Source organism: Physcomitrium patens, chromosome 17 (assembly GCF_059467195.1).
Source record: "Physcomitrium patens ecotype Gransden chromosome 17, ASM5946719v1, whole genome shotgun sequence".
In the NCBI taxonomy this organism is placed as follows: Eukaryota; Viridiplantae; Streptophyta; class Bryopsida; order Funariales; family Funariaceae; genus Physcomitrium; species Physcomitrium patens.
In genome coordinates, this window is record NC_143426.1 from 3,181,532 (window position 1) to 3,253,620 (window position 72,089).

The 72,089-nt window shown below is 36.6% G+C and overlaps 3 protein-coding genes and 1 long non-coding RNA gene across 9 annotated transcripts; 3 read left to right on the forward strand and 1 right to left on the reverse strand.

Moving 5' to 3' along the window:
- Positions 1-35,583: 35,583 nt before the first annotated feature.
- LOC112294021 (uncharacterized) lies at positions 35,584-39,305 on the forward strand. Its single transcript, XM_024544105.3, has 11 exons — positions 35,584-35,986; positions 36,298-36,373; positions 36,729-36,814; positions 36,913-37,006; positions 37,199-37,275; positions 37,579-37,706; positions 37,993-38,064; positions 38,235-38,305; positions 38,461-38,536; positions 38,813-38,956; positions 39,117-39,305. Exons 1-11 carry the CDS (start codon positions 35,687-35,689, stop codon positions 39,157-39,159), a joined length of 1,167 nt encoding a protein of 388 aa, XP_024399873.1. The 5' UTR covers positions 35,584-35,686; the 3' UTR covers positions 39,160-39,305.
- A 10,923-nt stretch (positions 39,306-50,228) lies between these two features.
- On the forward strand, positions 50,229-51,859 carry LOC112294638 (uncharacterized). Its single transcript, XM_024545323.3, has one exon. The coding sequence runs from the start codon at positions 50,229-50,231 to the stop codon at positions 51,261-51,263; it is 1,035 nt and encodes a 344-aa protein (XP_024401091.1). The 3' UTR covers positions 51,264-51,859.
- Positions 51,733-58,397, reverse strand: LOC112294637 (uncharacterized). 6 transcript variants are annotated; one of them, XM_090244062.1, is made up of 12 exons: positions 58,148-58,397; positions 57,551-57,757; positions 57,141-57,422; positions 56,372-56,572; positions 56,145-56,253; positions 55,616-55,876; positions 55,206-55,513; positions 54,533-54,730; positions 53,532-53,687; positions 53,169-53,362; positions 52,645-52,770; positions 51,733-52,213 (listed from the first exon to the last, which is right to left on the reverse strand). In XM_090244062.1, the coding sequence occupies exons 1-12, from the start codon at positions 58,265-58,267 to the stop codon at positions 52,048-52,050; spliced, it is 2,328 nt and encodes a 775-aa protein (XP_090100188.1). In that variant the 5' UTR covers positions 58,268-58,397; the 3' UTR covers positions 51,733-52,047. The 6 variants fall into 6 exon arrangements, 5 of the variants coding, with proteins under 5 accessions (XP_090100188.1, XP_090100189.1, XP_090100187.1 ...); XM_090244063.1 differs by having other exon boundaries at positions 53,169-53,233; positions 56,372-56,596; XM_090244061.1 differs by having other exon boundaries at positions 53,169-53,347; positions 56,372-56,596.
- A 90-nt stretch (positions 58,398-58,487) lies between these two features.
- LOC141046443 (uncharacterized) lies at positions 58,488-58,977 on the forward strand. Its single transcript, XR_016498112.1, has 2 exons — positions 58,488-58,622; positions 58,918-58,977. It is a non-coding gene; the product is annotated as an uncharacterized LOC141046443 (long non-coding RNA).
- The last annotated feature ends 13,112 nt before the right edge of the window (positions 58,978-72,089 follow it).

The window sequence follows — 72,089 nt, forward strand, 5'->3', positions numbered from 1 at the left end:
ATCGTCGAACCGGCTTAGGTTTATGAGGATGTTGTTGATAAAACTCTTGTACCTTTTGCGGTGCATTGGCGAGATTTTCAGGTGGCTCCCACGTTTGTTCACTAATATCGTAGCCACATCAATGAACAAGATACTCCAACTTGCCCCACCTTCGCCACGAATCCAGTACCTTTTCACCCTCGTATTCCTTGTGGTTCTCGATCTCAATACTAGGTGGTAGACATTGCACTCTTCCAGGAAAAGATAACTCTCGATAAGGCTCCAACAAAGAAACATGAAAGACTGGATGTACCTTCATAGAAGCCGGTAATTCTAGACGATACGCCACTGGATTGATTTGCTTCTGGATGATAAATGGTCCCAATCTTTGATAGTCCAACTTATCACATGGTCGCTTAGTCTTGATATTTCATCGAAGAAGCCATGCTTTATCTCCAATTTTGAAAGTAGGTGCTTGATTTCAAAATTTATCTGCAGACGTCTTATAGGATTCTTGAGTAGATTGTAATTAAAGCTTCAATGTATTTTGAAGCTCTGATAGTTGTTTCGAAAATCCTTCAGCTGCTGGATTGTTATTTATTGACGGACTCAATAAATCAAGCTTCGGATGATATCCATAGTTAAAAAAGAATGGTGTGTATTGAGTCGACGCATGGAGGGTGTTGTTATATGTAAACTTGGCTTGCGGTAGATATGTGGTCCAATCGTCTTGCTGATAGTTGATGCTGCATCGTAAGTATTGTTCCAAGACTTGGTTCACCCATTCCGTTTGGCCATCAGTTTGAGGATGAAAAGCCGGAGAAAGCTTGATATCCACCTTAAGTATCTCAAAGAGAGATCTCCAAAACTTTGATACGAATTGGGTTCCTTGATTTGATACGATATCATCTGGTAGTCCATGATATCGATACACATTATCGAGAAAAAGCCTTGCTGTGACTTCACTGGACGATGTCTTCTTGCAAGGGACAAAGTGCGCCATCTTTGTAACCCGATCTATCACGACAAAGATGTTGTCAAATGAATTCGATGATGGCAGGTCCGTGATGAAGTCCATAGAAATTGAAGACCATGATCGACTTGGAATCGACAATGGCTGTAGGAGTCCATAAAGGTAATATCGAGGATTCTTGGATCTTAAACAGATGTCGTAGGAGAGGACAAAATCTTTCACATCCTTCCACATTTGGGGCCACCAAAAATCTCGAGAAATAAGCTACAAGGTCTTGTTGAATCCAAAATGTCCCACAGTTGGAAAACCGTGGCGAGATTGAAGAACTCGAAGTCGTGCTAGTCCTTTTGGGATATATAACCGCTCCTCAAAGTATAAAAGATCTCCTTCTACCTTGAACTTGTCGTCATTGGCACGTTGCTTAATATCAATGGCTACTGAATCTTCAATGGTCACAACATGTACATGATACAGGAAGTGAGCATCAATTGACACAATAGTAGCGCAAAGCTGAAATTGCTCTGGCTTCAACAATATTGTACATTGTTAATCAAACGTTGCTTCTCCAGCCTTTGGTACAAAATACGATTTCCTCAATAAGGCATCAAATAGTCCTTGCTACTTTCCAGGTCGATAAGTGATAACAAAATCGAACCCAGATAGCAACATACTCCATCGAGCTTGAACAGATCGTTGGAGCAGCAACTTGAGAGTAATTCTTGATAAAGATCCGATAGAAGTTAGCAAAACCAAGAAAGCATTGTACATCTTTAACCGTCTTTGGAACCTCCCAGGACACGATTGCTTCCACCTTCATGGGGTCCATCTTCAAGCCTTTCGTAGTCGCAATGAACCTTAGAAACTCCATCTCTATTTAGTGAAATAAATACTTTTCCAACTTGGCATATAGTCCTCACTCGCGTAGTTTCTCCAATACCAAACGAACATGCTTTTCATGCTCTTTCTCATTTTTGGAGAATATCAAAATATCATCCAAATAGATGACAACAAAATCGTCAAGGTACTCTCGGAAAATGTCATTCATCATATGTTGAAAGATCGTTGGAGCATTGGTAAGACCAAAGGGCATGACATTATACTCAAAATGGCCATACTGTCAAGGACAAAGACTCGATGAGGAAAAATATACACAAAAAGGCTATCTCGATATAATAAGTCAAAATGTAAACAAGTAGGTATATTAAAAGGAAACTGGAATGGCTATTGCCACAAGACAAGAAACTAAAGACTCTTGAACCTGGACTAGAAGCAAGAAAGGAGTTGACAAGAGTGAAGAAGCCTTCACTCTTGTCTCTATATATACTATCTAACTAGGGGCTACGTGGCGACGTTCTATAGGACCTCCAATATGTGTTGACTTTGTAGGACACATGCCTTGACTTACAAGGCAAGTTTTTCTACGTGTGGGCCACATAATTAGCTTGATCTTCAAGCTAACAACATGTGTGGTACATGGCCAACTTGTTGACCACGTTTCTAATCCAAAAAGTCAATTAAAGACACCTATGAAGTCAAAGCAGTATCTAGGAAGTTTCTAGGAAGCTTCTATATTAAATATTATAGAATTAACTTATTTTTATTTACTTTTACTTACTTCTACCTATTTCTATATGTAATTATTAGCTTACATGATTATCGCCGTGATATTATCCCCCCTTCTAGAGACGAGTTCCACAAGGAGCGGTCATCATATGTTGAGGAAATCTATGATGCGACGAATTGTATTCGCCACATACTCTGATCTCTGTTCTCTTCGAAGATGATTGATAGGGCCTCTCAACCATCGGTAGTGTCCCATACCAGGGCGGGAAGACCACCCAGTTATTTGATCATTGTTGAGGCCTTCGTAACTTCTTTCGAATAGAATATTTGAAACACCATCAGGAGTTGTTCCTACCTCTAGCAAAATCACCAAACATTGGGAGTCCCTTCCCAAATCATGATACCAAACGTATTGTATCTCACCATCTATTCGAGGAAGAACATGTCGTTCTTGAAGATCTTCATCTCGATTGCGTCGTCTTGAAGGTTGTGACAATTATAATGTCTCGTCCGGCAGGTCAGCAAATGAAGGTTCTTGAGTTGAATCCGCTGGTTGTTGGCTCTCCATCTAATTAGCGTCACAAATGTAAAGAAGTTACAAACAAGGATAGGAAATTGAATGTTATCTTGCCTCAATCTTGTCTCTTTTATAAGAGAGATTTTCATCTTGGTTTTGATGGATGTCATTGATAAAAAAACTTTGACTTTAGCTGATGCATTTCCTAGATTCCTAGATGGCTCCCATGTGCATTCACTAATATCATATCCGCGCCAACGAACAAGATATTCCAGCTTATTTCGGCGCCGCCTTGAGTCTAATATCTCTTCCACCTCAAATTCTTCATTATTATCTACTTCTATAGGAGGCGGTGGCATTTGTCTTCTTCCTTGTATATCCACTGTCTTATATGGTTCAAGAAGAGACACGTGGAATACAGGATGGATCTTCATTGACTCCGGTAGATGTAACCGATATGCAACTGGGTTGATCTGTTCAGAAACAGAAAAGGGGCCAAGCCTACGATAGTCCAACTTGTCACAAGGTCGAGTAGTCTTGATATTGCGACAAAGTAGCCATACCTTATCACCCACGTTGAGTTGTGGTTGCTCCTTACGATATAGATCTACGTTTATCTTTTGTCGTTCTTGAGCTTCCTTCAATTGCGTCTTCATTATTGCATGTAACTCTGACAATCGATTTGCCATATCTTCTGCTGCAGGATTATCAACTTTTGAAAAATCAAAAGTATCAAGTCGTGGATGATAGCCATAATTGGCAAAGAAAGGTGTTTGTTGTGTGGAAGAATGTACCGTATTATTATAAGCAAATTCTGCCAATGGCAGAAGGGTTGTCCAATCATCTTGTTGGTAGTTGATAGTACACCTTAAATATTACTCCAAAACTTGGTTTACGCGCTCTGTTTGTCCATCAGTTTGAGGATGGAAAGCCGAAGATAGCTTTATGTCCACTTTTAAAATCTTAAAAAGGGTCCTCCAAAATCTTGACACAAATTGAGTTCCCCTATCTGATATGATATCTTTAGGTAATCCATGATAGCGATAGATATTATCAATGAAAAGCTTAGCTATTTCTTCACCTGTGATAGATTTTATATATGGCACAAAATGTGCCATCTTGGTGAAACGATCTACTATCACAAATATAGAATCATAAGATCTTGAGCTTGGAAGATCTGTGATGAAATCCATAGAAACAGAAGACCATAGTTATTCTGGTATAGGTAATGGCTGAAGAAGTCCGTAAGGTCGATGACGAGGAATTTTTGATCTTGAACAAATATCACAAGATTGTACAAAGTCTTTGACTGACTTCCACATTTGTGGCCACCAAAAATCTCTTGATATGAGTTCCAAAGTCTTATTATATCCAAAGTGCCCTGCTGCTGGAAAGTCATGACGTGCTTGAAGAACACGTAAACGTGCTTCTCCTTCTGGAACATATAGGCGTCCTTCAAAATATAATAGATTATTCTTCAACTCGAACTTAGAAGGATCATGAGACTTGGAAGAATTATTCTTGATATCATAAACAAGAGGGTCTGAGGACATACTGGACTGGATTTGCTTGAGAAAAGTTGAATCAACAGTCAATGTTGATTTCATTGCTCGGAGATGAAATTTCTCCAGTTTCAAGAGGACCGTTCTTTGTTGCTCAAAAGCTACATCTCCTTCTTTTGGGCAAAATAAGAACGTCTAGATAGGGCATCGGACAAACCTTGTTGTTTTCTTGGCCGATAAGTGATAATGAACTCGAATCTTGACAAAGACATACTCCAACGAGCTTGACGTCGATTCAACACGCGTGCTGACATGAAATACTCGAGGTTCTTGTGATCTGTATATACAGTGACTGGACTAGAAGCGCCTTCTAGATAATGACGCCATTCTTGAAAGGAATCCACAATCGCAAGAAGTTCTTTATCGTGGATCTCATAATTAATCTTGGTTGCTAAGAATTTTCTTGAATGAAAAGCTATCGGATGAAGTTTGTCATCTGATCCCATTTGTGATAAAACTGCACCCAAGGCAAAATCTGATGCATCTATTTCCATAAAAAATGCCTTGGAAAAGTCAACACGATATAAGACTGGTCTAGAGACAAACGATGTCTTCAAGGCTTCAAATGCTGCTTCCGCTTCTTGATTCCATTGAAATTTATCTTTACTAGTCAAGCGTGTAAGTGGAGCTGCAACTCGTGAAAAATCTTTGATGAAGATCTGATAGTAATTGGCAAATCCCAAGAAACATTGGACATCTCTTACTGTCCTTGGAATCTTCCAATCCATGATTATTTGGACTTTCTTAGAATCCATCATGAGACCATCATTTGAAATGATGTATCCTAAAAAGTCAACTTGAGTAGTGTGAAATACATACTTTTCCATCTTGGCATACAATCCTGCATCTCTAAGTTTTTGTAATACTTGACGAACATGTATTTCATGTTCTTCGACGTTCTTAGAATAGATCAGGATATTGTCTAGATAGCAGATGACAAAATTGTCTAAGAATTCACGAAATACATCATTCATGAGATGTTGAAAAGCAACTGGTGCATTCGTGAGTCCAAAGGGCATGACATTATATTCGAAATGTCCATACCTGGTTTGAAACGCAGTCTTCCATTCATCTCCTTCTTTGATCCGTACTAGATTATATGCTCCTCTTAGATCTATTTTTGTATAGATCTTAGCATGATTCAACTGGTCAAGGAGTCCTGATATCAAAGGTAATGGATACCTGTTCTTGATTGTGATCTTGTTGAGTCCTCGATAATCAACACACATTTGTAAAGATCCATCTTTTTTCTTTACGAATAGAATTGGAGCTCCTGCTGGAGATTTTGAATGGCGTATGAAATTCTTCGCTAAATTCTCGTCAATATATTTCTTGAGTTCAGCCATCTCATCTTGCGATAAACTGTAAATTGGTCCAAATGGTGGCTGAGTTCCTTCCTTGAGGTCGATTGAACAATCATATGGACGATGCTCAAGAAGAATATCTACATTCTTTTTCTCAAAAACATCTTGATACTCCTGATATTGACTTGGAATGCCACTTGAAGTCTTTACGTTTTCAGAAATAGGTACAGCATAAATAGCAAAAGTTGATCCTTCTTTTGCTGCGTGTATAAATGCTTTTGCACCTATCAGTACGGATTTTACTATACTAGACTTATAATTTTTTACTTGGTTAGTAGAACTATTAATAACGCTCTGGGAAAAGTTAAGTTTACGTGAATTTTAATCTATTCGAGGGTTATATTTTTCTAGCCAGGATAAACCTAAAATAACTAGATTGGACAGGGATTTAATTATGTTAAAAGCTATGTAGCTATCATGACCGTCTATTGTTACTTTTATAGGATAAGTTTCATGAGTGACATCTCCAGAAGACAAGGGACAACCATCTATGACTTCTACATGTACTGATTTAGGTTTCTGTACAAAGGGTATTTTACGACTTTTAACAAATTGTTCATCTAAAAAACATGCTGAGGCTCCTGAATCTAATAAAGCAGAGGCTTTGTAATTCTTAGGTCCTAAATATAAGTCTATTATAAAACAAGGAGAGGGTTCTGAGGAGAGGATATGACCTTCATTAGGAATTGTACAAGGTTCCAGCTGCATGGTTCCTATTGTAGCTGGACGAATCCGTTTTCCGACATGTTGTTTTCTTTGACCGTCGTACCCCTCATTTTATAGTTGCGTCGCTTTTTTGGACAATGTTGAGCAGTGTGCTTAGGTTCTCCACAATATAAACATAATCCTTCTTGACGACGACGAATCTTTTCTTGCTCAGTTAGGGGTTTAAAACGTACCGCGTCAATTTGTATGTCTTCTACTTCGGAATGTACGTTTGGCAAAGATGCTGATGTTGCCATTGAGTAATAACGTTGAGGTTCCCGTGAATGATTCTCACATCGAAATTCGAAAAGTCGATTATCATATTTTACCACAAAATCGATTACTTGACTCAAAGTTTGAGGATCAGTTAAGTTGAGCATCAATTTCTTTACTTCGTATTGTAATCCATAAAAAAATTGACTGATGAGTGCAGCATCATCCCACTTGATGTCAATTGCAAGTTGTCAAAATTGTGAAGCATATACTGTTACTGAGCGATTTCTTTGTCGCAGAATTCGGATCTTATTTGTTGCAAGACGAGTTGCATCGTGTTCACCATACATAGATCGAAACTTCGCCAAAAAAGCTTCCAAATTATCCAATATTGGATTTCGTTGTTCAAGAAAAGATGAAAACCACGATAATGCAGAACCAGAAAGTAGAGTGCTAATAAACCTGACTTGTGATCCTGGAGTTGGATAGCTTTGCGGTTGAAGTTCAATTGCCAATTGTACTTGATTGATGAACCCTCGAAACTTTGATCTCGTACCATCAAATTTCTCGGGTAAGGCAATTCTTGGTTCTCTAGTGCTTACAGGGTGTTGTACAATTGGAGAAGGAACGTGATTTGTTGTAGATGTTAAAGCAGCTCTGATCATCTCTATATCCCCACTTTTTGCTATTCTTGTTCTTTCATGTGTTGGTGAATTGAGTTGATGCATCGCAAGCATTAACTCTCTCATTTGCTCTTACATTTGTGCCATTGCACTCTTCATTTCAACAAGCTCTGCCATAATGACACTAAGAAAAATTTGTTTGATACTGCTCAAGACAAAAGAAAAGAAAGACTTGATAACAAAGAAGATACTAAGAATAATATCAGTTTAGAAGTGGGTAATCCGCAAACTTCTAATACGCTTATGTCTTGTCAAGAGAAAGGGGTAATCCACTCTCACTCAAGAAAAACAAAGCTCTGATATTGTAAGTGTGTTCTTGTCAATCTGTCAAGGACAAAGACTCGATGAGGGAAAATATACACAAAAAGGCTATCTCGATATAATAAGTCAAAATGTAAACAAGTAGGTATATTAAAAGGAAACTGGAATGGCTATTGCCACAAGACAAGAAACTAAAGACTCTTGAACCTGGACTAGAAGCAAGAAAGGAGTTGACAAGAGTGAAGAAGCCTTCACTCTTGTCTCTATATATACTATCTAACTAGGGGCTACGTGGCGACGTTCTATAGGACCTCCAATATGTGTTGACTTTGTAGGACACATGCCTTGACTTACAAGGCAAGTTTTTCTACGTGTGGGCCACATAATTAGCTTGATCTTCAAGCTAACAACATGTGTGGTACATGGCCAACTTGTTGACCACGTTTCTAATCCAAAAAGTCAATTAAAGACACCTATGAAGTCAAAGCAGCGTCTAGGAAGTTTCTAGAAAGCTTCTATATTAAATATTATAGAATTAACTTACTTTTATTTACTTTTACTTACTTCTACCTATTTCTATATGTAATTATTAGCTTACATGATTATGGCCATGACACATACCTTGTATGGAACGTTGTCTTCCACTCATCTCCTTCCTTGATTCGTACGAGGTTGTAAGCTCCCCTTAAATCAATTTTTGTAAAGATCCTTGCACGTCCAAGTTGTTCTAAGAGACCAGAAATCAAGGGTAATGGGTAACGATTCTTCTTTGTTAGCTTGTTGAGGCCTCAATAGTCCATACACATCCGCAATGAGCCATCTTTCTTCTTCACAAATAAGATGGGTGCTCCAGTTGATGATTTTGAATGACGGATGAAGTTCTTGGCTAGATTCTTGTCGATGTACTTTTGCAACTCCGCCAACCTGTCTGCGATAGATTGTAGATTGGGCCAAAATGTGATTGTGCTCCTTCCTGCAAGTCTATGGTCCAATCATATGGTTGATATTCCGGTAGCATGTCGGCATTCTTCTTTTAAAATATGTCTTTAAAATCCTTATATTGCTCAAGTATACTTGTTGTCGAGATCTTCTCCTCGATAGTTGGAGCCACATAAATGATAAACGGTGTGCCTTCCTTGGACGATCTTATAAACGCTCTTGCTCCAATGAATAAGGATTTCTCTATTCGGGGTTTTCTACTAGGCTTGCTCTCGGGTGGTTTTGTGGAAAAGGTCATCTTCCGCAACCTCCAATCTGTGGATGGGTTATGCTTTTCCAACCAAGAAAGACTAAGAATAACAGGATTTGATGGAATTCTAATAATATTGAAAATAATATGACTACTATGGCCCTTAAACATCACTTCTATAAGTTTTGACTCATGGGTGATACTACCAGACAATAAAGGTCGCCCATCTATGACCTCAACGTGAACAGGTTTGGATTTTTGTATTAAAGGGATCTTATGACACTTCGCAAATTCTTCGTCTAAAAAATAAGCTGATGCTCTTAAATCTAATAATACTAAGATTCTAAGTTTCTGAGGGCCAATAAGCAAAAGGATTATAAAGCAAAGGACAGGTTGAGCGGAAAGAAAGGAACCTGGTTGTTGTTGCGATATTTCACTGTCCAGCTGCATGATTCCTATTGTGGCTGGGCATACTCGTTTTCCTAAACAAATATGTTCCTAGTCCTGACAATATGTCGATTTTGCTTCTTGAGGCAGTTTCCAACTTTGTGGCCTTCTACATCGTAATACAAGCATAGACCTTCCTCTATACGCCGCTTTTTTTCTTTTAGGGTAAGGGATTTAATACATACCGCATCAATTTGCATGTCTTTTACCTCTGAATGTGAATTCACGCTGCTTGTCGACATAGTTGGGGCATGGTGAACCATATGTTGTCTTAAATGTTAGTCTTGGCGGCGTTGGAATAGGCGATTATCACACTTCACAGCTTGGCTAATAGCTTTGTTGAGGGTTTGTGGATCAGGAAGAGTTAACAGCAAATCCTTCACATCATCCCTTAAACCCCAATAGAATTGACTCATCAATACTTCTTCGTCTCAATTGATGTCCTATACTAATTGCATGAAGTTCGATGCATAGACTGATGTAGAGCGCATCCTTTGTCGTATTCACCAAATGCTTCTACAAATGCCCCCAAAAAGGTTTCAAAGTTGTTTAATATGGACGATCGTTTCTCAAACAAAGGAACAAACCATGATAGAGCTCACCCTATAAGTAAGGTTCCAACAAGCCCAACACCTGACTCCTCCGTTATATAGCGTTTAGGCTGTAAAACTGTTATCAACCTGATTTGATTGACGAATCCTCGAAATTTGGAACACGTACCATCGAACTTATCCGGAAGGCTAACTCGGGGCTCCTTATGTTGTAGAACTAGCGATGCTTGTCGAACCTGAGCCAAAGTTGCTTCTATAAGTACAGAAGTTTGAGGCTGGAGCAACCTAGATTATGCCATCCCAAATGCTCCATCATTATGAAGCCTTGCCACGACTTCTTCAATCTCTGCAGTTCTTTGCGATAACGTAGGGAGGGCATTCATGATAGCATCTAACTTGGACTCTGAACTTTCCGTCATACTAATGTCTTGGCCCCCGGCCATTCTAAGAGAAGGACAGAAATGACTCTACAAAAAGACAATATTGGTTTAGAGGAGGGTACTCCGCAACCTCTAAAATACCTTAAGAGCTTCAAGAAAAAGGATAATCCACTCTCTCCAAGAAGAATAAGACTCCAATGTTATAACAAAAGAAGTATCAGTTTAGAGGAAGATAATCCGCAACCTCTAAAATGCTAGTACACTTCTCAGTAGAGGGGTAATCCACACTCTAACAAAGAAGAAACTAGCTCTGATATCTGAGGTGAGTGAAATCTCGATAAATTATCACGGACACAGAAATACAAACTCGAGATCTAAGAAGAAGTTTAAGAAGAACTGGCAAGAATTAGATTAATCAGATGAATACAAGAACAACACCAGAGAGGTGAGCTAGAGCTCCAAGAGATGTGTTTTCAAAATTGAAGAACTCTTCAACCTCAATTCCAATATATACTCCTGTTTAGGAAGCTTCTCAAGCAACTTCTACCAACTAGGAAGCTTCTAGAAGGTTCTAGAGACTTGCTTCTAGAAGGTTCTAGAAACTTGTTTCTAGAAGGTTCTAAGGACTATGTTCCTAACATTTCCACATATTGGAGCATAGTCATCACTGGTTCTTGGATTAAGACATTCACTCGCATAATATCTAATTTATCTGCAATGATAGCAATGAAGTAGTCTCTTGCTAGCTCCTTCAAGGATATTGGGTGTCTCTACTGATATATAACGGTTAGATCTGTTTCCTGTCGGATGAGTAAAGGATCCTGGTTGATTCATTGGTATTGTAGACTTTGGCATTGGCTTCATCATGGATGGATATTGATGGTATCTTGGTTGGGTCATCACCAATCCATGAGTATTGGATACACCTTCTTGGTGAAATTCTGAGTTTAGAAAATTGGAATAATTCCTATTTTGTTTATTTGCTCAATTTTCATTCCAACCAAATCTATTATTTATTTGTACTTGATTGACATCCCACAAAGTTGGTTGAGTCATTATCTCATTACTGAGTTGTTGTTGCTTCCGTAAATTCCAATAGTTGGTGGTAATATGCTTGCCCCCACAAAAGGTACATTGTACAGTCATTTGGGGTGGTGAAGGATATTTTGTTACTAAATGATCTTGTCCCTCATAATTACTATACCAGTCATTGGGACGCATATTGGTTGGTTTGTGCCTTTTTTCTTTATCTTTCGCCACATTCACAACCAATTCATCCATTTTTATTGTCAATGTTAACAACAATGACTCATTGGGATTCCTTGATACCAATGCATTTGGTAATTCCTTTGTAGGTATTGATTTTTGATATGCGGAATAAGGTGCATAAGGGTGTGATGATGATGGTGGTACAGCTTGCAATGGAACGACATCTACGATTCCCTGTGGAATTGTACCATAATCATTCCTTCCTAGATAACTTTCCGATGCGTCATTCCAATTTGTCATTTGATAACCTCCTTAAGATGGAATCATCATGGTTCCAACTATTAAGTTTTGGTCATAGTGACATTCCTCCCATATTTTTGCTCACTCAAGAAATGATGCAATGGTAGCTGATTGGGCCTCTTTTATAAACATCTTCAATTCTGGTGGGTGTAGTCCATTAACCAATATGGACAATACAAATGATTTTGGCATTTGGTTATTTGGCTATTTTTAAAGTATATCTGCTACGCGACCATAATATGACTATACCGCTTCCCCTGGTACCCTTTGCTGTTCATTAATTTTTCTCTAAGATGTTCTTCAAAATCAATTAGTCGAAAATGGACTAAAAATATATTTTTCAATGTCTTCTAATTGATAAATTATCCCATAGGTTGGCAATTATATCAATCAAATGCTGTGTCTTTCAATGTCGCTCGCAGCCATCTTAACCAAATATCTTCAGTTCTGCCATTATTGGCTACACATACAGTCAAGAATTGTGATAAATGTTAATCTGGATCAGCTCCTGATAAACTTCTAAAAGTGGATAATGGAACCACGTTAGTGGTACGATCTCTTGCCACACCCATTTGGATTGCAATTAGAACTGCTGGTCCTCCGGATGCCATTAAAGATACCGGTGTTCCGCTCAATTCCTTATTAAAATAAAAATTGTCTCCCACAAAAGTCTTTTTTGGACTTCCATGCCTTCCCGATTGACTATTATTATCTCCAAATAATTTTATTGGTTGAATATGAGGTGAAAATGATGGATTTTGATATACTCTAAATTAGTCTTTATTGGCAAGTGATTTATGCCGATCTTCAGAACTAGTCTTGTTAGAATCAGACGTATCTCTTATTGAGAAAATACCCAATGGAGTATCTAATTCCTCTGTGCCTTCCTCGCTTTTCATTAATGGCTTTGAGAGGTATGCTGGACTATTAACAGCGCTCTCTTCGAATGCTCTTGGTAATTTCTTTAACAATATGTACTTCTGAAATATTAGAGATCAATTATCTTCTGGGTACGATCAAATATGCCAACATGCATGCAACCATGACTTAATTCAACTTTGTTGATGCTTCTTTTTTAATTTGTAATCTCACTTGTTATGCAACAAATTTCTTGCTTGCAATCTCTCTGTTCTTTCTTTTGATTGTTTTATTCTCTTTGTTGTTAAATTCTCATTCTTAATAACCATACTCTTTCATTATTTCTACTGAGTTTGCTTCCTAATCTCTTTTATTGCTTTGGCAGTTAATTCTTAACACTCAATAATGTTGTCAATCCTCTATAGCAACGCCAAAATGTGATTTTTATTTTACTTATTCTGAAAGAAATCTCCCAAAATAAACCTGTATAGGGAAATTCGAACATACAAAAAGACCATGTATATGAGCTCCAATTGTTAGGGTCACACAATTAATTGCTATTGCTGAATGCTTATAATACTGAAGAATACTTAACTTTTCCTCCTACTCTCCACTCTCTCATATCAATACAATAACAACCACGACATCAATTTCAGTACCTTGTGTAATTCACAAACACACAAGCATAATCCAAACCCTAAAACAAACAACTTCTAATCCACAAAATCTGATTGAGACAATTCCTTTGATTACAATTCCTCTCCACTGAACTCACAACCTTGCAATAAACAATGACCGGAAACTTCCATACATCATCAATCTTTCACAACAATTAATAAACATTTATCCATAAACAACTTTGTAAATCAAACATTGATTCATTAAATCGATTCTCTTCATTAGAATCAACATTAATACAAAAGAAACAAGAAAACTAAGAAGAAGAGATAGCACCAAGCTTATCCCCAGCTCATGACTATTTTAGTCTGGCATTTTCTTCCTCTCTCTCATCCTCCTTATACTACCCCGAGATACCAACTCCTATACTATGGATGATAACTACTTTTCTTGACTATTCATCTATTCTACTTGCTGAACCACCTTTTCAGCAGTTATTTATCCATGTTTATACTATACACTAGATATCTACATTTTAAAAATAACTACTTATTCTACAAAGACACTAATGGTAAAAGTTTTACAATAATCGGACGATCAGATTGAGAATTACAGCTTGCCAAAGCTCATTGTCTAGGGTTAGGGTTCAAAAATTAAAAAATAATAAAATAATATAAATAAATAAAATAAAATAAAACTAACAAATAACAAAAGAAATTATCCTTACAATATCTTAAATTTATTAAAAATAGTTTTTCTAAGCACTTTATATTGGAATTAAGCTTTTACATTGAAATCCAAAATAATTTATATTTAGATGGTTGAAATCCACTAGACTACTTGGATACTTATAAAATATTGTTTTATCTTCCACATCTAGACGCGCGATGCATTCTCAAGCTAGATAGCATGTAATACGATAACGTAATACAACAACATATGCTTATATTTTTTATTTTTTTAAACTATCTTATTTTGACTTATTTATGGCCTTACAAAGTAAATAGAAGCCTACTTTATAAAAATGTAGCATTTAAACTTTTTGTTCTACTTTCTTTTAGACTATTGTCTATTTTTTAAGATAATTTGCTACAATATTTGAAGTAAGATCTTTTATAATATAATAGATTCTTGTCACGGACACAGAAATACAGACTCGAGATCTACCAAGAAGTTCAAGAAGAACTGGCAAGAACTAGATTCATCAGATAAGAACAACACCAGAGAGGTGAGCTAGAACTCCAAGAGATGTGTTGTCGAGACTGAAGAACTCTTCAGCCTCGATCCCAATATATACTCCTATTTAGGAAGCTTCTCAAGCAATTTCTACCAACTAAGAAGCTTCTAGAAGGTTCCAGAGACTTATTTCTAGAAGGTTCTAGAAACTTATCTCTAGAAGGTTCTAAGGACTATGTCCCTAACATCTTCTACTAACTAAGAAGCTTCTAGAAGGTTCCAGAGACTTGTTTCTAGAAGGTTCTAGAAGCTTGTCTCTAGAAGGTTCTAGAAACTTGTCTCTAGAAGGTTCTAACGACTATGTCCCTAATATCACCCCCTCCTTTAGCTTCGAGGTCTCTGAGAAGCAATGTTGTTGTCAATCAATACCAACGCAAAAAAATGAAGATCTATCGCATAACGTCTGCTATAAATTCCAATTGTTATTCACGAGGTAAGTGGTTCATCGGCCCTTGAAGCTAACGGTAGTGGCCCACTCCTTCAACTTCTGACCAAGCATGAACTTTCGTGTCTTCATTGTGAAATTGTCCTACAAATATGCCTTCCGGTTGACCATCGTAAGCAGGCTCGGACTCAAATACAATCACCAGTGATCGGTTACTTGGTATCCTCCATCATCGTTGTCATGCAGGTGGTTCTTCATCTCGGGGTCGCCTTCGTGAACTAGTTGGTTGAGATAATCTGACTGGCATAGTATCTATCTCTTGGCTATCCATATCAGAAGACCAAACTATGGCTACTGAAAAAATTCTATTTTATCTTGGAGAAAATAACAACATCAACTACGAATTTTGGTGGTGCTCTCTCCCTTTCTTATATTCTTGGGTGAGCAAGCTTCAGAAAGAAGCTATTATCGAATCGGCTTAGGTTTATGAGGATATTGTTGATGAAACTCCTCTACCTTTTGCGGCGCATTGGTGAGATTTTCAGCTGGCTCCCACGTTTGCTCATTAATGTCGTAGCCGCACCAATGAACAAGATACTCCAACTTGCCCCACCTTCGCCATGAATCCAGCACCTTTTCAATCTTGTATTCCTCGTGGTTCTCGATTTCAATACTAGGTGGCGGACATTGCACTCTTCCAGGAAAAGATGACTCTCGATAAGGCTCCAACAAAGAAACATGAAAGACTGGATGTACCTTCATAGAAGCCGGTAATTCCAGACGATACGCCACTGGATTGATTTGCTTTTGGATGATAAATGGTCCCAATCTTCGATAGTCCAACTTATCACATGGTCGCTTGGTCTTGATATTCCATCGAAGAAGCCATGCTTTATCTCCAATTTTGAAAGTAGGTCCTTGATTCCAACATCTATTTGTAGATGCCTTGTAGGATTCTTGAGCGGATTGTAATTGAAGCTTCAACGTATTTTGAAGCTCTGATAGTTGTTTCACAAAACCTTCAGCTGCTTGATTGTTATTTATTGATGGACTCAATAAATCAAGCTTCGGATGATACCCATAGTTGGAAAAGAATGGTATGTATTGAGTCGACGCATGGAGGGTGTTGTTATATGCAAACTCGGCTAACAGTAGATATGTGGTCCAATCGTCTTACTGATAGTTGATGCTCCATCGTAAGTATTGTTCCAAGACTTGGTTCACCCATTTCGTTTGACCGTCAATTTGAGGATGAAAAGCAGAAGAAAGCTTGATATCCACCTTAAGTATCTCAAAGAGAGATCTCCAAAACTTTGATACGAACTGGGTTCCTCAATCTGATATGATATCATCTGGTAGTCCATAATATCGATACACATTATCGAGAAAGAGCCTTGCTGTGACTTCACTGGACGATGTCTTCTTGCAAGGGACAAAGTGTGCCATTTTTGTAAGCCGATCTACCACGACAAAGATGCTGTCAAATGAGTTCGATGATGGTAGGTCCTTGATGAAGTCCATAGAAATTGAAGACCATGGTCGACGTGGAATCAGCAATGGCTGTAGGAGTCCATAAGGGCGATGATGAGGATTCTTGGATCTTAAACAAATGTCGTAGGAGAGGACAAAATCTTTCACATCCTTCCACATTTGGGGCCACCAAAAATCTCGAGAAATAAGCTCCAAGGTCTTGTTAAATCCAAAATGTCCCGCAGTTGGAAAATCGTGGCGAGATTGAAGAACTCGGAGTCGTGCTGGTCCTTTTGGGATATATAACCGCTCTTCAAAGTATAAAAGATCTCCCTCCACCTTGAACTTTTCGTCATTGGCACGCTCCTTAATATCAATGGCTACTGAATCTTCAATGGTTACGGCACGTACCTGATTCAGGAAGTCAGCATCAATTGGCATAATAGTAGCGCAAAGCTGAAATTGCTCTGGCTTCAACAATGTCGTAAATTGTTGATCAAACGCTGCTTCTCTAGCCTTTGGTACAAGATACAATCTCCTCGATAAGGCATCAGATAGTCTTTGCTGCTTTCCAAGTCGATAAGTGATAATAAAATCGAACCTAGATAGCAACATACTCCATCAAGCTTGTCGTCGATTTAGAACTCGAGCCGACATGAAATACTCCAAAATTCTTATGATCTGTGTATACGGTCACTGGATGTGTAGCTCCTTCAAGAAAGTGATGCCATTATTGGAAAGAATCTACTATAACAAGAAGTTTCTTATCGTGGATCTCATTATTGATTTCAACAGCAGAGAACTTTCGAGAATAGAATGCAACCAGATGGAGCTTCTTGTCTTCTCCCATTTGTGAAAGTACAGCTCTCAAAGCAAAATCCGAAGCATCAGTTTCTAAATAGAAGGCCTTTGTAAAGTTTGGATGTACGAAGATTGGAGCCGTAGTAAATGTGGTCTTCAGGTTTTGAAACGCCTTCTCTGCTAGAGGTACCCATTCCAGCTTATCCTTGCATGTCAACCGAGTGAGAGGAGCATCAACTTGAGAGTAATTCTTTTTAAAGTTTCGATAGAAGTTGGCAAAACCAAGAAAGCATTGTACGTCTCTAACTGTCTTTGGAACCTCCCAAGACACAATTGCTTCTACCTTCTTGGGGTCCATCTTCAAGCCTTTCGTAGTCGCAACGAATCCCAGAAACTCCATCTCTATTTAGTGAAATAAACACTTCTCTAACTTAGCATATAGTCCTCGCTCGCGTAGTTTCTCCAATACCAAATGAACATGTTTTTTATGCTCTTCCTCATTTTTGGAGAATATCAAAATATCATCCAAATAGATGACAACAAAATCGTCAAGGTACTCTCGGAAAATGTCATTCATCATATGTTGAAAGATCGTTAGAGCATTGGTAAGACCAAAAGGCATGACATTATATTCAAAATGGCCATACCTTGTACAGAACGCTGTCTTCCAGTCATCTCCTTCTTTGATTCGTACGAGGTTGTAAGCTCCCCTTAGATCAATTTTTGTAAAGATCCTTGCACGTCCAAGTTGTTCTAAGAGACTAAAAATCAAGGGTAATGGGTAACGATTCTTCTTTGTTACCTTGTTGAGGCCTGGATAGTCCACGCACATCCGCAACGAGCCATCTTTCTTCTTCACAAATAAGATGGGTGCTCCAGTTGATGATTTTGAATGACGGATGAAGTTCTTGGCTAGATTCTTGTCGATGTACTTTCGCAACTCCGCCAACTCCGTCTACGATAGATTGTAGATTGGGCCAAAAGGTGGTTGTGCTCCTTCCTACAAGTCTATGGCGCAATCATATGGTCTGTGTTTCGGTAGCATGTCGGCATTTTTCTTTTGAAACACGTCTTTAAAATCCTTACATTGCTCCGGTATACTTGCTGTCGAGATCTTCTCCCCGATAGTTGGAGCCACATAAATGACAAACGGTGTGCCTCCCTTAGACAATCTTATAAACGCTCTTGCTCCAATAAATAAAGATTTCTCTATTCGGGGTTTTCTACTAGGCTTGCTCTTGGGTGGTTTTGTGGAAAAGGTCATCTTCCGCAACTTCCAATCTATGGATGGGTTATGCTTTTCCAACCAAGAAAGACCAAAAATAATAGGATTTGATAGGGTTCTAATAATATTGAAAATAATATGACTACTATGGTCCTTAAACGTCACTTCTATAGGTTTTGATTCATGGGTGACACTACCAGACAATAAAGGTCGTCCATCTATGACCTCAACGTGAACAAGTTTGGATTTTTGTACTAAAGGGATCTTATGATGCCTTGCGAATTCTTCGTCTAAGAAACAAGCTGATGCTCCTGAATCTAATAATGCTAAGGTTCTCAGTTTCTGAGGGCCAATAAGCAAAGGGATTCTAAAACAAAGGACAGGTTGAGCGGAAAGAAAGGAACCTGGTTGTTGTTGCGATATTTCACTGTCCAGCCGCACGATTCCTATTGTGGCTGGGCATCTTTGTTTTCCTGAATAAATGCACCTCTAGTCTTGATAATACGTTGATTTTGCTTCTTGGGGCAGTTTCCAACTTTGTGGCCTTCTTCACCGCAATACAAGCATAGACCTTCCTCCATACGCCCCTTTTTTTCTTCTAGAGTAAGAGATTTGACATGTACCGCATCAATTTACATGTCTTCTATCTCTGAATGTGAATTCACGCTGCTTGCCGACATAGTTTGGGTGTGGCAAACTATATGTTGTCTTGAACGTTAGTCTTGGCGACGTTGGAATAGGCGATTATCGCACTTCATAGCTTGGTTGATAGCTTCGTTGAGCGTTTGCGGATCAGGAAGAGTTAACAGCAAATCCTTCACATCGTCCCTTAAACCCCAATAGAATTGAATCATCAACGCTTCTTCGTCCCAATTGATGTCACATGCTAATTGCCTAAAGTCCGATGCATAGACTGATGTAGAACGCATCCCTTGTCGTAGTGACCGGATCTTTGTTGTAGCCCATCGAACCTTATCGTGTTCACCAAATGCTTCCGCAAATGCCTCCAAAAAGGTTTTAAAGTTGTTTAGTATGGACGATCGTTTTTCAAACATAGGAGCAAACCATGATAGAGCTTGTCCTGTAAGTAAGGTTCCAACAAGCCCAACACGTGATTCCTCCGTTGGATAGCGTTCGGGCTGTAAAACTGTTATGAACCTAATTTGGTTGACGAATCCTCGAAACTTGGAACGTGTACCATCGAACTTGTCCGGAAGGCTAACTCGGGGTTCCTTATGTTGTAGAACCAGCGGTGCTTGTTGAACCTGAGGCAAAGTTGCTTCTCCAAGTGTAGAAGTTTGAGGCTGGTGCAACCTAGATTGTGCCATCCCAGATGCTCCATCACTATAAAGCCTTGCCATGACTCCTTCAATCTCTGCAGTTCTTTGTGATAACGTAGCGATGTCACGGACACAAAATACAGACTTGAAATCTAACAAGAAGTTCAAGAAGAAGTGGCAGAACTAGATTAAACAGATGAGTACAAGAACAACACCAGAAAGGTGAGCTAGAACTCCAAGAGATGTGTTGTCGAGACTGAAGAACTCTTCAGCCTCGACTCCTATATATACTACTGGCCTATGGTTCTAAGGAAGCGCATCAAGAAGCTTCCCAAGAACTATGAAGCTTCTCGAGCAACTACCCAAGAGCTAGAAAGCTTCTCAAGTAACTTCCTAGAATCTACTAGAATATTCTAAGAATCTTCTATAGCCTTCTAAGGGAATCTTTAGGGAATCTTCAAAGAATCTTTAGGAAATCTTTGAAGAATATTCTAAGAGAATATTCAAGGAATCTTCTGGAAGTTTCTAGAGACTTCTTTCTAGAAGGTTCTAGAAACTTGTCTCTAGAAAGGTCTAAGGACTATGTCCCTAACATCACCTCCTCCTTTAGCTTCAAGGTCTCCGAGAAGCAATGTTATCGTCAATCAATACCAACGTAAGAAAATGAAGATCTATCGCATAACCTCTGCTATGAACTCCAATTGTTGTTCATGAGGTAAGTGATTCAATGGTCTTTGAAGCCAACGGTAGTGGCCCACGCCTTCAACTTCTGACCAAGCATGAACCTCCGTGTCTTCATTGTGAAATTGTCCTGCAAACACTCCTTCTGACTGACCATTGTAGGCAGGCTCGACCTCAAATACAATCACCAGCGATCTGTTCCTCGAAATCCTTCGACGTCGTCGTGGTGCAAGCGATTCTTCATCTCGCGGTCATCTTCGTGAGCTAGTTGCTTGAGATGACATGACAAGTGTAGTATCTTGGCTATCCATATTCAAAGGCTAAAACAATAAGAACAAACTTGGGCTACTAACAAAGTTCTACGCTATCTTGGAGAGAATGACTACATCAACTATGGATTTTGGTAGTGCTCTCTCCTCTTTTCTGTTTTCTGGATGAGCAAGCTTCAGTAAGAAGCTATCGTCGAACCGGCTTGGGTTTCTCAGGATATCGTCGATGAAACTCCTGTACCTTTTGCGGTGCATTCGCGAGATTTTCGGCCGGCTCCCATGTTCGTTCATTAATATCGTAACCGCTCCAATGCACAAAGTATTCTAATTTACCCTGTCTTTGCCGTGAATCCAGGACCTTTTCTACCTCGTATTCTTCGTGGTTCTCTATTTCTATGCTAGGTGGTGGACATTGTACTCTTCCAGGAAAAGACGATTCTCGATAAGGCTCCAACAAAGAAACATGAAAGATAGGATGTACCTTCATAGTAGCTGGTAACTCCAGACGATATGCTACAGGATTGATCTGCTTCTAAAAACAAATGGTTTCAATCTCCGATAGTCCAATTTGTCACATGGCCGCTTGGTCTTAATATTTCGTCGAAGCAGCCAAACTTTGTCTCCAATCCTGAATTTAGGTGCCTGATTCCGAAATTTGTCCGCGGACGCCTTGTAAGATTCTTGGGCAGTTTGTAATTGAAGCTTCAATATAGTTTGAAGTTGCGAAAGCTCCTTCACCAATCCTTCAGCTGTCGGATTGTTAATCGTTGACGAACTCCATAAGTCAAGCTTCGGATGGTATCTATAATTGGAAAAGAATGGCGTTTGTTGAGTTGACGCATGAAGGGTGTTGTTATATGCGAACTCGGCTAGCGGTAGATATGCGGCCCAATCATCTTGTTGATAGTTGATGGTGCAACGTAAATATTGCTCTAAAACTTGATTCACTCGTTCTGTTTGGCCGTCCGTTTGAGGATGAAATGTTGAAGAAAGCTTGATATCCACCTTCAATATCTCAAAAAGAGATTTCCAAAACTTTGACACAAACTGGGTTCCTCGATCCGATACGATATCATCTGGTAGACCATGATATCGATACACATTATCAAGAAAGAGTCTTGCTGTGTCTTTGCTTGACGATGTCTTCTTGCAAGGGACAAAATGTGCCATCTTTGTAAGCCGATCTACGACAACAAAAATGCTGTCAAATGAATTCGATGGTGGTAGATCCGTAATAAAGTCCATGGAAATCAAAGACCATGGTCGGTGCGGAATAGATAATGGCTGTAGAAGTCCATAAGGTCGATGTCGAGGGTTTTTGGATCTTGAACAAATGTCACAAGATACAACAAAATCTTTCACATCCTTCCACATTTGAGGCCACCAGAAATCGCGGGAAATAAGTTCCAAGGTCTTATTGAATCCAAAATGTCCCGCAGTTGGAAAGTCATGACGAGATTGAAGAACTCGGAGTCGTGTTGGCCCTTTTGAGATATACAACTGCTCTTCGAAATATACTAGATCTCCTTCCATCTTGAATTTATCATCACTAGCATGTTGCTTGATATCAAGGACTAGAGAATCTTCAATGGTTGCGGCCTGTACCTGGTCGAGGAAGTCAGCATCAATTGGTACAATAGCTGCGTTGAGTCGAAATTTCTCTAGCTTCAACAATGTCGTGCACTGTTGATCAAATGATGCATCTCCAGCCTTTGGCGCGAGATATGATCTCCTTGATAATGCATCGGACAACCCTTGTTGCTTCCCAGGCCGATAAGTAATAACAAAGTCGAACCTGGATAGCGACATACTCCACCGAGCTTGACGCCGATTCAAAACCCGAGCCGACATAAAATACTCCAAATTCTTGTGATCCGTATATACGGTCACTGGATGTGCAGTTCCTTCAAGAAAGTGGCGCCACTCTTGGAAAGAATCTACTATAGCAAGGAGTTCCTTATCGTGGATCTCATAGTTGATCTCAGCAGCAGAGAATTTTTGAGAATAGAACGCAACTGGATGGAGCTTCTCATCTACGCCCATCTGTGAAAGTACAGCTCCCAAAGCAAAATCCGAAGCATCTGTCTCCAAATAAAAGGCCTTTGTAAAGTCCGGATGTACCAAGATTGGAGTTGTAGTAAATACCATCTTCAAGTCTTGGAATGCTTTTTCTGCGATAGGTCCCCATTCGAGCTTGTCCTTGCACGTTAACCGAGTGAGGGAGGCAGCGACTTGAGAATAATTCTTGATGAAGATCCGATAGTAGTTAGCAAATCCAAGAAAACATTGTACGTCCCTAACCGTCTTCGAAACTTTCCAAGACATGATTGCTTCCACCTTCTTTGGATCCATCTTCAATCCTTCCGTAGTCGCGATGAATTCCAAAAACTCCATCTCAATTTGGTGAAATAAGCACTTCTCCAATTTGGCATAGAGTCCTCGCTCCCGTAGTTTTTTGAGTACCAGACGAACGTGCTTCTCATGTTCTTCCTCGTTCTTAGAAAATATCAAAATATCATCTAGATAGATGACAATAAAATCGTCTAGATGCTCTCGAAAGATGTCATTCATCATGTGTTGAAAGACCGCTGGAGCATTAGTAAGACCAAATGGCATGACATTGTATTCAAAATGGCCATACCTTGTTCGAAAAGCTGTCTTCCATTCATCTCCTTCCTTGATTCGCACAAGGTTGTAAGCTCCCCTTAGGTCAATCTTTGTAAAGATCCTTGCACGCCCAAGTTGTTCTAGAAGACCAGAGATCAAAGGCAGTGGGTAGCGATTCTTTTTTGTCACCTTGTTGAGACCTCGATAGTCCACGCACATCCGTAGTGAGCCATCTTTCTTCTTCACAAATAAGATTGGTGCCCCAGCTGGTGACTTCGAATGACGGATGAAGTTCTTGGCTAGATTCTTGTCAATGTACTTCCGCAACTCAGTCAACTCCGTCTGCGACAAATTGTAGATTGGTCCAAAAGGTGGTTGTGCTCCTTCTTGCAATTCAATGGCACAGTCATAGAGTCGATGCTCTAGCAGCATATCAGCATTCTTCTTTTCAAAGACATCTTTGAATTCTTCATACTGCTTTGGAATAACCAAAGTCGGAGTTGCATCTTCTCGAGTCGGAGTTGCAAAGATGACAAGAGGTGTATTTTGCTTGGCTTCCTTCATGAAAGCCCTTGCACCTATAAACAAGGATTTGTTTCTAGACATTGTCTTGGCAGATTCCACCTTCAAGGAGTTTGTTGGAAATGTCACTTTCCGCAACTTCCAATCTATTAATAGATTATATCTATCAAGCCAAAATAGTCCCAAAATGATAGGACATGAAGGGGTCTTGATAACATTAAACACAATATTGCTCTCATGGTTTTCAAGACGTACCTTCAATGGTTTAGTTTCATGGATAACATTGCCCGAAGACAATGGTCGTCCATCTATGACTTCTACATGGACAGGCTTAAGTTTCTTTACAAGAGAAATATTGTGAAGCTTGGCAAACTCTTCATCTATAAAGCAAGCGGATGCACTCGAGTCTAATAAAGCATCGACTTGTAGTTCTTGAATACCCAGATGTAAAGGTACCATAAAACAATCTGAAGGTTGAGCTGAGAGAAAGGGACCTTGATTAATTTTGGATGTTGAGATGTCCAGCCGCACGGTCCCTATTGTGGCTGGGCATCCTTGTTTTCCTGCATGCTTGTACTCCTGAGTCTTGTTGTTTGAGGCTTCTGTTTCTTCCGACAATCTACAGCTTTATGGCCCACTTCTCCGCAATATAAACACAAGTTTTGTTCAAACCGTCGCTTCCTTTCCTCAGCTGTGAGGGGTTTGAAACGTACCGCATCAATTTGCATGGGTTCAGGATCTGTGGAGTGATTCTCTGGACCTTTTGAAAATGTAGCAAATGCTCCATCATTTCTCCAGCCTGATCGTCTTTCTTGTCGTAATTCAAAGAGGCGGTTGTCACAAATAATTGCCTGAGATATAAGTTCTTCTAAAGTATCCGCCTTAGGCATGGTGATCAATAAGTTCTTGACATCATCTCTCAGTCCATATCGAAATCGTGTCATGAACGCCTTATCATTCCAATCAAGGTCACATGTAAGCTGTTGAAATTCTGCAGCATAGATTGCAGCAGAACGTGATCCTTGTCGCAGATTTTGTATCTTTCTTTCAGCCACTCTTTCTCGATCACTATCTCCAAACGCAGCAGTAAGTCTCTCTATGAAAGCCTCTAGGTCGTACAATATTGGAGAATCCTTCTCCAATAGTAGAGCAAACCAAGAGCGAGCATTTCCTGATAGAAGAGTACCTATGAAAGCAACCTGGGTAAATCCATTCGGATAACGAGAAGGGTATAGGCGTAGGTAAAGCCGTACTTGTTGCACAAAACCTCGAAAGTTGGCTCTTGTTCCGTCAAACTTGTCTGACATACTCGCTTTTGGTTCTTTCGTACTAATCCTTGAAGTATCTATAGGGGTCGTATGTGACACATGTCTTGCTTCTCTCAGTCGAATAATCTCTTGTTGTAGGCTATGAATTTCGCGTCTAGCTTCTTTGGTCACTAGATCAATTTGAGGTTCTTTACTTGGATTACGAAGAAATGTAATCTCCTTTTGTACACTATTCATAAGAGCTTGAAGATCTGCAAGAGTTGCCACTCTATTGTCTACTTGTGGAGATGCACTATCTATGACCTTGTCTAATTCCATATTTAGAGAATAGATGGATTAAAATTTTGAGAGAAGAAGAAATTGCTAAGTCTCTTGGAGAAAATTGTAGCACTACTTGTCACTAAAACCTACTCGGAGAAAAGGAAAAAAAAAAAAAAACACTAAACGATTTCAGTTTTAGAGGAGGGTAATCTGCAACCTCTAAAAATGCCTCAATGCTTTCGAGAAGAGGGGTAATCCGCACTCTATCAAGAAAGCAAAGCTCTGAAATCGATGTTAACAGTCTTTTCTACTAGCTATGCTAAACAAAAAGAAGGAATTAATATCAGTCCAAGAGAGGGTAATCCGCAACCCTTAGAACGCTCAAGTATCTCCAAGGAAAAGGGTAGTTCACTCTCTGCCTCAAAGAACTAAGCTTTGATATTGTGATTGAGAAAATATCAGTTTAGAGGAAGGTAATCCGCAACCTCTAAAAAATGCTAGTATACCTTCAAGTAGAGGGGTAATCCACACTCTACTAAGAAAGAACTAGCTCTGATATCTCAAGTTAGTGTAGTCTTGACAAACTGTCACGGACACAAAATACAGACTTGAAATCTAACAAGAAGTTCAAGAAGAAGTGGCAGAACTAGATTAAACAGATGAGTACAAGAACAACACCAGAAAGGTGAGCTAGAACTCCAAGAGATGTGTTGTCGAGACTGAAGAACTCTTCAGCCTCGACTCCTATATATACTACTGGCCTATGGTTCTAAGGAAGCGCATCAAGAAGCTTCCCAAGAACTATGAAGCTTCTCGAGCAACTACCCAAGAGCTAGAAAGCTTCTCAAGTAACTTCCTAGAATCTACTAGAATATTCTAAGAATCTTCTATAGCCTTCTAAGGGAATCTTTAGGGAATCTTCAAAGAATCTTTAGGAAATCTTTGAAGAATATTCTAAGAGAATATTCAAGGAATCTTCTGGAAGTTTCTAGAGACTTCTTTCTAGAAGGTTCTAGAAACTTGTCTCTAGAAAGGTCTAAGGACTATGTCCCTAACATCACCTCCTCCTTTAGCTTCAAGGTCTCCGAGATGCAATGTTATCGTCAATCAATACCAACGTAAGAAAATGAAGATCTATCGCATAACCTCTGCTATGAACTCCAATTGTTGTTCATGAGGTAAGTGATTCAATGGTCTTTGAAGCCAACGGTAGTGGCCCACGCCTTCAACTTCTGACCAAGCATGAACCTCCGTGTCTTCATTGTGAAATTGTCCTGCAAACACTCCTTCTGACTGACCATTGTAGGCAGGCTCGACCTCAAATACAATCACCAGCGATCTGTTCCTCGAAATCCTTCGACGTCGTCGTGGTGCAAGCGATTCTTCATCTCGCGGTCATCTTCGTGAGCTAGTTGCTTGAGATGACATGACAAGTGTAGTATCTTGGCTATCCATATTCAAAGGCTAAAACAATAAGAACAAACTTGGGCTACTAACAAAGTTCTACGCTATCTTGGAGAGAATGACTACATCAACTATGGATTTTGGTAGTGCTCTCTCCTCTTTTCTGTTTTCTGGATGAGCAAGCTTCAGTAAGAAGCTATCGTCGAACCGGCTTGGGTTTCTCAGGATATCGTCGATGAAACTCCTGTACCTTTTGCGGTGCATTCGCGAGATTTTCGGCCGGCTCCCATGTTCGTTCATTAATATCGTAACCGCTCCAATGCACAAAGTATTCTAATTTACCCTGTCTTTGCCGTGAATCCAGGACCTTTTCTACCTCGTATTCTTCGTGGTTCTCTATTTCTATGCTAGGTGGTGGACATTGTACTCTTCCAGGAAAAGACGATTCTCGATAAGGCTCCAACAAAGAAACATGAAAGATAGGATGTACCTTCATAGTAGCTGGTAACTCCAGACGATACGCTACAGGATTGATCTGCTTCTAAAAACAAATGGTTTCAATCTCCGATAGTCCAATTTGTCACATGGCCGCTTGGTCTTAATATTTCGTCGAAGCAGCCAAACTTTGTCTCCAATCCTGAATTTAGGTGCCTGATTCCGAAATTTGTCCGCGGACGCCTTGTAAGATTCTTGGGCAGTTTGTAATTGAAGCTTCAATATAGTTTGAAGTTGCGAAAGCTCCTTCACCAATCCTTCAGCTGTCGGATTGTTAATCGTTGACGAACTCCATAAGTCAAGCTTCGGATGGTATCTATAATTGGAAAAGAATGGCGTTTGTTGAGTTGACGCATGAAGGGTGTTGTTATATGCGAACTCGGCTAGCGGTAGATATGCGGCCCAATCATCTTGTTGATAGTTGATGGTGCAACGTAAATATTGCTCTAAAACTTGATTCACTCGTTCTGTTTGGCCGTCCGTTTGAGGATGAAATGTTGAAGAAAGCTTGATATCCACCTTCAATATCTCAAAAAGAGATTTCCAAAACTTTGACACAAACTGGGTTCCTCGATCCGATACGATATCATCTGGTAGACCATGATATCGATACACATTATCAAGAAAGAGTCTTGCTGTGTCTTTGCTTGACGATGTCTTCTTGCAAGGGACAAAATGTGCCATCTTTGTAAGCCGATCTACGACAACAAAAATGCTGTCAAATGAATTCGATGGTGGTAGATCCGTAATAAAGTCCATGGAAATCAAAGACCATGGTCGGTGCGGAATAGATAATGGCTGTAGAAGTCCATAAGGTCGATGTCGAGGGTTTTTGGATCTTGAACAAATGTCACAAGATACAACAAAATCTTTCACATCCTTCCACATTTGAGGCCACCAGAAATCGCGGGAAATAAGTTCCAAGGTCTTATTGAATCCAAAATGTCCCGCAGTTGGAAAGTCATGACGAGATTGAAGAACTCGGAGTCGTGTTGGCCCTTTTGAGATATACAACCGCTCTTCGAAATATACTAGATCTCCTTCCATCTTGAATTTATCATCACTAGCATGTTGCTTGATATCAAGGACTAGAGAATCTTCAATGGTTGCGGCCTGTACCTGGTCGAGGAAGTCAGCATCAATTGGTACAATAGCTGCGTTGAGTCGAAATTTCTCTAGCTTCAACAATGTCGTGCACTGTTGATCAAATGATGCATCTCCAGCCTTTGGCGCGAGATATGATCTCCTTGATAATGCATCGGACAACCCTTGTTGCTTCCCAGGCCGATAAGTAATAACAAAGTCGAACCTGGATAGCGACATACTCCACCGAGCTTGACGCCGATTCAAAACCCGAGCCGACATAAAATACTCCAAATTCTTGTGATCCGTATATACGGTCACTGGATGTGCAGTTCCTTCAAGAAAGTGGCGCCACTCTTGGAAAGAATCTACTATAGCAAGGAGTTCCTTATCGTGGATCTCATAGTTGATCTCAGCAGCAGAGAATTTTTGAGAATAGAACGCAACTGGATGGAGCTTCTCATCTACGCCCATCTGTGAAAGTACAGCTCCCAAAGCAAAATCCGAAGCATCTGTCTCCAAATAAAAGGCCTTTGTAAAGTCCGGATGTACCAAGATTGGAGTTGTAGTAAATACCATCTTCAAGTCTTGGAATGCTTTTTCTGCGATAGGTCCCCATTCGAGCTTGTCCTTGCACGTTAACCGAGTGAGGGAGGCAGCGACTTGAGAATAATTCTTGATGAAGATCCGATAGTAGTTAGCAAATCCAAGAAAACATTGTACGTCCCTAACCGTCTTCGAAACTTTCCAAGACATGATTGCTTCCACCTTCTTTGGATCCATCTTCAATCCTTCCGTAGTCGCGATGAATTCCAAAAACTCCATCTCAATTTGGTGAAATAAGCACTTCTCCAATTTGGCATAGAGTCCTCGCTCCCGTAGTTTTTTGAGTACCAGACGAACGTGCTTCTCATGTTCTTCCTCGTTCTTAGAAAATATCAAAATATCATCTAGATAGATGACAATAAAATCGTCTAGATGCTCTCGAAAGATGTCATTCATCATGTGTTGAAAGACCGCTGGAGCATTAGTAAGACCAAATGGCATGACATTGTATTCAAAATGGCCATACCTTGTTCGAAAAGCTGTCTTCCATTCATCTCCTTCCTTGATTCGCACAAGGTTGTAAGCTCCCCTTAGGTCAATCTTTGTAAAGATCCTTGCACGCCCAAGTTGTTCTAGAAGACCAGAGATCAAAGGCAGTGGGTAGCGATTCTTTTTTGTCACCTTGTTGAGACCTCGATAGTCCACGCACATCCGTAGTGAGCCATCTTTCTTCTTCACAAATAAGATTGGTGCCCCAGCTGGTGACTTCGAATGACGGATGAAGTTCTTGGCTAGATTCTTGTCAATGTACTTCCGCAACTCAGTCAACTCCGTCTGCGACAAATTGTAGATTGGTCCAAAAGGTGGTTGTGCTCCTTCTTGCAATTCAATGGCACAGTCATAGAGTCGATGCTCTAGCAGCATATCAGCATTCTTCTTTTCAAAGACATCTTTGAATTCTTCATACTGCTTTGGAATAACCAAAGTCGGAGTTGCATCTTCTCGAGTCGGAGTTGCAAAGATGACAAGAGGTGTATTTTGCTTGGCTTCCTTCATGAAAGCCCTTGCACCTATAAACAAGGATTTGTTTCTAGACATTGTCTTGGCAGATTCCACCTTCAAGGAGTTTGTTGGAAATGTCACTTTCCGCAACTTCCAATCTATTAATAGATTATATCTATCAAGCCAAAATAGTCCCAAAATGATAGGACATGAAGGGGTCTTGATAACATTAAACACAATATTGCTCTCATGGTTTTCAAGACGTACCTTCAATGGTTTAGTTTCATGGATAACATTGCCCGAAGACAATGGTCGTCCATCTATGACTTCTACATGGACAGGCTTAAGTTTCTTTACAAGAGAAATATTGTGAAGCTTGGCAAACTCTTCATCTATAAAGCAAGCGGATGCACTCGAGTCTAATAAAGCATCGACTTGTAGTTCTTGAATACCCAGATGTAAAGGTACCATAAAACAATCTGAAGGTTGAGCTGAGAGAAAGGGACCTTGATTAATTTTGGATGTTGAGATGTCCAGCCGCACGGTCCCTATTGTGGCTGGGCATCCTTGTTTTCCTGCATGCTTGTACTCCTGAGTCTTGTTGTTTGAGGCTTCTGTTTCTTCCGACAATCTACAGCTTTATGGCCCACTTCTCCGCAATATAAACACAAGTTTTGTTCAAACCGTCGCTTCCTTTCCTCAGCTGTGAGGGGTTTGAAACGTACCGCATCAATTTGCATGGGTTCAGGATCTGTGGAGTGATTCTCTGGACCTTTTGAAAATGTAGCAAATGCTCCATCATTTCTCCAGCCTGATCGTCTTTCTTGTCGTAATTCAAAGAGGCGGTTGTCACAAATAATTGCCTGAGATATAAGTTCTTCTAAAGTATCCGCCTTAGGCATGGTGATCAATAAGTTCTTGACATCATCTCTCAGTCCATATCGAAATCGTGTCATGAACGCCTTATCATTCCAATCAAGGTCACATGTAAGCTGTTGAAATTCTGCAGCATAGATTGCAGCAGAACGTGATCCTTGTCGCAGATTTTGTATCTTTCTTTCAGCCACTCTTTCTCGATCACTATCTCCAAACGCAGCAGTAAGTCTCTCTATGAAAGCCTCTAGGTCGTACAATATTGGAGAATCCTTCTCCAATAGTAGAGCAAACCAAGAGCGAGCATTTCCTGATAGAAGAGTACCTATGAAAGCAACCTGGGTAAATCCATTCGGATAACGAGAAGGGTATAGGCGTAGGTAAAGCCGTACTTGTTGCACAAAACCTCGAAAGTTGGCTCTTGTTCCGTCAAACTTGTCTGACATACTCGCTTTTGGTTCTTTCGTACTAATCCTTGAAGTATCTATAGGGGTCGTATGTGACACATGTCTTGCTTCTCTCAGTCGAATAATCTCTTGTTGTAGGCTATGAATTTCGCGTCTAGCTTCTTTGGTCACTAGATCAATTTGAGGTTCTTTACTTGGATTACGAAGAAATGTAATCTCCTTTTGTACACTATTCATAAGAGCTTGAAGATCTGCAAGAGTTGCCACTCTATTGTCTACTTGTGGAGATGCACTATCTATGACCTTGTCTAATTCCATATTTAGAGAATAGATGGATTAAAATTTTGAGAGAAGAAGAAATTGCTAAGTCTCTTGGAGAAAATTGTAGCACTACTTGTCACTAAAACCTACTCGGAGAAAAGGAAAAAAAAAAAAAAACACTAAACGATTTCAGTTTTAGAGGAGGGTAATCTGCAACCTCTAAAAATGCCTCAATGCTTTCGAGAAGAGGGGTAATCCGCACTCTATCAAGAAAGCAAAGCTCTGAAATCGATGTTAACAGTCTTTTCTACTAGCTATGCTAAACAAAAAGAAGGAATTAATATCAGTCCAAGAGAGGGTAATCCGCAACCCTTAGAACGCTCAAGTATCTCCAAGGAAAAGGGTAGTTCACTCTCTGCCTCAAAGAACTAAGCTTTGATATTGTGATTGAGAAAATATCAGTTTAGAGGAAGGTAATCCGCAACCTCTAAAAAATGCTAGTATACCTTCAAGTAGAGGGGTAATCCACACTCTACTAAGAAAGAACTAGCTCTGATATCTCAAGTTAGTGTAGTCTTGACAAACTGTCACGGACACAAAATACAGACTTGAAATCTAACAAGAAGTTCAAGAAGAAGTGGCAGAACTAGATTAAACAGATGAGTACAAGAACAACACCAGAAAGGTGAGCTAGAACTCCAAGAGATGTGTTGTCGAGACTGAAGAACTCTTCAGCCTCGACTCCTATATATACTACTGGCCTATGGTTCTAAGGAAGCGCATCAAGAAGCTTCCCAAGAACTATGAAGCTTCTCGAGCAACTACCCAAGAGCTAGGAAGCTTCTCAAGTAACTTCCTAGAATCTACTAGAATATTCTAAGAATCTTCTAGAGCCTTCTAAGGGAATCTTTAGGGAATCTTCAAAGAATCTTTAGGAAATCTTTGAAGAATATTCTAAAAGAATATTCAAGGAATCTTCTGGAAGTTTCTAGAGACTTCTTTCTAGAAGGTTCTAGAAACTTGTCTCTAGAAAGGTCTAAGGACTATGTCCCTAACAAGCGAGGGCATTCATGATAGCATTTAATTTGGACTCTGAACTTTCTGTCATATTAATGTCTTGGCCATTCTAAGAGAAGGACAGAAATGACTCTACAAGAAGACAATATTGGTTTAGAGGAGGGTACTCCGCAACCTCTAAAATGCCTTAAGAGCTTCAAGAAAAGGGATAATCCACTCTCTCCAAGAAGAATAAGACTCCAATATTGTAACAAAAGAAGTATCAGTTTAGAGGAGGGTAATCCACAACCTCTAAAGTGCTAGTACACTTCCAAGTAGAGGGGTAATCCACACTCTAACAAAGAAGAAACTAGCTCTGATATCTGAGGTGAGTGAAGTCTTGACAAATTGTCACGGACACAGAAATACAGACTCGAGATCTAACAAGAAGTTCAAGAAGAACTGGCAAGAACTAGATTAATCAGATGAGAACAACACCAAAGAGGTGAGCTAGAGCTCCAAGAGATGTGTTGTCGAGACTGAAGAACTCTTCAGCCTCGATTCCAATATATACTCCTATTTAGGAAGCTTCTTAAGCAATTTCTACTAACTAAGAAGCTTCTAGAAGGTTCTAGAGACTTGCTTCTAGAAGGTTCTAGAAACTTATCTCTAGAAGGTTCTAAAGACTATGTCCCTAACATCTTCTACCAACTAAGAAGCTTCTAGAAGGTTCCAGAGACTTACTTCTAGAAGGTTCTAGAAGCTTGTCTCTAAAAGGTTCTAGAAACTTGTCTCTAGAAGGTTCTAAGGACTATGTCCCTAACAATTCTTCATCTCTTTCACCTTTTAGTTGTGTTACATGACGACATTAAATTAGTGGAGGAGGATTAGTTATAACAAGGCATGGATAGGATATTTGTATTATTTGTACATAGAAATATGTAATTGGAGTTCCATTTGGGAAGTTTCTAGAATTGAAGTTAAAGTTGTGATTTAGATGGAATCCACTATAGAACCTTATAAAAAGATTTAAGGTGGTTATCATGGTGGGATCCACTTGTAAAATCTTCTAGAAAGGTAGTTATCTTAGTAAAGTCCAGTACTAGAAAAATTCTAGAAAGTTTCAAGATAATTGGACAAAATATAAATAAGACTAGTTGAAGCCATTTGGGACATTTGGTCAAGTATAGCTTTTGATTCTTTCTCTCAATAAAGTTTGATTTTCTTATTCCATTCTATTTGGTTCTATTTGATTTTAGATCTTAGAAAATCTGAGCTTGTTTCAGTAGAGGCTTATAGACAAATACATAGTGGTGGTGGCTTACAATTTGAAGAATACAAGTACCATAATAAGGAAAGCATTACTACAACTAAGTGTTGTCAAGAATTTGCTATGCAAGGCATAGTCTGCAAATTGACGAAAGAAAAAGAGGTAAGATTTTTCAATTCTTAAATAGCCAAAAAGGTATATGGCAAAATCTGCATGGCCTACAATTTGTGCCTCAGATATTGATTAAATATTGAATGTTGGTGATACCTTATCATCAATAAGAATATATTTGCTATTACCACAAATCTGAGGGATATATTTTCTATTAACAAGAATACATAGATATTCTTCATATTTCAACATATTTGAAGAATATATATGATATTTTTCCTAAATTTACAACAAGACTTTTGGTTTGAATATTAAAAATAATAGCTACCATCTTCTATTTTATTATTAAATATTACTTTAATATATTTTAAAAGATTTTTATATTAATTTTTTAATAGCAATATGCTAAAGTAATATTCAAAATATATATATATATATATATATATATATATATATTAGTAACTTTATAAGAGTTTTAAAAATCACAACAATATATATTGTTAAAGTGTGCATCAATATTATTATATAGAATGATATTTCAGCATGTTTTAAAATTTAAAAAAATAAAAATAAAAATAAAAATAAAAAAATCAATATTATTAAACATAATCTTTGGACAACAATGATAAATGATGTATTTTAAGATCAAATTGGATATAAGTTGTGTTTGGATAAACAACTGCAATTGATTTAAAGAGGAAACAACACATATATTCTAATTAAAATTTACTAAAATTTGGTAGAAATATATTTTTACTATTTATTTATATATTAAAACAATGTAACTTACTTCAAAAAGCATCTTCTATTAATTAGAACACACATAGTTTTAAGATAATATTTCAATTTTGTCGTACTACAATAAAAAGAAATATGAAATTTATTTCTTTTTATATAAAATTATAATATTAAGAAAATTATTTAAAGGTTTAGAAAAAACTATAGATGATTAAGAAATCAAAAGAATAGCAAGACTTTCTTAAAACACCTGATTATTAAATAAAGATTTTTTAACTACTTATTTTATAATTTCTAATAGAACATATGACTACAAATAAGATGCTTCTATGCATTGTTTATAGCTTTATTAAAAAATGTAGTTAAAAAATGAATTTTAAGCATCAATATATGAGATTTTGATGAAATAAAATATATTTTAAAAATTCTATTAATCTTAGAACAATGTAGCAAAATTACAAAGAGATTGAATTTGTTAAATCATGTAATGATAAAAGAGTAGTCTTTCCCTTACTATAGAACACTATGGAAGCTGTAAAAACTTATGGATTGAGATAGTTAATATTGAAGTTTTTCCTCATATTATCACCATCTGTTAATAATAAGAATACAAATTTACTAGGATAAATTACACAAAAACCATATTCATTTTTTAAAAAATTAATTTATAATATTAGTTTATATGTATATATACTGTAAGTAATGAATTTTTATTTGATACATTTTTATTTGAATTTATTTTACTTTATTATTTATAATTTATTGTATTTTTATTTATTTATTTAGTTAAAAATGTATTTGAAAGCGAATGAGGAAAGCCAGCCCCGCCCCACCCCCGCGCCCGCCCTTCCCGGCCATCTTCGTCTGTGCCAAGGATGTGCCTGCGTGAGTATGGCTCGCGGCCTTCACTGGCATATAAAGATCTCGCGAACTTGCAAGTAAGAGGCTGAAAATGGGCGTTATCCAGAGCCAGACAATTAACTACCTTCCTTCCTTCCAGGCTGCCAGCGCCATGACCTTCCCTGCCTGCCTGGCTTCCCCCTCCCCTCGTCGACGCCACGACCCTGATCGAATTGGAGCCCAGGAGTGAGTGAGTGAGTGAGTGATTGTGTGAGTGTGTGAGATGGCAGAGTCCCGAGCGATGGCAGCTGCTCAGTCACACCTCCCAATCGTTGTCCTGCGAAGGGGTTTGCCGGAATCTGCCGGAGTGCGCTCGGGGGGAGTACTTCAAGTGCCTGGTCGCAGGCGAGCAGGGTCGTTGATTGTGGCTGCAGCGTCGGATGAGAGCGGGGGGATGAAGAAGGACCCGAGACGCCCCAGTGAGGGGATCTTTAGCTTCGTGACGGACAATGAATCTAGTCGGAATGCAATCCAGCTGCCAAATGCGCCCGCTATGGATGGCAATTTGGGGCAGATGATCACGGTTCGTGTTGCAATATCTTTTGATAGAAATGCATTCATTCCATTTGAAATTTTATGAGAACTAGTGACTGCATGTTGTAGTTGTTTTCTGTTACTGGATGTCACCGAAATTTTCATTCAGATGCTAGCACCTATATGGATTGCACCACCCAGTTTGGAGTAAAATCCATTGGACTTGGACGATGATTCTTGCTCAAAGATTTGGTGAATTCTTCAAGTATGCAAAGTGGAATATTTTCGTGTGAGCGGAGTGGTTGTGGCGGGTTGTGTTTGTTTTTGTCTTTGAAATTTCGAATGGAATCATGGAGACAGCAAATTGAAAATAAGGGAAGAGATTATGGCTCATATTTGCGAGCAGGCGAGTTTCGATGGTGGGTCAGAGAAACAGGTACTCATGCACCACTTGGCCTGATTTTTAATCTCTCAAATCATCAAGACCTTTCCACTGAACTTGAAAGTAATCCAGGAAATGGGAAAGTGCCCACGTTACAAGGCAGATATAGGCTGTCGTGAAGCAAATTCTTTATTTAGATTGGGATGGTCATTGTCATTGTATGAAGAGGTTGAATTTTTCGGTACATTGAATTCTATCAAACCAATCAAGAAGAGATTCTCAGCAGACTATTATCTAGTTCCACCAATATAGCCACCTGTTGCAAACCTGTAAAGTCCTGCTGTGCTCTTTTGCTGCTTTTTTCTTCAATTGCACGAGACTGCATTTTGAGATTATAAAGGACACGCAGGTTCTCGTGACGCAAGGAATGGTACTGTGGTTTTCTTGCATGGTGCACCTACTCAATCCTACAGCTACAGAGTCGTGTTGGAACAGGTTAGCTCTCTTTATTGCCTCTTATATTGCCACGGAAATGTAAATTAGAACGCTTGTTGAATACTATCCAACGCCCACTCATGCGGAGGTTCCTGCAGATGGCTAAAGAAGGATATCATTGCTATGCTCCAGACTGGATCGGTTTCGGATTTAGTGAAAAGCCTCAACCCGAATACGAGTTTTCTTACACAGGTACTCGATTCATTGCCTGAGCACGATATTGACCACGTTTTGAACGTATCATGCACTCATAACTGCCTGTAATCTGAGGTCCATTTGTGTCATACACTAGCAGTGCCCGATGTGTTGCCGAAGAAATTTCATGATTGTCAGTTTCAGTTAGGGATATTGATCCACCCTTGGCCTTCTGATCCACTACTGCAGAGGAAGCTTATCACGAGGAGTTTGACAAGTTACTTGCTAAGCTGGACATTTCATCCCCCTTCTATCTTGTCACTCAGGTATCAGAAACCTATTGTGACTTATTAAACCTCACAGTTTGTTGAATATGCTATCTGTTAAATCCATCTTCGTGTTAACCTTTCTCCAATATTTGTTGTCTCGTTTGGCGTCTGTTGTTTGTTCGTGTATTTCTCACAAAGCAAATAATACTTGATCGTTACTTCTTTTCTGGCTGCCTCATTTCTCCCATGTCAACTCTCGGCAATTTGTACCCCATTGAAAAAATTACTTGTATTTGGAAGATTCAAGAACACATCAGCGACGTAATGAACAAATTCTGATGATCCTATGTTCTCTATCAGGGCTTTATAACGGGATCATATGGCTTAACGTGGGCTCTGAAAAACCCTACTCGGGTGAAGAAGGTTGTTGCAATGAATACACCACTGACACCATCTGCTCCTCTTCCAGGAATATTTCAACAATTGAGGTGATCAAATCTTCCTTTTTGAGGAGTTGTTATCAATAGTAAACATGTTTAACAGAAGATAGTGATATATTTCCACCAGAGTCCTGTCCATGATTTCATTCCATAGTCTAAATTTTGGTACTAGATGTGAATTTGACTCTATATGCTCTGTCAATGTGAATTCTGAAGCTGTTAAAGGATTTCATTTAGGAGGGTTTTGTAACTAATCGAATTAACAATTGTGTTGTATCAAGCATCCAATTCGTTCCTATTCTGGTGTTGAGATCATATTTTTTAATTGTGACAGGTTTCCTTTAGTTGGGGAATTCACCTGTCAAAATGCCATTCTTCCAGAGAGATTTGTGGAAGCTGGAAGTCCGTAAGATACAGCACCTCACCTTCAATCACTGGGATTCTCTGATATGAATGAGTGAAGTACATTTCACTGCAAAACGTTCTAATGTCTATACCAGTTCCTGAAAGCCTTTGAAGTTGCCGAAGGATTGGGCTTGTGGATAACCCTAAGGGGATGTATAATATTGTCTGCAGGTATGTTCTTGAGCTGGATGATGCTGATGTTTATCGTCTTCCATATCTGGACAGCAGCGATCCAGGCTTTTGTAAGCCTCCTTGAATCCTCTAGTCGTTTAGATTATCAGTGACCTGTTAAGTTTCGTATTTATTCGGTGCTGTGTACACTGCTCTATTTCCTTTTCTGCATACTCGAAGCTGTTGGTTTCGTTGGATCACATTTTCGTATCCGTCAATGCTTCAGCTCTTTTAGCTGCGGCTCGAAAGGCTCCACTCAAGGATCTAACCACACGAATCGCTCAAGGATTTGCTTCTTCCAGGTATGCTAAACCTCCCATTGTATTGAGAGATGATAAAGTGGTCACAACGATCCTAGTTCGTGAGGCATCCTCACTGTTGAAATCTGTTTTCCAGTCGTTACAGGAAATGAATATGCAAGGTATCTCACCTTGGAGGCAATCGCAATTTCTTTTGAATGACCTGTTCTGAATGTGTATCATCTGATTCACGAATTTTGGTTCGTGGTACAGTGACCTATTTGTTCGTTTTTGTGAAAGTTTGTTGAACCTATAAATTGCTTGTTTGTTAAAATACAGTTGGAAGGTACCAACGACAGTTGCATGGGGCGTAAGTGACAAGCATTTACCCAAATCCGAAGCAGAGAATTTCGTGAAAACCAACCCCGATGTACTCAAGGCAGTCATGCTTGATGGCACCGGTCATTTGCCACAAGAAGACTGGTATTGCGTCCTTTCGCGCTCTCTCTGAAGCACACGATATGATCTTCGGTAGTTAAGTTCATCTGAGAGTCTTCGTTAGAGGAGGGCTTATTTACATGTTAAACATGCATAGTGTTGAATTTCCATCCATTGCTTATCTTAAATGCTGTTTCCATTGCAGGCCAGAAAAAGTGGTCGAGGCTCTCACAAGATTCTTTTATTAGCCGACTATCTCGATTATTATTCAGAAAAGGCCATTCTTTTGATGCTTTTTCGACATTATAGCATACGTCTTCATATCCATACTTGATATCATTGTGCAGCTCCTCATCTTATTTTACTCATCCTTTTTTCCTTCTGATTTCAAATACTTCAGTATCAAAAGAAGTCGTGAAGTCGTGATTTCAAATACTTCGTCTTTTTTTATAAAAATTATTTAAGAAAAAAAATTGAGGATTCTACAATAAATATATATATATATATATATATATATGATCAAAATTTAATTCTGAAAATATTTTTAATACAAACATAGAATTAAAATTTATTTTTAAGTTTTGAAAACTCTAGTTGTAGTTACAAAAAATATGAATAAAAAGTTTTAAATATATATATATATATATATATATATATATCAAAAATCAAAGATTATACAAATGATAATTTTGTACTTATAGACAAATTACTTTACTGTAAATAATCATTGATTTGATTCCCTAAACTTGTACAATTCTAAATTGTTTAATCACAATACAACTTTCCTACTACAAGTCATTTTGATTTCAAAAAAACAAAAAATTGATATTTATAAACTACAAGTGACTACAAATAAAAAAAATTATATATAAGTGTTTTTAAACTTCTAGTATATGTACTTGAGTCAAGACTTTAAAAGATCAATAATATAAATTTTCTTAAAAATTCATTTAATTGCATCACAAAAATAAAATGATTAATTTCATTTCTTACAAATTCTTCATTTATTAACAAAATGTCAATGTGTTGGTACCATATGCTTGGTGATTGCTTAAGCTCATACAAAGATTTCTATAACTTACAAAGAAGATGTTGTTTGCGTTCTTTAACAAGTCCTTGAACTTGATCTATGTAAATGTCTTTGTCTAACTTTCCATTTAAGAAATCCATCTTCACATCCATTTGATGCATTTTTAAATCCATTGTTGCCCCAATTGTCACAATGATTCTAATGATGGAGAATTTGGCCATAGAAACAAATGTCTCATTAAAATCCAACACCAACAGCTTATGAATATTGTTTGGTATCCAATCTAGCCTTACATCTCACAACATTGTCCATTGCATAATTTTTTGTTATAAGCAACTACTTATAACTAAGAGAAGATTGATTTGCTCAAAGTTGAGTTAATTTTCATGTTCTATTGTCCATAAGTGATTTTTATTCTTCTTTCATAGCCTTCTCCTACTTCATATCTTCTATGGACTTCATTATATTTCATAAACTTAACGGATCAACAAAAAAGGTAATATTAGCATATTTTTTATTTATTTGAATAAAGATGTAATTCTTCTACTATTTATCAAGTTGTTTTTTTTTTTTTTTTTTTTTTTTTTTCTCATAGGATATCTTCTTTTATTTGATGAAGATTCACCTTCATGCAGTCAAAGGTCTCTTATAATCTTCTTTTCTCTTAAAACTTGTATCTTCAAATTCAAAAGTTGATACTTCCTATCATTATTATCTTCAATATCTTCATTGTCTTCATTGTTGGTTCTAACAATTATAGACACACTTTGATCTATCTTCTTTGGTTCTTTATTTTATTTTTTTATTTCTACCATCTTCATTGTCATCATCATCATCTTCTTTCTTTGTTGAAATTAAAGATGTATCCACAAATACACCATTACTTTCATTTTGACACATCTCCAAATGTTCACAAATATTCTTATATTCCAAAAATTCTACATCATGACTTTTCATAATCTTCTTAGTTTTTAAACATATTATCTATATGCCTTGATACATTCACAATATCCAACAAATATACGTTTTGTACTTATTGCATCAAATTTAGACATCATAAAATTTAATTCTTTTACATAAGCAATGCATCCAAAAGTCATCATATATGAAACAAAAGGTTTCTTGCTTCTTCAAGCTTTTCATAGAGTCATTGATGTGAGTGTACTTGTAGGGCATCTATTCTTTGTATACATTGTATTTATCACAACTTTTGTTAAATATTCATTCTTAAGATTTTATTCATGAATCATATTCCTTATCATTTTTACAATGGTGTAATTTACTCTTTTAAAAACTCAATTTTATTGTAAAGTGTAAAAAGTAGAAGTTTATCTTATTATATCTTAAATCTTGAAGAATTCATCAAAATGCTCTAAAATATACTCACTTCTATTGGCTATGTACAACACCCTGATCTTGCACTTATATTACTTCTTTATAAATACATTAAATTTCTTAAACCTTAAAAAATGTTCACTCTTAGCTTTAAAGATGTAAATCCACACCTTTCTTGAAAAATTATCAATGAATGTGACAAAGTTCCTTCTTACTTCAATTGATGACATCTTCATTTGTCTAAAAATATTTGAATATACAATCTCTAAGAACTTGCTAGCACCTATTGTAACTTCTCTTAGAAATGAAGTCTTTTGTTGTTTGTTTTGGATACAACCATCACAAATAAGTATCATGGCATTGTGGCTAAATTGACTAAGATCCAAGCCACTTACTATGGATTGAAGCTCTTTTATGCTTTTGGCATTCAAATAACTAAGTTATTGATGTTAAATTCTAATATTATCTTGATATATAAAAATTTGGCAAATATTGCTACTTCAATTCTATTCATCTTGATATAATTGATGAAGTAGAGATTGTCATCTCTAAAACCTTTGGCAACATCTTCTCTACTTAATATCTTCACAAAATACCTATTTATATCAAATTAAACTTTACAACCATGTGATACAAGTTTGCTTATCAAAAGAAGGTTCTTCTTTATTTTTGGCACATATAAGACTTCCTTCAATATAATCTTCTTGATTTGATCCTTCACAACAATTTCTACCACAATGGAGCTTATTTCAATGGCTTATACTATTTTTTTGTCTCTCAAATAAACTTTTGTTGTTGGAATTACTTCATAAGTATTAAATAAATACTTGTATAGTATTATGTACTTAGTTGCATCCAAATCTATAATCTACTTGAACATAGCCAACCATCGAGCCTCTTTTACTTGCCATAAAAGCATAGTCATCTCCACCAAAGTTATCACAAGTATCATTTCCATTCTTTCTATTTTCTTTCTTGACTTGTAATAATTTATGACAAAATGATTTGATTTTTTATAAATATGATAATTTTTTATATTAATTTTTAAATTATCATATAGATTAAAATAGCTATTTTTTTTTCTTATCTTGAAAATAGAACCAAATCATCAATTTCAAGCTCCTATTATTTCTTTTTAGTCACTTCATGGAATAGTTTTGTCATTATATAATCCAATATAAGCTCTTTCATCTTGATAGATTTTAATGCTACAATGAGATAGTTGTAGGATTTTAGAAGGTTTATAAGTAATGTAAATATAATATCATAATTGTCAATAAGCTTATCAATAATTGTCATTTGATTTACAAGTACTTTTACCTTATAGATATGGGTAATGAGTTCATCTCTTTCTCCCATCTTTACCATTTAGAACTTTTTTCTTACCTATAGAATATTTGAAAGATTTCTACTCTTATAGATGTTGCAATGAGTCTTCTATGCTTCCACTAATCCATTATAAGAAATTATATGTAAAAAATTGGCATCATCAAGATTGATTGCAATCAATTCAAAAGTCTTATTTTTACAACATTAATATTCCTTCTTCACCTTGATATTAGTGTTGTCACTTGAAAGCTTTTCACTTTCATCAATAATATCCCAAAGGTCCAATGAAGCTAACAAAAATTCTATTTTTTTCTTCCAATGATAGAAATTATCACTTCTAAACTTCTCAATTACTCTTAAATCATCACTCTTACTTAAAGCCATATCTAGGGAAGACGTATATCAATTAAAATCCTGAAAAAAGTGATAGAGCTTTCAAAATCAAGATAAAGATGTTGTTACTTTAGATACCTAAAATGTATTTTTTATAAGTAAACTATTAATTTCACTCTTTCAAAATATCTTCCATAATCTTTGTTAGTTTTCATTTGCCTCTAATTTCATAAATCACCTCTTATTACTATAAAAAAATCATTTAAGAACTTTAGCACATAAAAATATAATATTAGTACTTCAATGATATAACTTAATAAAAAAAATATAATGCAAATATTCTAAAACATCACTCTAAAGTATTTAACAACCTCTAAGGCCATGTACAAACTTAACAATAAATAAGAGAAAAACTACATCAACAATTAAATGTAAAAAGTAGAATTTAGAAGATACTAAAAACTAACACTTAACTCTTGGCCCTTGACTTCGTCCCTTATTCATAGGATGAATTTCTACATATCAAGAGTCAATCTTTTGACCATTAGTAAGTTATCTAAAGTAATATCCTCTATAAAGTAACTTATTCTAATTTCACTTTTATTTACTTACTTTAATATGCCTCATCAAAAAAAATACAAAAATCATGACTATATTATTTTGCTTCATTAATCATTGATTGATTATTTTGATATGTAATATCTTTGGCATTGCTTGCATCATCAATTTTATCAGTATGTCAAGGGACTATGGAGTAGTAGTAATAGAAAAGAATTTATCTTACAATGGTCTAATAGACTGTTAGAATTTGCTATAGGTATTATTAGCTGGTGCCAAATGAATTCAATTTTTGCAAGTTGTATTTATTTTTAATATTCTTTAAAGTTCTGTTATTTGTCTCTAAAAAAAATCCTATCAAATCAATGTATTCTTAGAAATTTGTTATCTTTGCTTGATGTATTAAGACTATAGCTTGTGTAATTGATGCAAATCTCTATCAAGATTCTATAAAAGTTGTTTATGAATTTAACTTGAATAGGTTAAGATATGGAACTAAGTTAAGTTTTTTGATATGGGAAGATTTATAGTTGAATAGCTTGGATGCTTTTGGAAAGAAAGATATATATATATATATATATATATATATTTCAAAATTCATGTTCAGTAGAATTTATTCTTCATCTTCTAATTCTTAATTCTTTTGTTGGGATGGCTATGCCTCAAGTGGTTGACAAGCCTAATGTTAAGATGGTCCAACCAATATATGAACCCATGAAGATCAAGGAAGAAAAGAAAGAGCCACTGTATTTGCTTAATTTATTGGTTGATTAGTTGGTTCATTCCTTTATTCATTGTTGCAGTTTTCTTTTTTTCTTTTTTTTCTTTTTTACATCTATAGCATTGATTTTGTTAGCCAAAGCATTAAAATATAACTACTATATTGACAGAAATATTGCCCAGAATGTGTAGAATTTGGTTATTAATTCTGAGTTTGCTTGTAAATGACCTTACTTACCAATCTATTTCAAGTCATCCTCACATGATGTGTTATATCCAAAATTTTCAACATTTGGTACAAATTGGATATATCTAGTGCATTGAGCAGAAGAAATTCTCATAAAAAATTTGACAATTATATGTTTTTGGTATTTTTTTATATATTTTTTATTTGTTTTATATATAAAAGTATAGGTTTTTAGAAAAAATATAAAATAAGAAGAGATTATGAAATAGAATAATAAAAAAAAATGCAAGTATAAATATATTAATTAATTTCTTTAAACATTTACATAAATTAAAAGAAATATTTTTGATAGTTAATTATTATGTTTATTCTTAAGAAATTTACACCCAAATTTTTAATTTTAAAAAAATCACTTTTTGAGATGGACCTAGTACAGATTTCACACAAAAATACTATTTGTACTATATAAGAAAAAGTGCATCCTATCTCATATTTTTCTATGGGCTTTGGACTAATTTTTCCAAGTATAGAGATAATTAATTGAAGCTCCTCAATTTCAACCAATCAAAAGTTTAAAAGTTTTGATTTCTCACCTTACTCCCTAAAAAGATAAGAAATAAAAAGACCCCTAAGAAGTGTAAACCATGCATCTATTTAGCTTATTCAGTAAAATAGGTTTTTGGACAATGATACTTCAAAAGGTGCAATTGACTTGTTATACATTAATCCATTATTTGTCATTGGGCACTCAATCATAAGGTAGGAATGTATTCATGCAATCCTATCTTTCCAAAAAAAAAAAAAAAATCAGTAAAAAATTGAACTACTGATGGTTTTCTTTTTCTTCTTCTTTTCTTTCTAAACAAGTTAGGAGAGTGATTTGATTTATTCTGAATTCTTGTTTTCGTGAACTTGCAGTTGGATTGCATGGAACTTAAACACAATTAGTCACAGATGCCTAGTAAGGTAAAGGAAACAAACAAGCAAACAAATAAATAAAATGGATACTTCAAGTTAATTTTGGTAGCTAATGTCTATTATTTTTGAAGCAAAGGATAGGGCTGAAATTGTTTGCATTGGAAGGGAGTGCTGGATGCTATGGTGAAAGAACATGTTGGATGATGGAGGAGGAGGGAAGGGAGGGAGGGAAGGAAGGACAGCATTGGACAATGGGTGCCCAGGTCAACACCCCGACTCTTGATGCCCCTTGTCATGGGAAGAAAACAAATCACATCACTAACTGTATTATTAACCACAATAAGAAGGAGAAGAGAAGGAGAAGAAGAAGGAGAAGAAGAGTAGCAGCAGTATATGAAAGGAATAGAATACATGAGAGGGGGGGTCGTAGCAGGAATGGGCACAAATGGAAGGTGATGACATCAAGAGAGCAACAGAAGAGCAAGGAGAGGAGGAGGAGCAAATGACTGTGATGGCATGTCATGTGCATGGGGGGGGGAGGGGGTTGGGGGTGGGAAGGGATGAAAGAGTGAGAAAGGGAGGGAAGGATGGGGGGGGGGTGTTGCCTGCATGCACATGTGAGTGTGACCCTGTAAAGTGGGCCCCATGTGTTACAGAGTGCATGCTTCACCATGTGGTGTGGCGTGGGTGTGGTGTGGTCATTTTGTGCACTGTAGTGATCTTCCACTCCTCTCCCCCCCCCCTTCTTGGGGAGTGAGTCTCCCTTCCTTTCCTTCCTTGAATTCTGGAATGCACCATTCGACACCTGAAGTCATCCACCTCTCCTTCCTCCTCTCTTGCCACCCACTTGCCTTGTGTCTTCCAATTCCCTTCTTTCTTTCTTTCTTTACTTTTCTTTTTGATGAGGAGAATGGTGATGATTAGGGTACAAATCCCCTTCCTTGCCTTGCCTTTGCTTGTTGTTTGTTTGTTTGTTTCATTCTCATTGGCACCTCCCTTTTCTTCCTATCACTTTGGATCAAAGTACAGGAAGACCAAAGGAACCAAGAGATAGATTTACATGTTATACTCATCCATCCATCACCACATTCTCCTCTTTCCTTTCCTGCCTGTTTGTTTTGTTCATCCACATACTTTCCAAATATATTCAGTTTGTGGGTGCAAGGAGGAGAATAGATCAAAGAATGCTACAAATAAGGTCATTGTGACGTATGTGAATCAACCAAAGGAAACCATTTCCTCCAAAAATGAATTGATTTTATGTTTTGAAAGGTTTGTAGTGTGCTCTCATTGGAGAGATTCATGCTCACTGTGGGCTTGTAGGCATCTTGTGGCTATTTGAATACTTATTAAGTTTGTGTTATGAGAGTCAAGTTTGACTTTATGACATGGAACTTTTGGTATTGATTTTATTTTCTATTTTAAAAAGATCATTGATTAATATATTTATCTTTCTTTGAATTTTATATGATTTTTTACTTCATTGTCATAACTTTTTAAACCTCCAGGGGCATGAGAGTTAGCTCCATGTCAGTGCCATGTCAGAGGTTGACATTGAAGTAGGCTTATCCTTTCTCACCCTTGGCCTGCATTCAGGGGTAGTCAACCACTAATGCAGGATCAAACTCAATAAATAAATATATGATAAAAATGAAAAAAGAATTTGAAGAAAGATCAATAATACATAATGCTCACTTGGAGAAAATTTTATTTGATGAGTATTTTTCATCTATCCATATATTTTATGAAACTTGAAAGAGTTCATATATATATATATATATATATATATATATATTATGGTAGGAATTTCCCCAGAAAAACGTCTTGGATAATTATTGAAAAATTTCCAAAATTGTGGTGCACTTTCTAATGCCTTATTCCAGTCGGAATGTTTTTAAAATATACATATGTGAAAATATTTATGAACCGGAAGGAAAAAAGAAGAAAAGAAACAAAGAAGTTGGAAACCAGTCTTATCAGAATTTTGTTTTGTGGATGCATTTGAATCTGTACCTTTGAGATACATCCCTCTAGAATAAATGGAAAGTATTCAAGAAAAAAATCTACTGTCCAAGATTTATTGTCTAGTCTATAAAATTATAATATAATTAAATTCAATAACAACAAATACTGGTGAACTTAACAACAACAGCAAGAGTACAATTTATGTTAAACCTTTACAAATCTCAGTTATAACTCATTGCCAATCTGTTATATGCACATGATTCTTAAACATCTTTATGTGTGGAATACATTTTCATCCTTGATTAACATGGCATATTGTGGATGAATATCAGTTTGATGTGCTAGAGAAACTCATTGTGTAGAATGATACAAAATTTAATGAAATGTGGTTGTACATAATAACACTAATAAAAAATCAAACACACAACAACAAAAAAGAAAGAAAAGCTGAATTGATTTTGGATACAGATTAATTGTAGAGAGAGTTAATGTTTCCTATGAAAAAATTTGCAAACTAAGCCACATAAATATTTGAAGTTTAAAGCATGCTTGTAACATCATGTGACAACTATGTTTTATTAATTGACTGTAAAAATGGTGTTTTTGTTTCTTATGTTCTAATTTATAAAGCCAATTTTTATTAAGGCTATTAGTCTATATAGAAAGAATCAAAATGTTTTAAAATAAGAACTAATAACAGATATATATATATATATATATATATATATGTATTGGTGATTGAATCTTCTATTATTATAGTAATTATTTTTTAAATTTTTTTATTAATGAAAAATACTTTTATGGTTTGACAATCATTGACATAAACAAGTTCAATTTAGTAAATAAAGTAGTTAGGAGTTTGTTTTAAGAAATACTATTGTTTTTTTTTTTAATTGATTTCTATATCATTGAAAACTTAATTGTCTTTTAAATGGATACTAGTTGAACTTGTGCCATTGTCACAAAAAATATATAAAAAATGAGTTAATTTTGTTCAAGGAACTACTTCTAAAATTTAATTATTAGAAAGCAAAAATTGTGCTAAGTCCTTCAAACATGTGTTTTATATAGAGATCTATGTAGAGGTGGTTGTTGCTTGAAAATCAACAAAGTGCAAGTCAGAAAGCTACAGAGAGCTCATAGTGTAAGTGCAAATTGAAGTTGTAACAAGGGAGATGCCATAATTAATAAACACATTGTAAACAACATAATCAACAAGAGAGACAATGGAAAAAAGCTTCATCATTGTGTACTTTATGAAAGGACCCCCCCTCCAACAACAACTATTTCAGGTCATTTTGCATAGGATTTATGTATGACAAGCTTATTAGGACAACCAATCAGAAGGTTAATTTGTCTCTTTGGATTATCTCATTGATTTATATCCCTTTATGTGTTTTATATAATAAATTTAGGTTGCATAATTCAATAAAGAGCTCAAATAAAACATAAGCATTTATATTTGAGGTTGTTGTTGTTGTTGTTGTTTATTTTATTTTATGGTTCTATTTTTATGTGATTTCAATTGAATATATTTTTAACACATCATGTTAATACTAAGTATTTTATAATTTAGTACAAAATCTTTGAAAAAAAATCTTAAAAACCAAAAGTAATTAATTAAATACCTTTCACATTTATAGATAATAAAGTCAACTGTTTGTATTTTATGTAATTATATCATATTTGGTATCAAATACCATATTCATTGAATTCCATATCTCGAAATTTCTTTACAAAAATTATCTATTTATTTTTTCATAGCTGTGGTGTCGGTTGGTACCCATGTCCATGTGTGTATATGTGCGCCAAGGAAGGAAGGAAGGACGCCGTGAGAAATGGATGGATGCAACACACCAACCAGGAGGACGAGGAATGGCTGGAAAAGGGGGGGGGGGTTGAGTCCTACTACTGCTGCTACTACTGCTCCTGCGTGAGTGAGTGGGTGTGAGTGCATCGTCGTCGTCGTTGTGGTCGTTGATTCTACTGTTGGTGTTGATAGTGCTGGTGGTGCCCCGATAGAATAGGCGTCGTCACGGAGAACAGAATCCCGGTCCTCCTCGGTCCCCCGCCTTGCAAAGTAAGTAAGTCTGCAGAATCCCGGTTTTGCCATCTCCTTAACCGCTGCGCCGAGCACGCGCGGTGCCCATTTGTCAACCCGGTTGCGCGTTCATGTCCGTGTGTGCCTGCTTTGCCGCACTCTGACAGGGCTCCAGCCCCGCAATTCCCCTTCGCCCCTCCCTCCCCACCTTCTTCCTCCTCGTTGTTTCCGTTCTTTTCAAAATAAAATGAAAACTCAAAAAGAAAAAATAGAAAAAAGAAACCAGAAAGAAGATAACGAACAGGTCGCGAAGGATGAAGGAAGGGCGAAAGGGGAGCCTGATGCTGACAAAAGTCACAACCGAACTGGGCATTTAAGAGGGGGGTGCTGGTCGTTGCAGGGGGGGTTTGAGCGCAGACCGGGTTTGCCTGAACGCTGTGCGCTGTGTATTTGCATTGACACTAGGAATCCAACTTGAGATCGGCGCTTCATCCTCGCTTCCGATCGAGACTGTAAAGGACACAGGTGCTGACACCACGCTCTGATCGATACTGTGCTCCAACGAAGCTATTGTGTTTGAGATTGTGCCAGGTTGATGAATTCGGGCAATCTGAGTGGTCAGAACTTGCTTTGGAAGGATATCTACCTGCAGGAAGTCGAACTAGAGAGATTAGAAATGCTCTTGGAGGTGATTTAGGAACCGAAGTGAGGACAAGATATCGTTCGGAAATTGAAGTGTTTTTGGCAGTAGTCGGCAGAGTGGTTGGCACGAGAGAGCAGGACATCCGCTTCCTCTGAAGCCTTCGATCACTATTGCTCTTTCGCTGAAAATCGTGATTAGCCAGAACAGCTGGTGAAGTCGAAGTTGAAGTTGACAGATTGTGTAGGAAGACGACCAACCATGCAATTGCCAATTTCACATCTGTCTGAGTTTCAAGAAACCGAGAACGAGGAGATCCATGCACATCTGGCAGCGAACTCTGGTTCCCACTCCCATGATGAAGAGGAAGGATCCCACTCGCAGGGAAGCAAGGGCAGCATAGGTCCGGACGGCAACCCCGTAAAGGACCTCCCCTGCCCCCGCTGTCAGTCCATGAACACGAAATTTTGCTACTACAACAACTACAGCACCAGTCAGCCTCGCCACTACTGCCATGACTGCCAGCGCTACTGGACCGTCGGGGGCACTCTCCGCAACGTCCCTCCTGGTGGCAGCTGTCGCAAGAGGACAACCACTGTTCCTCAAAGCAGCAGTGTTCCTCACTTCCACCCCGGGACACCTCCATCTTCAACTCTCACGGGCTCCGAAGGTGAATCAGAGCGTTACCAACACCCTGGCAGTCCCCCAATGATGGCAGCTCTGGCGAGCATGCTAGCACATCCAGTCACATCTGGATTTGGTGGTTTTGAGGAGCAATTTGCGGATTTGCTTTCCTTCTATCCCACGCAATTCTCGAGCTTATTGCAACTAGCAATCATGCAACAAAACCAACAGGATATGCTTACGTCGACCTTTCCTGATGCCAGTATTCTTGCCAGCGGTCTGTTGATGCCGGAAGTGTTTGAGCCGAGTCACTTGGAGTTGATGCACATGGCGACTATGTTGGCTGAGATGCAACGAATGCAAGAGTTAGCGAGAAGGCAGGCAGCAGCATGGGCCGAGTACCATCGAGAAGGGCAGTCTGCTGTTAGCAGTGGGATTCACCGACAAAGTCCCCAAAACGCGGCTGCAGAGGAGGCAGCGAAGAACCGGCAGTATGGTGGGAGCTCCTTGCACCGGCGGCCTGGGTTTTGGGAAACGGCATTGAGGCACAGCAGGCCGAACAAAAGACGCACTACGAATCCTGGCGTGCCTGAAAGCAGCAATTTGTCAAAAGAGCAAGGCGGTACAAGAGCGGCAACTAATCAGCCGCTCAGGCAAGAACATTCGTCATGAAATGGCAGCGGCTTAGACGCCACCAGGAGACGCATTATTGATACATCAGAACTGTTGAAAAGTTCCATCAGTTTAAGCTGTCTCTACTCTGTTGCATGTGCGAATGCAGCGTCAAGATGGCAATGACCGGCAGAGATTCAAGGTCGGCAAGTGTAAATCAAATTCCTCGCTGTATATCAACAACAGACGTCGATTAATGTAGCGATCTCAACACACTATCATCAATGGCCAGACAATATGGACTAAACGGCGTGAATGGTCTCAATCATGGAATGCTTAATTTTGGGTGATTTCAGCGGTTAGCTTGTTTCTTCGGCTGGATGCGTGTTCAGAAGGAAGTTCGCTGGTTGAGACGACTAAGCACAGGGAATTACTTTACAATGGATAGGATCGAATCTCCAACGCAAGAAGGCAAGCGTGGACTAGGCGAATGTAAGGTAGACGTCAATCAACGTTTTGGTTCGAGGTATGAGTGCGAATCGCAGGGAAGTCAACTAAAATTCCCAAGCGAGCTCGTGACTAATTATTGATCTGAAGAATTAGAGTTTCGATTTGTAAGCTTCACATTGTAAATTCAAGAAAAAAATTCAAGCTAAGATTGGGAATTGACGGCGACGGCTGCCTTCGATTCCACACCACGGAACTCTGTGTTGCCATCATGGCTAACTTTCATTCTACTTTTGTCACTAGCGACCCTGCCTGAGTTGCATAGCTGTTCTTCTGCCCACGAAGATCTGTAGGATCTCTGTAGAAGTGCATGTAATGAACTCTCCAGAGTCTTGCATTAGTGAAACCTTTTGAGCCGCTCTCCCACCACGAATTTAAGCCGTGTCTGGAAGTCGTGAAACGGGAAGGACGTGCTCTTCTCCAACAAGCTCAATCCATCACCAGATGTGTCTCTGTCCAACAGCATCGACCCCAGCTCGTAGCAAGCGTAGGGAGCAATGTTTCTGCCACAAACAGGACTTCACTTAATTTGCACCGCATCAACGGTGGGTTGCAGAGTGAATTTCCTAGTTTGAAAACTGTTGATTTTAGCCGGTGAGTTAAGTGAGGGAGTGAGTAAAGGCTTCCAACTGCTGAAAGTCCAATCCCACGAAATCCACCAGAGAATCCGGTTCACGGGTTTCCAAGGCTTAAGTTAATTCTTGTAAATTCAAGCTCCGAAAATTATCATGTTTCAGAGAATTGATGACGAAATGCAAATGATTAGAGAAGTGAATATGAAATCTAATAAAAATGGAGGCCCATTCTTTGACACCCCTGAGGCAAGATAATAGTGCAATGCTGGCACTGCGCATTGTGACGACGAATTGATTACATCATTATTGATTCATGTAATCGAAATTGAAAATCTTTGTAGTAGATGTGATTTTCTTACCCAAGAACTGTTGACAAAGTAATTTTTGATCCAGCAATTATGTCCGTGGCAGCCACCACTTTACGTAGGTGGTCCTCAGCAGGTTTTAGGGACCTGAGATTTATCAAGCAAAGTGCTAGCAGGTACCTGATTCGACATGAAGGGTGGGTCACAATTGCCTAAAAAGTCTAGCAACAAATAATGATGTTTAAGAAAGAAATCCTATAAATACTGCAGATGGTCGTGATTAAAGTTGCTTCAGAGTTTTGCTAGTTGCGAAACAAAGAACATATAGCTGGGATTGTCTTCAGTAATCTCAGAACTGCTTTTGACTTTAGCAGTTGGCATGACGACACTACCGCTGAACGTAATATGATTCCACAGGAAATTCTCCGTGTTTCAGATGCTACTTGTTTCGTGGTTGTGAATAAGGCACACACACTCGAAAATTAAATTATAATTTGAAAAATATTCAAATAAAGTATCATTTGCTAACAACTCCATGCAGAAAGTTGCTCAGACAGGAAGAACTTCCAAAGACGAACCTGCAAGTTATCATGCTTTCTTCAACCCAGTTGTGTTCCACAGGTGCTTTTCTGCTGCTCGACGCCTGCGCCGCTGAATTTACTGTACTAACGCTTGATATTATCTTCATAATATTTTTTCCATACAACTGTGTGGGTACTAACTCTTGACTTTGGGGGATGGACTCCACAAATTTTGCCTGTATGGTTGATTGCTACAGCGATGCAAGCAATAAAAGAAGGCTAATTTTGACAATAATTCAAGTTGAATGTTGCTAGGAGTTAAAAGCAAACAAAATCGACCGATTTTACAGTACGATTCACAAAAATTAGTGAATTGAATGAGAAATGTAATATGTTAACAAGAATTAGTGAAATTAGTACCTTCTCTTGAGGCATGAAATTCAATATTAAGGTTCTGTTACTGTGCAGACGTAGCTCTGCATCAAGCTGCGCCGCTAGTTCCTTGAGTCGTAATTGACTCATTTGGTGGAAGCCATTATAAACAGCGATTAATTCCAAGGCAGGATGCAGTGGAACCTGCATTCGAAAAACAACACAAGCCAATGAACCTTCTTCCATTTTATGATTGATTCTTTTGTAGTGGTCGGTTAAGTACAAGGTTGGGCATGCACGATCTTCAATGCTCAGCAGTTGATGAAGCTTGCCAAAGACCAACAGAAATGAAAATCACATAATCGGACAGTGTTTGGTACTTTAGTTTTTCAGAAGACCATCAGCATGTAAACCCAGGGTCACCGTATATGGAGTTGTGGGTTCCGTTTTAGATAGGTGGAGCATTGGTGTTGGATTAGTACCTCACCAAACCTCATAATTCTTGCTTCATCTTTAAATATCCATTCCTATCAATTTCTAAAGTGAGATGCACATATTGGTCTTACTGAATTTATATTTTTAAAATCTTTACACATGTGCTGTGAATGAAAGTAATAAAATTTTCAAAATACAAGTAAAAAGAAAAATCTAAGATACAATAATTTGAAACTCTGCAGGCTCATTACTCAAACACAATTTTTGATCCATCTGGAAAATTTGTCGAGTATTGAAAAGGGTATGGCCATTGACATTTCTTAATGTGATTTCCTAATGAACAAACTCTCATTTCCTTATCAATAGATCCTTTGACAGAGTGACCCTGGGATTCGGTGATTTTTTAAGAATTGACTATAGAAAAACCCATCAAAATGCGATTATGATTCAAGATGTGAAATGGCCGATTCAACCCGAACTCTTGACTAGGTTCTAACGAGTTCTCACCAATTGCAGAATGACGCAATATAGGATGCACCACTCAATTCAAATGATCTTTTCTGTGAGTCCTGCTGTTCACGCTAACGGAGGAGTGCAATGAAGATAAGCCTTACCAAGCCAAGGGTGACGTAGTCGGTAGACAAACGGCTGACGAAGAGTTCCACAGATGACAATTTTCCTTTCTTCGCACTTAGTAATGTCGTGACGTCCTCGAGCAGACGACCGCCTTCTTGCTTCGAGCCTGGTTCACTAGATTCCCACAAACAAGCTGACCTCAGACAGCAATAAAAAGGCTTGAACCAAGCAGTCTCCTGCAGAGCCAATGATCGCCATGGTACTCTCTCAGCTTCAAGTATCGCTTTATCTTCTATATAACTCTAGGGAAAAATGAATCATACTTGCAGCGTAGCAATGGCTATGTGGGGGCTTCTAAACTATTGCAATTAGACTGATGTTTTTTTTAAAGCCGTCACAGTAACTGACATGTTATTCAATTTGGACACTTAGACCTTGATTTACATTGCTTCAGGTGAATTTGTACGAAGCTTAAGGCCGCGGTTTGAAATGACCAGAACTCAAACTCACAACCTAAAATTCTCTAGCATAATCGAGTTATGGCAATATATGCATTCACGTAAAGTATAGCATTGTTAGTCAGAAACTGTCTAAAACAGATGAACTGTCAATGTGAAGAAATGGTACACATACCATTAAAAGGCGTGGTTCTAATCAAAGACTTATTGCCGCTGTTTTACAGAATCTCATAAGGAAGCTAGGAGGAATGACCTTGAAGAGGGAGTCAAAACACATAGCCGCCTTCTCATAGTGACCCTGTAACATAAGACACCACCCCATCTCTTCCAGCATAAGATTTCGAAGCCTGAGGTTGAATCCTCGTAAATTCATATCAACTGTGTGGTTGGAGAGAAGGTCACTGGACATCTGCAGGTTACCCTCGTAACGAGCCAAGCGAGACTCCACAACGCGGATGATACAACCCCCTTTCCAATTGGGCTCCATATTGTTGAGCAATGAAGTGGCAATTTCCATGTGATTTTTGATCGGAGGCAGAAATGCCATGACGACCGTATGGTCTAGCACATTGACAGATGTTTGTCATTAGCGAACAATGGTTGGAAACATAGAGCGATTGGCAACCTTGGGATTAGCATGCACACTGAATGAGTGGGACTTACAAAGAAGCAGCATCAGCGCAGCAAGTGGAGCTCTCGGATGGTGCGTCGTAGAGACACTGTTCAGAAGAATGATGGCCCTTGCTCTGTCCCCAGGCATGCCCAGAAGTTCTAGCGCCTTGTGATACTGGGCTGGAATCAGCGACACAATGAGGTTGAAGGCCCCCATCCCAAACTCAATTCCAATTCTTAGAGATGCTAGTTCTTGGTCTTCCTTGATGTTCCCTTCCAGCTTCTGCAGGTTGCCACTGGCAGCAATGGCTCCTACCACAACCAGATCAGAAAGAGTGCAATTCAGGTCACCCATTCATATCCAATTTGAGATTTACACTAAAATTGGAAAAAAAATCCTAGTTTATACATATTTTCTAATATTAACCTTATGCCAAGTAATGTTATCTTGTCAAGAAAAGGCACTCAAAGTCAGCCTCAGATGAGAGGATCACTTCTTTCTTCTGTATTTGAGATCAAAGCGGATCAATTACTAATTGATCCGGCATTTCATTGAGATACAGATACGTAGGATTCTCACCCATTTCAATCATTTCAGACTCTGAAAGTCGGGGCTGCCTTATTTGCCATCCTTCTTCATCCATGTCAGACTGTGAGTCGGGCGTCGATGGAACTGCAGACCCTGAATTCTGCATATTACAACTACATCAGTGTTCCCCTCGAGTACCATGACACAAGAATTAATAAGAGGTGGATATCAGTCAGTCCAAATGAATACCAATTATAGAGATGTACCCAGGGGCTTACGGGGCTTTGTTCATCATCGTCGGTGTCGTAGTTAGCTCGGAGGTTTCCACTCAGTTCACCCTGCAGGGTTCCGCCCATGGTCACCCATTCCCGCTGCACCTGCAAGAGCTTCTTCTTGCTGTGCTTGTAAATGAGCCACGCCCTTTTCAAGTTGTACCCCACCTTCACCATAGAGCTCCACCTCTCTCCGCCAGCCAAAGTCTGATGTACCCCAAACCAAACTGACTGAAGTAAGCCATGTAATGCACAAAGCACAAGAAATTAAACATCCTAACAACCAATTAGTAAGATCAAAAAATCGTAAATAATCGTAAATAATCGTAAGTAATCGTCGTGGTGTAGACATTGTGGACGTATGGAACAAACAACACAAGATGAAGTATGTTTAAAGAGACGTGCACATTAAGTCCTTCGTATATGGTTATCATATGTAGTTGCTATGGAAGAAACCAAGATTCAAACTCGGCACTACAATAATTCTACCACCGTAGTCTACCCAACTGTAGTAAGGTTTGTAGATGAATGAGTTACATTCTCAACCCTGCGGAACCAAGAGGTCAAAGGAATTGGGTTCTTGTCTTCTAAAAAAGATGGAAGTATGAAGGATAAACCAATGCAACAGGAGACATACAACAACGCAGACTGAGGCTACGGTAATAGTAGAACACCCTACGATCGAGCAGGAGCTTGATTCACGCTCTGATAACACCGAATTTCTTTTGTTCACATCTACTTTCAGTGAGTTACGGCGTAGAAGGTGTTAACTTACAGTCAAGAGGCCGATGAAGAGGAAGCATTCGGCTTGAATATACAAGCACCACAAGCGCATCCTGCGAAGCCGATGTTGAACATTTGTCTCCTCGCGCGACATGGCATCCTTTACGTCTGGATTTTCCTCCTTAGACTTCAGCTTGTCACTTAATGCAGCAGCTTTCTCGAACCCTGATTTCTCAAGAACTGCTACCGCTTTGCCTAACGCCCAGCTCTTCATGCTACTCACTGTCTCGTTCACCTTCTTTATGTTGCTGTGAGTGCGATGTCTGCAGTTTCTCTGGAAGAAGCTTGTTAGTCGCCATCTAGCAACAATGTAAGTTAATTCAAAATGGAACTGTCAACAATGAATACTCGGAATCAAACGAATTGATTAAATAGCGAACTCATGAAGATTTCTTACTTAACTTCTTGTTCGGACGCGAATCCCTCGGCTGCCTGAAACAGCGAGATGGCGAAGTTAATGTCGTCATCGTCATGCGACATGACCGCCACAAACATTGCAACTTCAGCGTAATGTAGGCTGAAGCGTGCGTGTCCCGCCCTGAGTGTGTCGAAATAGTCCTCAGCGTCGTTTATCTTGTCCGAGTAGATTAGTTTCAACCCATTCAGCACCTGTTGCAAACATATCTGTAGTCAAGCTCTGCTCCTGCACTTAACCCTACACGAGCTAAAACCCTAATTTCTTGATTCGATTATAGAACGTTAGGCATCTCGGAAAGATTGAATTGCCCTCAATTGATAGACGCAATGCAGTAACTATCACCATTTCAAATTTACTTCAGAATATACCAAAGTATCAACTTCAATCGTGCTGCTGAAGCTGACGACAAGAAGCAAATTGATGAAATCAATGAAGGTTACGAAATTAAAGCAGCAACGCGCTCAAGCAGCTCGATCTGGATTAATTCTCCATTAAAAGAAGTGAAGCGAATTGCAGCAGTAAGCAAGATGATCAACCTCACGCAAATAGATTAGAATGTAGAGTGTATGAGCAAACGGAACCTGCTCCTCCTCAACCTCGAACTCCGTTTGCATAGAAGCCGTGTCCTGATGAAAGCTTGTAGAGGGCAATGACTGAGTTTGTAGCGAGGCCGCGCCCGAAAACTTCCTCACTATATCCATCTCCACCCGATTGTGTTGTACTTTACATCAAATTATAAACTCCAGCAGTGTTAACCAAGGATTTCTTAGCAAGGACCTCTTCAACTCTGCAAGCAATGCCTACGCTCACATCTCGACGAACTCCGGATGCCGTTCTAAACGGTAGAGGAATTCCTGCAACACGTCGTTTGGGTAGCTATGTACTACGTCAGCTGTTGTTCAGTTAAATAACGGTTGCTATCTTCGCTTCGTCGCCTTTGCCTTCTCACTCTTGAGTGCAGACTGGTGTCTTTCGGAGTTTTCGGAGCTATCGTTGCCATGCCGAGATCGCTTTCAATTGTGGATGAGTGTAAATATTTCGCAGCGTTCAAACATGGTATAAAATCTGACATTAATGTATCCAGCTTGTGGCAGCCGCTGTGACTGAGTTTTCTTTTTAAATAGGAATATTAGGAGAGATTTGTATATATATATATATATAAACACAACCTTCTTATGTATATGTAAGATCGTCGCTGGCGCTGCATCCGTGAGTTCCTGGCGAACATGACAGACTTCAGGCCTACTTGGTCGCACAAGTTTATAGGAAAACTACGATTCCAGTTCGACAGGTGTGCGCTTCAAGCACTACTACCATTTTCAACTGACCAGAGGAACTGTTTTCTCTGCAGATAATTGCTCATGTACAGGGTAAATAAAAAATCATTACACAGTTTTAAGGATTTGCAGCAGGAGACACCACACTTTCCTGCTTCTCCGTCAACTGACTGCACTCATCAGAATCATACGTCAGTGTCGTTCCCACCATTAACCCTTCTGTGTAGATAAATTGATTACAATTGTGATTGTTATATACACTCACCAAGTAAACAAAAGAAATCTGCAGACTGAAGTATCCATACACGCACAATCCATGCGCAAATGGTCAGGAACTCTGCAAATTATTCCAGAACCCACAATCACCTTGTTGAGGTTACCTAATCAAATCTGCTGTCTAGAATTCTCATCACTTAACAGACTATAACAAACTACAATCTCAGAACACTCTGCAGCCTGTAGTCGACATGATGCGACCATCTCACAAATTTGCGGAAGGATTAGCCAACGGAGGGTGCTTCAAAAGGCTGCGGCGCAGGCACCACGGTCGGACTTCCAGTACCCCCGCACCCTCGCAAGTCCCCGGTACCGCCATCGATGGCGTGTAAGCACGACACATACTTGTCCGCTAATCCTCGAAGCCTATCTCTCATGCCCTTCTTCTCATGTGGGCTCGACAGTTGTGGGCTATTTTCCAAATTTGCTTCTTCAGCATTGTCTTCCTTCTTTCTCCCCGCATCGACATCCAATCGTGGTAGGCATGGCTGAGTCTCGTCTACAGTAGGGAGGTTTTCTTCTGGACCCAGGCTGCTGAGAGGACTATCGCCGCGTTGCACTCTGTGGGGAGTGAGTGACGGTGTGACGATGGGCACGCTGACAGGGGTTTGTACTGCTGTTTCCATTCACTGCGTAGCTTGCAAGATTTCAGTTCAGACGAAGTAGGATATTCAAAAATGATCACTTTCAGGTGCTCGTTGATGAACTCCGGCGTTCTGATTCAGCTTCGGTGCCAAGAGGAGTGTGACTTTGGGGTTTCGTCACAGGCTGCAACATGATATACAGGAGTGTGATGTGGATTAGTATTAGAAGTTGACAAAGACCTCGAGAATAGTCCAATTAGAGCTACTGGAGTGGAAGTGCACTAGCACTAGCAACCAATGGAAAGGAAAATTCACGATCATGTGAGCTAATAAGGCGTAAATGCTTGAATGAGATGCAAATCTACGCACTCTCACTAACCATTGAGAAACCCAAAGGCAACATGTAAATTGTTTCAATTCCGTTAGAGAAGCACTGCCAAGAGGATTTGTACAGACCAAACGAAAACACACCAATTACCACTTGCACGATCGTTCAACCGAATGCGTGGGACCTAGGGAGCAGATGAGATAGGAAGTTTGCATCGGCAAAACGGCAATCGATTGTCCACTGGGTGATGACTTTAAATTTCGATACGACTGCCTGCAACAATCACCCCTCCAAAAACATTCGATATTTCTACCACTGGTTCCACAGCATGTTAATGGAACATGTTGATCAATTGAGGTAAGGTCTGCACTGTTGACGAATTATACTTGTGAAAAAGAATGAGACGGTTAGAGCTTACAAGTTGTATGAGTAGTGGCCATGCATTGAAAACTCACGAATAACGCGTTGCACGTGGGTCGATCTGGACTCCTAGAATTTGACCTCAGATCACCCTGCAAAGCGTTCACCGCCACTTTACAGACCATCCATTCTTAAACAGTCGTGGGTCATGACCATGACGTCAAGAGAAAAAAAATTCTCATCGCACCCTCGTGGAGAATCGGAACCGAATCCACAATCAGTTGGGTCGTAGGATCTGGACCAAAAAGTGAAAGATGTTGAGTTCACCGTTAGATAATTCTCTATGAATTCACCACCCGCATTTAGATACACGTGGCTGAAGCAAATCAGGACTGCCACAGTCGTGACCATGAAGAAAAGAGACACTTTCAGCAGTTTCCACCCTCTCAATGAATATCTCTCTAAATTCTTTAGGAGCCAAGTTCCTCGTGATACTAGATTTCTCTCTACGATCACCATCACAAACGTCAAATGTGCTTTGAACGATGGTGCTCAAGCCACTGGTGGCTGCCAATCACTTCGCACAATCTTATAAAATTCAATGGTGCCCAGATGAATGGTTACATCTGTTCAATTTCAAGTCACCGAAAACCTGAGGAAGTAGCTGTATTTGTTTACAAGTTAATCAGAGTTATCAGAGGCACCCTACCTTGCGGAATTCCAATCCTTAAATTCATGTAGGGTAACATAGCTGTGCACTCAGATGAGCTTGGTTAAAGCAACCACAAGAACATGATTTGACAGAGTTCTTTTTGACATGGAGGGGGTGGACCCATGCCATTGAATTAAAAAAAAGTGGGAAAAATCATATAAGCCTATTACTTGTAGGGCAAACTTAAAAGGTAGAAAAGCTAAAGTATATTGGTACAATTTATCTGGTCTATATTTGGTGTAAGAAGTATTGAATCACTATTTAGAAGTTTAGACTGGTGTTCAATTTTACTTTCTTATATTTTTCTAAAGTATTATTTTCTATCCATAAATTGCTATGCTGGTTTGTATCTTCTATTTATGGTTTTTTATTATTACATTTTAAAGTTTTTTACTTTATTATTTTTTAAAATATAGCATCTTTACGTAATCAATAAGGCTTGTATATATGATTTGTTATGTCCATCACTCAAAATCTCTCCTTTAAATATTTTGATATTTCTTTCGACCTGGCTAGTCTATAAGCATATATATCTTAAATGTAATTATATACCTTGCAATTTTTGAAATGAGAATATAATATAAACAACTAAGTCTCATTGATTCCATTCAAAAACTAGTACATATTTACTAATCCACCTTTTTGAATTAATTACTATTTTATGCAAGAATATACTATCCACCTTCTCAGATTATTTACTACATTATGCAATAATATAAAAGCCTGGTCTTAAGTTCTTTTAGATTGGAGGTATTTCTAATATTTTTATAAAATTAAATTTATTGATTAGAGTAATAAAAAAAATATAATAAGAATGAATGTTAATTTTGGTTCTTTGTTAGTAAATTGCTACTCTCTTATGCTATATAAATCCTACTAATAATACTTCTTTTAGTGCTTTAGCATTTGATTAAAAGAAAAAGATCATAAATACTCATATATTCTTGATAATATCAAATCTACCACTTTCTAGTACGATTGCAAATTTGTCCTTCAACATGATAAGCTATATTCTTTATTTTATTTTATTTTATTTTTTTTCTTTTTTGCAATTGGGGCCCAAAAAGCATACTGTGTAGATTTGGTACAATATCTTTTTTACATATTAGACACCTTATAAAATCAATATGCACCTTCAAACATCTTCATGGACATTCTGCCTTGAAAGTGAGTGGTACTGTATTTAAGACCATTGATGGCTTGAAGTAGGAAGTATTAGCAAACAATTTCTCAACTTTAGGTAAGATTTTTGTCATAGGAAAGAACAAAATTGTTCTTCTTGCTTGGTAGTTGTCAATTTGTGATTCATTTGGTGGGCATCTATTTATATTAGAATCTCTTCAAAAAATATTGTGATGTTTTGTTAAACAACCTTTGATGGTTGTCAAAGAGCATATTTAATAAGCCTATAATTACCAATTATCTGTTATTAATAAAAATATGATTGATTCTAAAGAGATTTCATTAATTAGACGTGAATTTTTTGTCCTTGGTGCAAAATAAAATATTTATTCAATAAAACTAGAAAAATTATCATCTTGTATTTATCTAGATGCAAGAAGATATAATTTTCACAAGCATTTTTTATTTGTAATATTAAGTGTTGTTAAGCTACTAGAGTCAAATACACAAGTTTGACAAAAAGAGTTACTATAAGATGAATTAAAGACCTACTAAAAGTTTTGGCCACTAATAAAGATATTATAGTCAATCAACTTATTTGATATCAATTTCATGAAATTATAAGTTTTTTCTACATCTTTATATTTCAATAGAACAATTATAATTGTTGCATTTATATTATGTATTTCTTTTTATTTGATTTTCTTAGGCATTTAAAAATTATAATAAATTTTGATATAATACTTTATATCAAAGACAATTTAACAAGAAACTAAGGATTTTTCTTATATTACAAAGTTCAATATATGACATTGAATTGTGAATTATATTTATATAAATTAGATCCTTATAAATCAAATATCTATTAAGTTAAAATTTTTCTTATTTGTGATATAATTGAAGTGTATACAATAAGATAAAATAAAAATATCACTTTATAAGACTTAATAATATAGCATAGAATATGAACAATGAGTCTCTTTATAAATTCCATATAGTAACTTGTTAATGTAGTTGATTGTATAAGAATAAATTTTAAATCAAATGCCTCTTCAAATGAAATGTAAAAAAAAAAGGTATTTGTTGAATAGAAAAATGTATCATATTTTTATAAACAAACTTTGCCAATAAAAAAAAAAATTATTTAATTATCTTGTTGGTTGATGATGGCATACCTCAAATATTGCTCTAAAACTTGATTTACTCACTCCATTTGTCCATCAATTTAAAGATGGAAAGTTGAAGATAGTTTTATGTCCATCTTTAAAATCTTTAAAAAAAATTCTCTAAAATCTTGATACAAATTGAGTTCTTCTATCTAATATAAATATTCCTTAACAATCCATGATAGCAATAAAGTTATCCAAGAATTTTTTTGCTATTTATTTATTTATAATAAATTTTGAATTTAAAATAAAAAATACCATCTTGAAGAATTAATCTACAAATACAAATATAGAGTCAAAAAAACTTATGACAAGGAGTCTTTGATCTTGAACCAACATCATATGATTGCACAAAGTCTTTGATTACTTTTGATATTTGAAGCCACAAAAAATCTCTAGATATTAGTTCCAAAGTCTTGTTGTATCTAAAATATTTAGTTTCTAGGAAGTTATGAAAAGCTTGAATAATACATAATTATGTTTTATCTTTTAGAGTACATAAGTGCTTCTCAAAATAGAGTATATTATTTTTGAAACTTGAACTTAAAAATATCATGAAACTTATAAGAATTATTCTTAATATTATGAATAAGAAGATCAAAAGGCATATATGATTGAAGTAGCTTAAAAAAAGTTGAATCAACAATCAATGTTGATTTTTTTTTTTGATGATGAAAATATTTTGGCTTCAAGAAAATTATTCTTTATTAATTAAAAGTTATATGTTCTTCTTTTGGTACAAGATAAGAATATGTAGAAAGCTCATGTAACAAACCTCATTGTTTTTCTGATTGATAAGTGATCTTGAAATCAAATCTTAATAAATACATACTTTAATGTACTTGGCAACAATTCAAAATACACATTGATATGAAATACTTAAGTTTCTTGTAATTCATATATAAAATCATTAGACTCAAAGTACCTTCTAAATAATGATGCCATTCTTGAAATAAATCCATAATTATAAAAAGTTATTTTTTTTAGATCTTATTATTAATCTTAGCTAAAAATTATTTTTTGAAATAGAAAGCTATTAAATAGAATTTTTCACTTACTCTTATTTGTAATTATATCACTTTTATAGCAAGGTCTAATACTTTTATTTTTATAAAGAATGCCTTGAAGAAGTTAATGTAATATAAGATTGGTATAGAAATAAAAATTATCTTTAAAGCTTCAAAAGAGGCTTTAGCTTCTTTACTCTACTCAAGTTTGTCTTTATGTGAAAGATGTCTAAGAAGAGCTGCTACTTGAGAAAAGTTCTTGATGAAGATCCAATAATAATTAAAAAATCTTATAAAATATTGGACATATTTTATTATTTTTAAAACTTTGTAATCCATGTAGTTTGAATTTTTTTAGGATCTATCAAGGACATGAACTTCAAAGAATTAAAATATCAATATTCTCTTGTATCATTCAAAAAGACTAAAAAATCACTTAAAGATAATATAGTATTAAACAAAAATGGCTATTGCCAAAGACAAAAAGACTTAGAAAGACTTGAGATAAGACTAAGAACTAAAAAGAAATTGATAAGAATGAAGAAGACTTTACTCTTACTTCCATATATACTCTTAATTAAGAGTTATATGGTGATGTCTTATAGGACCTCCAAAACGTGTTAACTTTGCAAGATGTATATTTTAACTTACAAGGCAAGTTTTCTATAGGTATGTCACATAGTTAGCTTGTTCCGCAAGCTATTAACATGTGATTAACTTGTTGACCAAGTTTCTAATCTACAAATCAACTATAAACAAATATAAAATCAGTGCGACATCTATTAAGCTTCTAGAATGTATCTTTAGAAAATATTATAAAATAAATTTACTTTTATTTATTTCTACTTAATCATATAAGTAAATATTAGAATAATATGTATATCTATAACATTATTTTACTTTCTATACACGAGTTCTAAAAAGAACAATCATCATATATTGAAAAAATCTAAGATGCAATAAATTATATTTGTCACATACTTTAATCTTTTTTCTCTTCAAAGATGGTTGATAGGTCTTCTTAGCCATTGATAGTATCTTATATTAAGACAAAAAGACCACCCTATTATTTGATTGTTGTTAAGGCCTTTGTAAATCCCTTCAAATAAAATATTTTGAAGATTGTTTAAAATTGTATCTATCTCTAATAAAATCATCAAACATTAAGAATCTCTTCCAAAGTCATGATATCAAATACATTGTATCTGATTATTTATTCAAGGAAGGATATGTTATTCTTGAAGATCTTCATCTCAATTACATCATTTAGAAGGTTTTGATAATTACAATGTCTTATCTAGTAAGTGAAAAAACAATAGCTCTTGAGTTGGATTTGTTGGTTGTTGATTTTCTATTTCTTTAGTATCACATATATACAAAATTTACAAATAAGAATAAAAAATAGAATGTTATCTTCTCTAGATCTTTTTTCTTTTATAGCAAAGATTTGTTATTCTTTATTTTGATTTTGATGGATATCATTAATGAAAAGCCTCAACCTTCTTTGTTGCATTTGCAAGATTTTTTTTGGCTCCCATGTACATTTACTAATATCATATCTACACCAATGAATAAGATATTCTAATTTATTTTGGTGCCGCCTTGAATCTAAGACTTCTTCTACTTTTACTCTTGATTATTATCTACTTCTATAAGAGGCACTGGTATTTGTCTTCTTCTTGAGATAATTATTGTTTTATATGGCTCAAAAATAAATACATAAAATGTAGGATGGATTTTCATAGACTTCAATAGATGTAATCAATAAGTAAAAATATTGATTTATTTATTAATAGAAAAGGTCAAAGCCTACAATAGTCCAACTTGTCAAAAAAAAAGTAGTCTTGATATTGTAACAAAGTAGCCATACCTTGTCATCCATGTTAAATTGTCGTTGTTCCTTGCAATAGACATCTACATTGAACTTTTGTCATTCTTGAGCTTCTATTCACTATGCCTTCATTGTTGCATGTAGCTTTGATAAATGATTTGTCAAATCTTTTGCCACAAGATTATAAACTTTTGAAAAGTTAAAAATATCAAATCATAGATAATAACCATAATTGAGAAAGAAAGGTGTTTATTGAGTAGAAAATGTATCAAATTATTGTATGCAAACTTTGCTAATAGCAAAAAAGTTGTTTAATCATCTTCATGATAATTAATGGTATATCTCAAATATTATTCTAAAACTTGATTTATTTATTCTATTTGTCTTTTAGTTTAAGGATGAAAAGCCAAAGAGAGCTTTATATCTACCTTTAAAATCTTGAAAAGGATTCTTTAAAATCTTGATATAAATTGAGTCTTCCTATTCAATAAAGTATCTTTAGATAATCCATGGTAGTGATAGATGTTGTTAAAAAAAAACTTATTTGTTTCTTTACTTGTGATAAATTTTGTATATAGTAAAAAATGATCTAATTTAGTAAAATAATCTACTATCACAAATATAAAATCATATGAAGTTGAGATTAAAGATCCGTGATAAAATCCATAGAAACAAAAGACTATGGTTGTTTTGAAATAAATAATGGTTAAAAAAGTCCATAAGATTGATGACAAGAAATTTTGGATCTTGAACAAATATCATATGATTATACAAAGTCTTTGACTACCTTCTATACTTGAGGTAACCAAAAATCTCTAGATATTAGCTTCAAAGTCTTGTTATATCCAAAATGTCCGATTGTTGCAAAATCATGACAAGTTTGAAGAATACATAATTGTGGTTTGCCATTTGGAATATATAATCATCTCTTAAAGTAGACTAGATTATTCTTGAACTAAAACCTGGAAGTATCATGAGAATTAAAAGAATTATTCTTGATATTATAAATAAGAAAATAAAAAGATATATTTGATTAAATTTTCTTGTCAAATATTAAATCAACAATGAATATTGATTTTATTATTCAAAGATGAAAATGCTTCAGCTTCAAAAGAATTATTTTCTATTGATCAAAAGTTACATCTCTTTCTTTTGATGTAAGATAAAAACATCTAAAAAAGGTATTTGAAAAAACTTGTTATTTTTTGGATCTATAGATGATCTTAAAATCAAATCTTGATAAACACATATTCCAACAAGCTTAGTGACAATTCAAAATATATGCCAACATGAACTACTTGAGGTTCTTGTGATCTATATACACAATAATTAGACTAAAATCGCCTTCTAGATATTCTTGAAATGAATCCAAAATTACAAGAAGCTCTTTATTAGAGATCTTATAGTTAATCTTGCTTGCTAAAAATTTCTTCGAATAAAAAGTTATGAGATAGAGTTTATCATCTACTCCCATTTGTAATAAAACAATAGCTATAGTAAAATTTGATGTGTCTTCTTATATGAAGAATACCTTAAACTAATTGACACGATACAAAATTGGTACAAAAATAAATATTGCCTGTAAGGCTTCAAAAGATATTTGAGCTTCTTTTCTTTATTAAAGTTTTTTTTGTTTTTTTTGTTTTTTTTTTATATATATCAAACTTATAAGAAAAGTTCTTGATGAAGATTCAATAATAATTGATAAATTTTAAAAAAATATTGCATATCTCTAACTATTTTTAAGACCTTTCAATCCATAATAGTTTGGAACTTCTTAGGATCCATCATTAATCCTTTCTTAAAAATGATATATCCTAAGAAATTAACATGAGTAGTATGGAATATATACTTTTTCATTGTTGTATATAATCATGTATTTCTAAATTTTTTTAATATACTACAAACATAAAGTTCATGTTTTTTATATTCTTAGAGTAGATTAGAATGAGGTCTAAATAATAGACAATAAAATCATCAAAAAAACTCACAAAAGATATTATTCATGAAATGTTAAAAAATCAACTAGTGCATTTGTGAGTCCAAAAGTTATGACATTATATTTAAAATGTCCATATTTAGTTTGAAAACTAATCTTTTATTCATCTCTTTCTTTGATGTGGATTAGGTTGTATGCTGCTTATAGATCTATTTCTATATAGATCTTTGCTTGGTTGAGTTAATCAAGAAGTTTTAAAATAAAAATTAAGAAATACCTATTCTTGATTGATATCTTATTAAGTCCTTAATAGTCTATACACATCTGCAAAGATCCATCTTTTTTTATTTTTTATTTTTAAAAATAAGATAGGAGCTTCTAATAGAGATTTCAAATGGCATATGAAGTTCTTAGCCAAGTTCTTGTCAATGTACTCCTTTAGTACAAGCAACTTATTTTACAATAAGTTATAGATTTGTCCAAATGGTGATTGAGCTCATTTTCTTAAATCAATTGAATAATCATAAGATCAATGCTTTGAAAGAATATCTATATTTTTCTTTTCAAAAATATCTTGAAAATTTTAATACTGGCTAAGAATACTACTTGACATCTTTCTACCATCAGAAATGAATGTGGCATATATAGCAAAAGATTACTCTTTTTTTACTGCATACATGAAAGTTCTTGTACCTAACAATAAGAATTTAGATGCACTAGGCTTATTTATTTCTACTTCACCATTGATATTTTAAATTAAACTACAAGAAAAGTTAAGATTACAAGAAAACTAATATATTTGAGGAGATTTAAAGGAGATTTTATCACATTAAATATAATTATATTATTATGATCTTTAATTATTATATTTAAAAGAATAGTATCATGAAAAATATCTCTAAAAGATAACCAATGACTATCTATGACTTTTATATGTGTGGATTTAGTTTTCTTAACTATAGGTATTTCTTGTTTCTTGACAAAGTCTTTGTCTATAAAACAAGTTGAGGCTCTTGAATCTAATAATGTAAAGTCTTTGTAATTTTTAGGTCCTAAATATACATATATTATAAAATAAGGTAAGGGATCTAAAGAGAGAATATGACCTTTACTAGATATTGCACATGATTTCAATCGCACAATCCCTATTATAATTAAAAAAACTTGTTTTTTGACACATTGTCTTCTTTGGCAATTGTGCTTTTTATTTTGTATTTGCATTGCTTTTTTGAACAATGTTGAGTAGTGTGCTTAGCTTCTCTATGATATAAGTACAAATTCTCTTAACAATGTTGATTCTTTTCTTACTCAATGAGAGATTTGAAACATATCCTAACAATATGCATTGGTTTTGGCCTTGATAAATAAATTTATAAAAACTTAAAAAATACTATCATTACTTGGCTTGTTCTTCTTTAGCCAAGTCTTTATTCTTGACATCTTTTAAATAATTGATAGTAGCATGTACTAGCTTGAGGAATAAATTATTCCAAAGATTTTATTTTTGATATTCTTAATAACAAATCTTTGACATTATCTTTCAATCCATATTGAAATTGATTGATAATGACTTTGTCATTCTAATCTATATTACAAGTAAGATTTTGGAATTTAGCAATATATATAGTAGCTAATTGTGATTCTTATTATAAAGATAAGACCTTGATCTCTACTATTCTTTTTTAATTATTATTTTTGAGTGTAGTTATAAATATTTCTCAAAATAAATTCAAATCATAAAAGAATTACGAATCTTTTTCTATTAACAATGTAAACCAAGAGAAAGTACTTCTAGATAGAAGTGCATCTATGAATTGAAAGTGAATAAATCCATCAAGGTATTGAAAGGGATGCAATCTTAGATAGAACTTAATTTGTTGCAAAAATTCTTGAAATTTTAATCTAGTTCCATCAAACTTATTAGACATACTAATATGTATTCTTATTGTATTTGTAAAAGCAAAACTTCCAGGATTTAGTTATAAAATCAATCTACTTGCTTCCTTCAATTGCATAACTTCTTCTTGTAGATTTTAAACTTCTTCCATATGTAAAGAATAAGTATTTTTATAGTTGGTATTGTATCAAGAATAAGAACTTGATAAAAATAAATAAAGAAGTGAGACTTTTTTCAAAGAAAGATGAAAAAATAGAAATAACTAAATATGTATATTAAGAAAGAAACTGGAATGGCTATTGCCAAAAGATAAGAAAATTAGAGATCCTTAAAATTAGACTAGAAGCAAGAAAGGAGTTGATAAGAGTGACGAGGGCTTCACTCTTACCTCTATATATACTATGTAACTAGGAGCTATGTGACGACGTTCTATAGGACCTCCAAAAATGTGTTGACTTTATACAATATATATCTTAACTTGGAAGATAAGTTTTCTATGTGGGCACCACATAATTAGCTTGTTTTGCAAGCTACTAACATGTGTGGCATGTGGTAAACTTGTTGACTAAGTTTCTAATCTATCAATCAAGTACAGTATAAATACATGTACAGTCAAAGCAGCATCTATGAAGCTTCTAAGAAGCTTTTCTAGAAGATATTATGAAATTAATCTATTTTTACCTACTTCTACCTATTCATATCACATAGGTAATAATTATAATAAATATTTGTCCATGACATTATCCCCCTTTCTAGAGACGAGTTCCACGAGGAGTGGTGATCACATGTCGAGGAAGTCTAAGATGCGGGGAATTATATTTGCTACATACTTTGATCTTTTTTCTCTTTGAAGATCATTGATAGGACCTCTCAACCATCAATAGAGTCCCATACTAAGGCAAGAAGACCACCAAGTTATTTTATCATTGTTGAGGCCTTCATAACTTCCTTCAAATAAAATATTTAGAACATAGTCAAGAGTTGTTTCCACCTCTAATAAAATCACCAAATGTTAGAAGTCCCTTCCAAGGTCATGATACCAAATGCATTATATCTCGCCATCTATTCAAGGAAGAACATGTCGTTCTTGAGGATCTTCATCTTGATTGCATCATTTTGAAGGTTGTGACAATTATAATATCTCATCTAGTACGTCAGCAAATGAAGGCTCTTGAGTCAAATCTGTTGGTTGTTGGTTCTCTATCTCATTAGCATCATAACTATAAAGAAGCTACAAACAAGGATTGAAAGTAGAATGTTATCTTGCCTAGATCTTATTTCTTTTGTAAGGAAGGTTTTCATCTTGATTTTGATGGATGTCATCAATGAAAAGCCTCCACCACCTTTGCTACATTTACAAGATTCTTTATTGGTTCTCATGTACATTCACTAATATCATATCTATACCAATGGTGTCGCCTTGAATCTAGGACTTTTTCCACTTTGAATTCTTGATTATTGTCCACTTCTATAGGAGGAGGTGGAGCTTGTCTTCTTTTTGGTATGTCCACTGTCTTGTATGGTTCAAGAAGAGGCACGTGGAATATTGGATGGATTTTCATTGACTCTGATAGGTATAAATGATACACAATTGGATTAATTTATATAAAAATAAAAAATAGTCGAAGCCTTCGATAGTCTAATTTATCACAAAGACGAGTGGTCTTGATATTACGATGAAGTAACCATAGCTTGTCACCTATGTAGAATGGTGGTTGTTCCTTTTGATAGACATCCACATTGAACTTTTGTTGTTCTTGAGCTTCTTTTAATTATGCCTTTATTATTGCATGTAGCTCTGACAAATGATTTGCCAAAACTTTTGCCATAAGATTATCAACTTTAAAAAAGTCAAAAGTAACAAGTTGTATATGAAAACCATAATTGGCAAAGAAAGGTGTTTGTTTTCTAGAAGAATGTATCGTATTATTATAAATAAACTCTGCTAATGGTAAAAGAGTTGTCCAATCATGTTCTTGGTAATTGATGGTACATTTTAAATACTGCTCCAAAACATGATTAAC

Bases quoted from the DNA above. Each gene is read 5' to 3' on its own strand.
- LOC112294637 (XM_073540379.2), bottom strand. From the start codon at position 58,267: ATGGATATAGTGAGGAAGTTTTCGGGCGCGGCCTCGCTACAAACTCAG. The intron at 55,514-55,615 runs GTAAGTCCCACT...TCAATGTGCTAG, and splicing joins TGCGCTGATGCTGCTTCTTT to ACCATACGGTCGTCATGGCA. The intron at 54,731-55,205 runs GTCATTCCTCCT...TTGGCTCTGCAG, and splicing joins GTTTTGACTCCCTCTTCAAG to GAGACTGCTTGGTTCAAGCC.
- LOC112294021 (XM_024544105.3), top strand. From the start codon at position 35,687: ATGGCAGAGTCCCGAGCGATGGCAGCTGCTCAGTCACACCTCCCAATC. The intron at 36,815-36,912 runs GTTAGCTCTCTT...AGGTTCCTGCAG, and splicing joins ACAGAGTCGTGTTGGAACAG to ATGGCTAAAGAAGGATATCA. The intron at 38,957-39,116 runs GTATTGCGTCCT...TTTCCATTGCAG, and splicing joins CATTTGCCACAAGAAGACTG to GCCAGAAAAAGTGGTCGAGG.
- LOC112294638 (XM_024545323.3), top strand. From the start codon at position 50,229: ATGCAATTGCCAATTTCACATCTGTCTGAGTTTCAAGAAACCGAGAAC.